Below are 72,089 nucleotides of genomic sequence, written 5' to 3' on the forward strand. Positions count from 1 at the left end.
GGGGGTAAATCTGCATCCATCTAAACCTGGATTTGGATAAAACAGTTTAAAATAAAGGCCCTGGGCTTAGAGCCCAGCCCCATGGAGCTGGTCAGATTTCACAGGCCCAGAGTGAAGGCTGCCTACAGGAGGGTGAGTGTCAACCCTTCCTGCCCCTGGAGAGTTTGTTGGCAATGAGTATGAGAAGTGGGGGGTGGAAGGGAGTAACCTTGGCCTCCTGGCCTGAGTTAGCATCAGGGCATGCTTGCTAGATCCCTTCCACTAGCCACAGGGGCAAGGTAATGGACAGCTCCCTTGGTGGCTGCTCCCCTTCTTGGACCACAAGTTCCAGAAATCCAGAATGGAGTCCTGTGAAGGGGGGCAGGCAAGGCAGGCACGCTTAGGGTCCAGGAATAACTCCAGGAGGGGGTGCAGTTCAGCTTTGACAAACCCCATTTCTAAAACAGCACCTCGAGCCATTTACAAACACATTCACGCACACTTGCCTTGTGCACATTCCAGGAAAAGGCTCTCATCTTCTGTATTAATTTCCCTCCCTTCTCACAAACCATTGTAAAATCCTAAAACCTACCCAGGCTTGTAAATAGATCACCCTTAAGTGGTGCAGGGTCTGTGCAGTCCCAGTGAGTCATGCAGCTAAAATGTCCCCTGGGAAGCCTTTCTCTGCAGAACACATTTTTGTTTTTTTCTAAAAAGTACTGGGTTCAGAGTTCCCTATGGCACCCAGTGCTGGGAAGAATCCATCTGTACACTTCAGGGATGACGAGATGGGAGATTTTGTAGAGTCGAGTACATCCTGGAAATACTTGTTCAATCACGCCAATTAAGAAATAGGAAAACAACCAGACATTGTAAAATGAATCCTAAAAACCTGGGTTCTAGACTGATTGAGTCACAGCTGTAGAACCTGAAGGAACTTCACAGATCAACTCCTTCATTTTACAAATAAACAAACTGAGGCTTAGGGAAATTAAGGTCACAAAGATAGAATGCATCAGAGGCAGAATTTGAACCCAAGACTTCTGATTCTGGTCAGGGAACTTTCCCCTCAACCATGAGGCCCAGGCTGTAGACCTTGTCTAACTGCTTTGGGTTCAGTTTGCTGGGTAACACAGAGAGTTCCTGGTCCAGACATGTTAACATAAAATAAGGGGATCCATCTGAGGTCACCTTCCAAGAGAAAGTTGCAGACTTCATCCAAGATGGGAAAGGGACATTTGAGATCCTGGGTTGAGAGAATTTCAGCAAGGACTGTCAATGCCAGAGAAATAAAGAAGCTCCCTGGGGAGCCTATCACTTCCTTTCTTCCTCTTCTATTACCCTTATTTGAAAAAGAATTAAAGCCTCTCAAAATTCAGAAATATGGACTCAGAAGGAAAGAAGAAGTACTGGTTCAACTAAGTGGCACAGTGGATTGAGCACTAGTCCTGAAGTCAGGAGGACTGGAGTTCAAATCTGGTCTCAGACACTTAACACTTTCTAGCTGTGTGACCCTGGGCAAGTCACTTAACCCCAACTGCCTCAGCAAAATAAATGAATGAATGAATAAATAAATAGGCTGAGCCAGGTTTGGATCTGGTCAGATTTGGATTGAGATTGTTCCCTCTGATTCATTTAGATCAAGTGGGAAGATTCCCATGTCAAGAAAGATAATCCTGGGAGCAAATGAGTCCAATGCTCCTTTCAACCATTCCCAGGGAAGATGGTTCCTGGAAGACCTCTGGCTCTAGAGGTCCACTTTGATTCCTGTCTCATTCAGCATCTGTCCACTGCAAATAATAGGGCCCAAATGCAATTGATCTTAGCATTTCAGTGGACACTATCATGCATCAATTGACTTTTCTATAGCTTTAGGTTAGCAAGCAACTGAAGGCCAGGGAAACTGCTCTGTGAATAAATCTGGGATTAGGAGTGTTGAGGTTGGGAAAGGGGGATACCCCAAAAGTTTCTCAGACCAATGTCGGGAGCTGTCACAAAAGAATTTGCAGGCTTTAATCCATCTTCTTATTGAAAGTAATGGTAATGCCATTACAAAGCCAACTGAGAAGAGCAGAGAAACAGAAGCAAGGAGATACATTTATCCAGCTTTCAATCATAAATATGCTAATTCTATGGCTCATAGGTTAGGAAGGAGTGGTTTTTGGTTGACCAGATTATTATTGACAAGATTACCAGTCAGCAATGAATCGAAGAGTGGTCTCCAGAATCAGCTAGATTGGATGTAGGAGTTTCCTGAGGCCAGAAGCTATCTGATTTAGGAATGGTCAGAATCAGACAGATTGGGAATGGAAGTTTCCAAGGCCAGAAGATTTAGGATGACTGATTTATTGTTAGAACAGAAGCCCCCTAAGGTCAGGGGACCCCAAAACCACAGCTGTATTTCCCTAGAAGCTATACCATATCAGGAGGAAGAGGGGGTGAGAAATGCAAGTTTCTGTCTTTCTGTCTGTCTCTTTCTTCCCTCCTCTCCTCTTTCTCTCTCTTTTTCCATTTCTCCCTCCACTCTCTTCCTCCCTCCCTCCTTTTTCCCATCTCTTGTTCTCTCCTCTCTTTAATTCAGTGGTTCTTAAACTTTTGTTTTCAGTATCTTTATCCTATTAAAAATTATTGAGGATCTCTCCAAAGCGTTTTTGTTTATTTGGATTATATTTATAGACATTTACCATATTGGAAATAAAAACTATTTTTGAATTTGTAGACCTCTAAAAGGGTTTCAGAGATCCCTAGGATTCTCTAGACCATACTTTGAGAACCACTGCCAATTCTTTGTTTTTAAATGTCTCTTCTTGCTTCTTACTCTGTCTTTCCATTTCTTTGTTTCTTTAACTGTCTCTTTTTCTCTTTCTCTTCCTACCCAGCCCCCCACTCTCTTCCACCTGTTTTCTATCATCAGCTTGCTCATTCAGGCATCTGTGGGATCAGCTCCCATTGCTCTCTACAAAGTTCCTATTTAGAGCTTGAAGGAACAGATGCACTTTGCTGTCTCTGGTTATACCAGGTTCAATCTGGTACCATGCTAAATTCCTCTCAGGAGTCAGCCTCACCTTTCATGCCTTTCAGATGGCTGCCCAAGCTAGGAGATAGTCCCAGAAAGCTGCCTCTCCCCAAGGGCTTCTGCAGTAGCCTACTTTTCAGACTCTTAGTTTCCTTGTCCTTTCCTTGCTCTATTCATAACCATCCTTCAGGGATCCCTTGAGTGTCATAGACTAGATTGATGGGCTCTCCTTTTATCTTTCCAAACCAGCTGTGTAGCAATTGCTTATGCATTTTATAACTGCCTCCCTCTAGTTTTAATTTCATTATTTCTCTAGCTGTGAATTTGGATTTTTTAAAAAAGATACATTTCCATGAGATTCTTACTAGTAACCAGCTGGACTGCTTGCTTTTTAATGTCATGATACCTAGAAATCCTCTGGAAGGTGATATTTCTTCATAAGTCTGCTAAGAGTGGGAAGGACCCTAGTGAAGTCAGAAAGACATGACATTTCTCTAGGACTTCCAGTAGGTAGAATTCATGAATGGCTATAAAACTGTTACTGTGATTTAAGACCAAAACTCTCAGCTTTTAACTCCTTACTGAAAAGGATGGGAGAGATTGTAATAAGGGGGAAAGAACATTGCTACATGGAGTTAGAGGATCTCGATTCAAATCTTACCATTGATTTTACCATCTGCATGACCTTCAACAAGCCACTTAACTTTCCTGGACCTGACTTCTGTTGTCTATAAAATAAAAATATTGAACTATATGGCTTTTGAGAGTCCTTCCTGCCCCAGGTCTCTGATTTGGTCTCTGGTTTTGCTTGCTGTGTTGTCATCCCTATTAGGATCTAAAACTCCTTGAAGACAGGACTTGTTTAACTTATATTTGTATCCTGTAGCACAATTCTTGACATACAGTAACAACTTAATAAATATTCTAGCTATATAAATAGGAGACAAGGTGGATTCCATTCTTAATGTGGCAGATAATTCCTAGAGATCTACAGAGACTAGACCCTATCTGTTCACTGATTTTTGGATATCAACATATCTTCCCTAACTCCCAATCAACCTGGAACTTAATTGTCAAAATAATCTTAGTAAATTATTCCTTTCATTATCAATCCATTATCAATAAGATTTTGATACCTGTTTATTATTTCATCATAGTTATCCCAAGTATCCTTCTCCTCTTCCCTCAGAGTCATTCCATTTGACAAATAGTAATTTTTAGAAAGAAAAAAGCCTAGTACATTAATACATTGAAAAAGTCGAAAAATATATATCGTGTAACACTTGTGGATCTCCCACTTCCATGGATTGGGGGGTATCTTCTCACATCTACTCCTTTGAAGTCTGTTTGATTTTTGTTTTAAAATTTTTTGGTGTGAGTTTTTTTTTTTTCATTTCCATTGTTACAATTACACTGTACCATTTTGATGTCACTGATCTAGATCCTATCCCCTAAAAATGATGTTTGTATTCCTACCCTTTTGGCTTCCCACTGTTTTCTCTGCCTAGAATTACTTTCTTCTTTACTCAGCCAATTGTGATTTATCTTTTAAGCTCAAGATTAAGTGTCATCTGCTCCAAGATCCCTTTGTGGTACAGTGAGTAGAATATTGGGTCTGGAGTCTGAAAGAGCAGAGTTCAAAACTAACCACCCACATTTACTAGCCTTGAGAACTTGAGCAAGCCACAACTGTTAAATGGGGATAAAATTATGATTTGTCTCACAGGATTGTTTTAAGACAATATTTATAAAACACAGCATGTATGTGATTCATAATAGGTAATCAATAGGTTTATTCCCCCTTCTTTCCCTTAGTTGAAAAAAACTTTAAATTTCAAAGATCGGACTTACATTTGATGCTGGAGATACTATGGAGCCACTGGAATTTACTGAGTTAAGATAAGTGACACAATCAGATAGTCATTCAATAAAAATTATTTTGAAGCCAGGTGGAGGGAAGATTGGAGTAGAGAATCTTCATCCAGGGATACCAATTAGGAAGTTATGGCAATAGTCCAGTCAAGAGAGGATATTGATCTGAGCTAAAATAAGCACCTTTACCACTGGAGAGACAGGGGCATATGTGAGATATGTGGAGAAAGAAATAATGAGATTTGGCAAGTGACTGTACATGTAGGATAAAGGACTCTGAGGCATCTTAGAAATCTAATCTCTACCTCAGATCACAACTTCTCACATATTGAAGATAGTGACTATGCCCTGGGCAAACCAAAGCAAATTCTTTTTCAAAGGATGATACAGAAACCTTGTAGGTTATATCATAACTCTTATGGAAATATCAGGATCTCTTCAGTTCACCAGGTAACCAGCTACCCAACCATACAGTTTCTAAGAACACATTGTGTGAGAACTACAGGGATACTTAAGGAGTTTACAAATTGATGGAACATGTCCATGGTATTCAACATAAAGTAATTATAATAGCAGCAACAATATTTAAAATTTACATAATACTCTAAAATTAGCTATGTTCATAGTGATACAATTTCTCAGTTGATCCTCAAAAAAATTCAGTGAAGTAGATATGGATATTGTTGCTATTCAGTTGTTTAAGCTATATTTGAATCTTCATGACCACATATGGGCTTTTCCTGGCAAAGATACTGCAGTGACTTGTCACATGCAGGATTAAGTGACTTGCCCAGAGTCACACACAGTTAGTAAGTTTCTGAGGCCAGATCTGAAGTCAAGATGATGATTCCTCTTGACTCTAGGTCTGGCACACTATCCATTGTGCCACCTAACTGTCTAAAGTATGGATATTAACTCCATTTTAAAAATGAAGAAACTACATCTCAATGAGTTTAAGTGATGTTCCCCAGTTATATGGCTAGTAAATGTCAGAGATAGTATTTGAACCCACATCTGCTTGACTTTAAGATCAACCTTACATTTACAGAGGAAGAAATGGAATCTCAGAGAAGGTATGTGACTATTCCATAAAGACACAGCTGTCAGAAATAGGAATATCCTTGTACCTGAGACATATTCCTCTTGATTCCTATTCAGGGAGTTACTCAATCATTAAACATTGATTAAGCACCTATGATGTGCCAAGTACTGTGCTAAGCACTGGAAATACAAAAAACAGGCAAAAAAAGCCCCTTCCCTCACAAATTTAGAGCTTGAAGGGAGCTTAGTGAATACATATTTCAGGCTCCTCATTTTGTAGATGAGGAAACTGAGGCCCAAAAAGGTAAAGGAGTTTATCCAAAATCATAGTCAGTAGCAAAATCAAAACTAATTCCTGGTTCATTGTCCTTCTCACTGCCAGGTATGACTCTATCAGTCTACTGAATACCATATTAGAAAATGGAAAAGATACATAGGGTTACTCAAAATTTACTAAAACTTTACAAAACAAAATCCTGTTGCTAAAATGGTTATTGCTGCCTGAATCTCTCATATATAATCTTACCCATTCATGGAGAGATGGAATCTTTCTGGACTTCTTGAGTATAGGAGCTCAGTTCTGTTAACTTTATATCAGTTGTTTTGCTCTTTGACCCCTCATCCTTTTGGGAGAATTGCTGATTAGAAGATAGCCTGAAGGAAATGATACATTTCTTGGCTAGCCAGAAGGAGAGGCAAGGAAGTTTAAGTGCATTGTGGGAATAGACAAGGCAAGACAGTGACCAAAAAGGGAAAATCTTCAACTGGCAAACCTTTTCTTATACACTGCTGCTCCACTAGCAATGAACTAGCCAGGAAAAACAACTGGAGTCGAGTTAGCCAATGAACATCAAGGTAGAAAGTAGAAAGGTATAATATTGGAGTTCCCAGACAGTGACAGCACTGAAAGTTGACTCTGCCTCCCAGATTTCCTTATTCTTCTGATCTAGACATTAACTTTGTTCCCCACTACCACCACCACCACCACCACCACAGGAATTAAACAATATTTTAGTCATTTAGTTAGTATGCATGCATTAAATGTCTATTATGTACCAAGAATTGTTCTAAGTACTATTCAGGTAAGATTGGACTAGATAATAATGCACATTTATACAGTGCTTTATTGTATAAAACTTCCTCACAACCATCCTATAGATTAGAAAATAGAATTATTTGACAGATGAAAAATGTCCTCTGAGACATTAAGTAATCAGAAAGCTAGAAGCATGTCAGAAGTCTAAAAGAGAGCAACCTGGTGAGAAATGAAGAAAATATTTGGGAACTTAGTTGTATTTCTCACATTCTTTTTGCCTTCGCACAGGAAAGCAGCCATAGTATGGCTAAGATAACTGAATTCCATCTTTCTTAAGATTTCTTGATTTATACCAATAAGCTGGTTGAGACAGAAAGTGGATGGACACATTACCATTCAAAAGACATTCTTTTGTGTTTATTATTTTCATCAATTCTTTGAAAAAAAAAACAAGCAATATACAAACATCCTTCTAATTAGGGGATGCTTTCATTATGCCAAAGTCACATGGCAAAGAGTGAAATACAAAAATTCAAGGAAGAGTTGAGGTTTTTCAATAGATGGAAACTCAGAGCTATTCTGATTTGGCAAATTCATACAAATCACACCCTTGAGATTGAATTGAGCATGGAATCTCAAATAGGGGAAGAGCCAGAAGATAGAAGGCAGCCCATTCTCTAGATTTTGCATTTCCTCAGAATGCCCCTCAAGAGGATAAATTACTTAACTGCCAGGGTAATTATGAGACTTCCCAGGTTATGATGCTTTTTTAGTCAGTAGGATCAGGTTAGTGGCTGGTGATACCACCTGTTGGTAATGTTGTATATCCCTTTGGTGATGGAAATGATCTTGGTTCCCACTATCTCAGCAAGACAATCTCATATATCTTTTTTTCTGAGAGAAGATGGAAGCTGCTTCTTTCTTACCACAATCTGTCAGTGACAATAGGAACCATTCTGGTTAATAGGAACCACATTGATGATGGTAGCTGATTTACTCGAAAGGCCAGTTACAGGAGGCAGACGAGCTGTGTGCTGGGGGATTATGGTCACTTAAAATTTTCTTGCTAATTGACATTTCCGTAGGAAAAGAAAACATCTATATATATTTCCATGTTGGTTTTATTTCAAAAGCAGCATAACTGCATGATCACTTCCCTGGCTGCCTTTGACTTGGGGCCCCACATCTGTGTTATGTCATTGACAGCTATGCCTGGGCCACAATATACTCAAGAGAGGTCAAGATTACCAAGAACAGAAAAAGCAGAAGGGAAGGTGCTTTTTTCTCCTTCTTGTTTAACTTGGAAGCTTCCTATTCAGCTCTGCTTCCCTGAGCCTGAAATTACAATTTGTTAGGTTCTAAAAGGAAGAGAGTAATCAATCTGAGGTACTTAGGGAGAAATATGAATATGTCCACAATCTACCATACTTGGCAGGCCAGGGATCCAGCTGCCTGGCTTATATCACTCCCTACAGCCACTTACTGTTAACGAGATTTCTCTGAATACTACTGATTCTAAATGGGCAGGCCATTTCCAATAACCAGGACTGACTATTCCATATACCTGAGAGACCTGGGCTCCCGGCTTCCCTGATCTCTTTGAAGGAAGTGGGGAAAATTAGGAAACAGTGTAGATAACTTTGAGAAAACATTGTCAGTTCTAGGGGAACAAGATCCCTCCCTCCCACCATGATATTTCTCAAGCTGCTTCGGAAACGATCTTTGTCTGAAGTGTGAAAGACATTGCTATGACAGGATACCAGGATACCCAAGGAGATGAAATGATAAAATTTAGGCTTATTTGGATTTGGATGAAGACATAGATGACATAGTTAAATTTCTGATGATATAATATTAAAATTGAGATTACATATTGGAAAATTGAATCAAAATCCTAAAAGATCTCAACACATTAAAAAAAAAGTGGGCCAATCTAATAAAATGAGATTTAATGGAATAAATCTTACTCTAGGGTTCAAAAAATAACTGTACAAATATAAGATGAGGAAGGCGTGACTAGACACTTTGCTGAATACATTAACAGTGTGACATGGCAGAAAACTTACCCTCAAGGATATAATATTTTTCTTTTAGAGGTAGGAAGCAGCTGATGGTTCAGCAGATAAGAGTACCAGATTTAAGTTCAAATCCAGCCTCGAACATTGACTAGCTGTGTGTACTTGGGCAAGTCACTTAAACTTATTTGCCTAACTTTTCTCATTTGTAAAGTGAACTGAAGAAGGAAATGGCAAATCACTACAGTGTCTTTGCTAAAGAAAACTTAAATAGGGTCATGAAGATGGATATGACAGAAATGATTGAATAAGAAGGCTGGTGAAAGATACACAAAGATAATCCATATATTGAGAGCAAAGAAGAGTTAGAGAAATTATCTATTTGATGAGGGAGAAAACACATACAGACCAGATCTGGAGTTGTGTTTAGGTATCACATTTTAAGAAGGAGACCGACAGACTAGAGCATGCTTAGAAAAGAGTGCTCAGAATGATGACGAAATTGGTTGTTGTTGAATCTTTTCACTCATGACTCTTCATGACCCCATTTTGAGGTTTTCTTGGCAAAGATACAAGAATGGATTGCCATTTTCTTCTCCAATTCATTTTATAGATGAGAAATTGAAGTAAGTTAAGTGATTTGCCTAAGATCACAAAACTTGTAAGTGGATTTGAACTCATGAGGAGTTTTCATGATTCAAAACTCAGTGCTCTATCCATTGTTCCACCAAGATTATGTCATATAAAGACAGATTGAAGGATCTAGAATAGCTTTATAGGACATCATGGCTTTTGGGGTATATTTAAAGGGTTGCCTTGTATGAGAAGATTTTGTTTCACTCCAAAGAGCAATAGGCAATGCGAAAGGCAGATTTAGATTTGATATAAGGAAAAACTTTCAACTAATTAGAGCTTTCCAAGAGAATGGACTACCTTAATACTTAAATCAATTTCCTTTCATTGGAAGTCTTCCAGTGAATGCTGGGGATATTATGGAGGAAATGACCATTCAGGTAAGGACTGGAATAGACAATGAGGCACATTTATATAGTACTTTATCTTACAAATTGCTTTCCTCACAATCATCTTGTGAATTAAGAAATATAGGTATTATTTGACATATAGGTATTATATGACAAAAGTACAAATCTGAGACATTAAGTAATCATATAGCTTAAAAGTATTTGAGGCAGGATTCAAACCTATGAGGGATTAAGACTCTATGTTCCTCGTCCTAATAGAACCCAGACTCATGATGGATTTCAGATAATGGCTGAGATCTTTTCCTATTCTCTAGTTCTATTATGCTGTGCATTTTCAGAAGTCCTGTCTCTGTCTTCCTGTGCCCCTTCTCCCACTTCAGTGTAAATGAGTTTATCAGTTGTCATAGTACACAGACCGCTGAACCTGGAGCTGGAGCTGGAGCTGGAGCTGGGAAGATTCTTCTTCCTGAGTTCAAATCTGATCTTAGAAATTTACTAGTGTGACTCTGAGCAAGTCACTTAATCCTGTTTGCCTCAGTTTCCTCATCTGTAATGTTATGCCATAATTCTCTTTTATTGTACTGACTCAGTTTCCCTAATTATCCCGACTCAGTCCTGCCTCGGTTTCCCTGCTTCTCAGTCCTGCAAAACCTCCCCTCCCTCTTTATCAGAATATTTGATAAGGATAAAAGATCTTATGTTTTATAATATCAGAATGCTTCTCTCCACCCCAAGCTATCGGAGTTTCAGATACTGTCTTGTCAAGATGCCTCTCCCCATGTCCAGGGTGCCTCCCCTTGATTATGTCATCTCATGTCCAGCGCCTCCCCCCATCCTGTCAGAGTCCAGTTCCCCCGCTCTCAGCTCTGTCCCTGCCTCAGTCTACCCTTGGGGTCGCAAAAAGTCAGACAAGATTGAAAAAAAGTTGAGCAACGGGAACCTCTGAAACCATCTAGTCCAATCTCCCCATTTTACAGATAAGGAACTGAGGGCAAAGGAATTTAAGTGAATACAAATAGATATGTAGTTAATAAATATCTGTGTCAGGATTTGAATATTAGTCTTCCTAATTCTAAATACAATATTTCTATTTGATTCTGTCTCTTATGATTTGAGCCTAAGAAATCTGAGTCCAGAGTTGCTGGACCAAGTCCTCTCCTGTAAGCAGGTTTTAATTGAAAGAAGGGGTGCAGATTATGGGGGGGTCTAAGAACTTCAGAGGGGAAAGGGCACAGAAATGAAAAGTTGTGGCCCTCAGAAACTAATTCATTATCCATCACAGTTTTGCCTTAGGCTTTCTCTTCTTTGAGTCTGTTATTAAATAGCAAGAAGAAGAAGCAAATTAGCATTAAAAAGAGCGTGAGAAGGGGCAAGGGTCCCTGTTTGGTTTTCACAGCCAGCCTTGGAAAAAACACCATCAGCTCTTTGGAAACTCAAATATCTAAGTAAACACTGACCTCTGCATACATGATGACTCTGGGGCAGCATTAGCTTCAGAATTCCTTGCAGCTCTGCAGAGTTTAAAACCCTTTCAAAATTCTCCTGTCTCCATAGAAAGAACCCCAGCATGTAGGCCATGGTCTTTTAAAGTAATACTGGATCTGTCAAGTTGAACCCCTAAAGTCATGTGCCCTGATGTGGTAGGCCTTCCAGTCAGAATTAGATCACTTTGTCCTTGAAAAACAACAACCTTGTGAGGCAGATGGTATAAGTATTATCCCCACTTTTTAGATAAAGGGAAAGGGTTCTTCACAGGAGGCATGCTTTGTCCAAGGGCAAAAATCTAATAGGTTTTGGAGCAAGATTTGAGATTCAGGTCATCTCACTTTAAAACTATAACTCACTGTGCCTGGGGCAAATTCAGTTGATGAGGGATGTAAACTGGATTATAGACGAGAACGCCATAGTGATAAGATTCTGGAAGGCTGAGAGATAGAGGAAAGCATGAGGCAATTGTAAGTCCTTAGAAACCAGTAGTTAAGATGTGATGACAGGCTGCTTACCCAGAGACAATATTGGCTTTTTGGGGCAAAGCTCATTAACCTTGTGCTAGCTCTGCCTGGTTACAAGTACAATTTCTTTTTCAACTATAAGTTGACCCATCAGTCTTGGCTCTGAATTTTCCTTCTAGTGTAGTATCTGGACCATTTTCATATTTCAGATTTCCCCCTTCCCCCAAAAAAATTGCTTCAAGTTCAAGATACTCTTTGAGTCAATATCTCCTTAAGATACATAGTTCAGGAAACCCAAATCTGATTATTATCAGTGTACTAGAATAAGTAAGAAAAGTAAACCTCACAGACTTTCTCCCTCACAAATACACATACCTTAAATGGGAATAGAAATACCCGTGACCAGGAGCATACAAATAGCAAACAAATGTGGGCAGGGCAAATATATAGAAAGATGTCCACATAAAGAACATGTTTGTGGAACCAAGATGGTAGAATAGAACCTTTCTTTCTTCCTACCAACCTTTCTTTAACAACTCCTCTACAAAGAACTAGAAAATATATTAAACCATGTACTAATCAACAAACTAAGAAAAACTTCACTGTAAATTGTTTTTCCAGTCCAGGTTCCCATAACAGGACAAAGACTATGAACACGTATGGTATCTTAGCCAGGAGCACACAATGCTGAACATTCATTGAAGGAACTAACATGCTACATCAGGGCAAGAACCAGAAAGGTCTAACGTTGTAAAGGTACTAATTTCTAGCTATGTTGCATACTACTGAAATCCAGGTTGCAGATCCAAGCAATCTGAAGAGGTAGAAGTCCATTGTGAAGAGTTGTTTTCATTCCAAGACTATATACTGAGAAAGGAGTAAGTTCAGAAACAAGCAACGGCTGTATGGCTCTGATTCCAGGAGTTGAGTAGGATCACAGTTCCAGCCTCCAGACGATTTGGAGCCTGAGAGGAATGATGAGGGCAGGAATCCCAGATGAAAAGAGAATCTGCAGTTTTGTTACTCTGACCTGCAGAGCTTTCTAACTGGTTGATGTGGCTGAGTTCAGAAGTACTCAACTATAACTCCAACTAGAGGCAAGCCCAGAAATGTGCTATGCTCAAATCCAAATCCAGGACAGGTATTGCATAGTTCAGACAAGATGCACAGAATTCAGTCCTTAACTTATATTACATCACTTTGGGAATCCCAAAAGCTTGCAAGTCTTCAGCATGAGCTATCCCTGAATAACACAACCCTCAGTTTTCTAAGAAAACAGCAACAAAATGCAAGAGGTTATGAGCTCAGCTAAACAGTTTTGCTAAAAGTGCATAGAGTCAAGAAGTAGGCTGGAAGAATGGGCAAACTAAAACAGAACATATGTGACCATCTCTTTTTTTAGCTTGGAGTGTAGAAGATTCATACTGGAGGCATCAGACTAGTATTGGAGTAGGGAGAAACTATCAGCTATTTTTTCTTCATTAAAAAAAAATCTATTTTGAGAGTCACCTCTGAATGGATTTTCTCTACATAAGAAAAGTGTTCATCTCTGGGATCCAAACTATAGTCCACAGACACTTATTTTGTCTTTTTTTGTTGTTGTTGCTATTGTTTGAGGCTGAACTCTAGTTCTATCTCTCACAACTTTCTGACTTTGGGTTATAATTCCTTGTAATGGGGGCAGCTAGTTGGTATAGTGGATAGAGCACCAGCCCTCAAGTTAGGAAGACCTGAATTCAAATCTGGCCTCAGACACTTAACACTTCCTGGCTGTGTGACTAGGCAAGCCATTTAACTCCACTTGCCTCAGCAAAATAAATAAATAAAAAATTTCTTGAAAGTAATGCTTAATCAAAAAGATTCTGTACTCTAAAATATGTGGGGAGGGAGCAGTGTTAGAATACAGAAATCTCACAGAAACTGTTTTTTAATGTTTAAAGGCACAGGTTTTATTTTTTTTAATGTCTTAAGAAATATACTTCCCTAAAAAAAATTCCAGATGGATATGATGTATGAGATGGCCTTTAACATTAATCCTTCATTCCCACTTCCTACCTATCTTATATATCTGTGATCAGCAATGTCTCCTAAAATTTGAGCCATTCTCTACTAAAATTTAAATTGCCTTTCAAAAGATATTATGGAAGTGACAAACTCCATAACTGAGGTGTGGTTAAATCAGAATAAAATATAATTAGGAAATATTTAACAAATTTTTAAAAAATGCAATGCCACATAATGTTAATTTGAAGGGATTTCTTTCTATTTGTTTTGTTCCTTCCTCCTTCTTTCTTTCTCCCTCTCTCTATCCTTTTCTTTCTTATTGGACTAGCCAACAAGGAGGATATTTAGCAGATTCTGCTGCAAGCTCTTGAGTCAATTTCAAAAGAGGATTTCTAATAATGTTTTGAGCAATGACATTCTCATTGAAATATGTACATAGCTTTGATAAAGTCCATTTGGCTAATTTCTATTCTGTTTGTCAAAATATCAGTTATATTACTTTACAGATACACCACATACATGTATATTTATCCATACTTATATCCATGCAAGCTTGACGGGAATACAATACTGTATTATCACTACATAATAATATTACAGAAACTCAAAATTGTCAGAGATTTCAGAGATCTAAGTTCAAATCACACCTGAGCAATAATTCCCTCTAAAATATCTTCAACAAGTGACCATCAAATCCTTGGTTTACAATCATTAGGGAAGAGAACCGATCACCTCCTGAGATAGCACTTTGAGTTACCCCTCATTGTTTCTTTTTCTTTATATAAACATATATATATATATATGTTATCTCTACTCATTGCACATACCTCTGACATAATCCCCTGTCATATTTTATCTTTTACAATAAAGACAAGTAAGTATATCTTCCCTAACTTTTTTCCACTCAAAATGTTTCCCAAGTCTTAAATCAACCTTTGCTTTTCTTACCACCCTTGTTATCCTCCTCTGGACATGTTTGAGTTTGTCACTGTACTTTTTAAAATGTGGTACCCAAAATTGAACGCAGTAACTTGGATTCAATCTGAACTGGGCAAAGTCCATAGGACATAGGATCGCCTCCCTCCCTCTGGACATTATATTACTCAATGCAGTCTAAGATATCATGAACTTTTTTAGCTACCATGTCATCATGTTGAGTCACATTAAACTTGCATCCAATAAAACTTATCACCTCTCCAGTTCTTTGTCACATAAATTATTTTTTTTAGCAATTTTTTTGCATCTTATACTTGAGTAATTGATTCTTTGAACTTAAATGTGGGAATTAAAATTTATCCCTATTAAATTTTTTTTAATACATTTGTCCCATTATTAGAGCTTCTCAAGGTCTCCTGTATTCTGAAACTTTCATCCACTGTGTTAGCTATTCCTCTCATCTTTATTTCATCTGAAAATTTAATAAATATTCCACCTGCACCTTCATCCATATCTTTGATTACATATGATGAACATACAGCTAAAGACAGATGCTTGGGGCTCTCCTCCAGGGTGACATCAAGTAATAAATTACTAACCTTTGGACCTTGTCATTTGGATCAGATCTGAGTCTCCTTAATTGTAAAATCATTTGGCCACAACCAGACTTCCCTTTGTCAAAGAATAAAAAAGAAAGAAAGAAAACTAGTTTAATAAGATTAACCAACACATCAACTGAATCTGATAGTATATATAGTATTCCAAATCCCTATTCCCCCATCTCTGAAAAGAAAAAAAATAGAGGCTCATCTTTTTGTCTCTTCTCCATGGCCAATCTTGGGAATAATCTGTTTTTTTAAATAACTTTTTATTGATAGAACCCATGCCAAGGTAATTTTTTACAGCATTATCCCTTGCATTCACTTCTGTTCCGATTTTTCCCCTTCCTCCCTCCACCCCCTCCCCCAGATGGCAAGCAGTCCTTTACATGTTGAATAGGTTACAGTATATCCTAGATACAATATATGTGTGCAGAACCGAACAGTTTTCTTATTGCACAGGGAGAATTGGATTCAGAAGGTATAAATAACCCAGGAAGAAAAACAAAAATGCAAGTAGGTTATATTCATTTCCCAGTGTTCTTTCTTTGGGTGTAGCTGCTTCTGTCCATCCTTGATCAACTGAAATTGAATTAGCTCTCTTTATCGAAGAGATCCACTTCCATCAGAATACATCCTCAAACAGTATCGTTGAGGTATATAATGATCTCCTGGTTCTGCTCATTTCACTTAGCATCAGTTCATGTAAGTCTCACCAGTCCTCTCTGTATTCATCCTGCTGGACATTCCTTACAGAACAATAATATTCCATAACATTCATATACCACAATTTACCCAGCCATTCTCCAATTGATGGGCATCCATTCATTTTCCAGCTTCTAGCCACTACAAACAGGGCTGCCACAAACATTTTGGCACATACAGGTCCCTTTCCCTTCTTTAGTATCTCTTTGGGGCATAAGCCCAGTAGAAACACTACTGGATCAAAGGGTATGCACAGCTTGATAACTTTTTGAGCATAGTTCCAAATTGCTCTCCAGAATGGCTGGATGTGTTCATAATTCTACCAACAATGTATCAGTGTCCCTGTTTTCCCACATCCCCTCCAACATTCTGCAGAATAATCTGTTTTTAATAAAACCATGGCTTTTACTAGTCACCAAGGCCCATAAATAAATCATTCTTTAATATGTGGGGTTTTTTTCAAGAATCAACAAGTTCATTGATAGATGTAGCTCATCTGAGTCCTATGACTTAATCTCATTAAGGGCAACTAGAAACTTTCTTATCACTTCCTCATTTATTTTGGATTTCAGTTTTCTGTTTTTTATTGGATCTATCCTTTTTTAGCCCCCAAATCATTCTTTTTAGCAGGATCCAAATAAAAATTCTTCTCTCCATTCTCCATTGTTATTTTCTCATCCACTTAGCACTCTTCTCCCTTATCTGTTCACCTCTTCCCCATATATATTTTAAAACTCTTTTTAATGTCCTTAGCATCCATTGTAAGCTTCAGTCCATTAAGAGCTTTAGGGATCTTAACAGTGTTCTTAGAATACTATCCCACTCTTTGGTTTAATTGTCCCTCTTCTATCTTTTATGTGTTTGAAATCTAGGTTGGCCATTGAATTCCCTATGCATCTATCATGGTCTCTATAGAAAATCCTCCCCCCTTTTTTCCAGATATAAAAGTGTGTGTGTGTGTGTGTGTGACTCCCTATTATCATCTTTCTGAAAATATCTCCTGACTCAATTCTCAGTTCAATTCAGTTCAACAAGTAGTTGTTCAACACCTTTATATGAAAAGCATTGTGCTAAATACTTGGAATATAAAATAAAAACAAAGCATAACAATCCTTCCTCTCAAGGAAATAGCTGAAATTCTGGGCTCTTTCCTAAATGGGGCCTCACCCTTAGCATGAAGAAAAGGTCTGAGATGATCTGCTATGGGAGTTCTTTTGTTTTGTTTTGTTTTTAATTTATCCTTTTTTATTGAAGCTTTTTATTTTCAAAATATATGCGTGGATAATTTTTCAACATTGATTCTTACAAAACCTTGTGTTACAAATTTTTCTCTCCTTCTCTCCACTCCCTCCCCTAGATGGCAAGTAATTCAATACATATTATACATGTTAAAATATGTTAAATTCAATATATAAAAACATATTTATACAATTATCTAGTTGCACAAAAAAAATCAAGTCAGAAAGGAAAAAAATGAGTAAGAAAACAAAATGGAAGCAAACAACAACAAAAAGAGAAAAAATGCTATGTTGTGAACCACCCTCAATTCCCACAGTCTTCTCCCTGGGTGTAGATGGCTCTTTTCATCACAAGATCATTGGAACTGGTCTCAATCATCTCATTGTTGGAAAGAGTCACGTCCATCAGAATTGAGCATTATAATCTTTTTATTGTATATCTCCTGGTTCTGCTCATTTCATTTAGCATCAGTTCATATAAGTCTCTCCAGGCCTCTCTAAAATCATCCTGCTGATCATTTCTTATAGAACAATAATATTCCATAACATTCACATACCATAACTTATCCAGCTATTCTCCAACTCAATTTCAAGTTCTTTGCCACTACAAAAAGGGCTCCCACAAACACTTTTGCCCTTGGGGTCCCTTGCTATGGGAATTTTTGATTGATAGGAGCTACTGTTCTTCCTGTAATTTTTTTAACTGAGGCACTAGAACTCTTGGTAGAGAAAAAGGGAAGTTGTAGATCACTAGGCAAGGGTCAAAACCAGTAATACTAAAAATCAGAGGGTGAGATAAATTCAGTCTTAATGTCTAAAGCTGAGCCAGAAGCTGGATTACACAGAAATAGGATTTAGAAAATACAGAAAATCAAAGGTAAGGTAGGATCAGAGATGTCAGAAAAATAGTTTATGCGAGAAAGAAGGCTGAGGCTGTTAGAGAGAGCACTTAGCATGTGACATCTTTTTAACAACTTGCCAGTAGATGCAAACCACTCTCTCTTCTGAACTTCATAGAAGCAGATGCGTCAGAGCTAGAATCCAGAAAGAAAAAAACCATATATATATATAAAAGGCAGCTATCCTAGATCTGCTTCACTATGAAAGAGTACTGATTATTGTTGTCATAGTCTGGAGCCAGGGGACTGATCCCTGTGGTACAACAGGATATAATTTAGCAGGGCATCTGACCATGGAATTCTAGGAATTGTCAGATACAGGGTCAGCCTTTACTCTCTTGCTCAGGTTCCATTTCCTTTTACATTGGGTTATTAGGTAGTTTTCAAATGAATTTTAGGGATGGTCTTTCCACAAGGAATGCAAAATGTACCAAGGTGATAGTGCAATGGCCATGTGATCCTGGGGTCTAGCTTAGTAAGAAGGTGATTCCCGCAAGCATGGTGGTAGGAGGGCATCAGTGAACATGGCAGATCTGAGAGGACCCACCACATTATATCCAGTCTTTCAACTCATCCCAACCAAAACACTTACCAGATGTTCCCAGGGCTTGGAATGACTTCAGTCAGCAGATTCAGTGACTTTGCCTCCCTCCCCACCTGCAAGAGAGCATAACCACAACCTTGACCTCCCCCTCCTCAATCCTTTGATCTCCTCCTGAGAACACAGCAGCTGCATTTTTAGGAGGCCACCAGAGTTTTTGAGACAACCAATTCCTCTTATTTTGCAACTTCTAGCCATTGGATGACCAATCAAATTCAATAGGCCCTAAGATTAAGCACCTAAGGTAAGAAAGGTGCCACCAAATGATGAAAAGGAAACAATTCATGCCCTTGAGAAGCTTACTTTATATTGAGAAATAAACAACATGTGCACAATTAATAGAAAATATATTCAAAATAAATATAAAGTCGTTTTCAGGTGCAGAAGAACATTAACATCTGGAGGAAAGAAGAAACATCTCTGAATCCAGTCTTGAAGGGAATTAGGGTTTCTAAGAGATATGGGCAAGTATAAAAACAATGGAAGATAGAATGTATTGTAGTTATGTAGCCTATCCTTGGCTCTACTCAGAGGAGAAATTACTCAAGAGATTGGGGACCATGGTATGTGATCTGAAGGCCAGTGTGGGCTCCTACCCAAGATTCTTCAAGTCTCTGGCATGCTGCCTCTGACCTTGGGCATGAAAGGAGCTTGTGGGAAGCAAAAGCAGGAAGCAATTACAAGCAAACAGATGTGAAAGAGGAGCTGTAGAGACGGGATGGCAGAGGTAAAGAGGATTATGTATTTTGGAGAACATAAAGGCAAATAAAAGTTTCTTGAATAAGGAATGACCATGATCAGACATTTGCTTCAGGAAGTCTAAGTGTGATGATGTATACATGACAGATTGAAAAGGGGAAAGGCTAAAAAGCAGAGAGATCAATTAAGAGACAATGCAAATAGTCCCAAGGAGAGAAAGATAATGAGGCTTGAATCAGAGAAGCAGCCATGTGAGTGGATAGGGGAAGACTGGAGAAATGTTATGGGTGTAGAAAACTGGCAAGACTTGGAAAATGACTGGATCTGGGAAGTAAGGGAGTCATCTTCACAGAGAGGATACTTGAACCAATAGGAGTAGATGAAAGAAGGATTCATACATACATATATATGTATTATGTATAAGTGTGTGTAATTTGTAATATCTATCTATCTATATCTATATCTATATACACACACACATGGTACATGGTGAGAGAAAGAGAGAGAGAGAGAGAGAGAGAGAGAGAGAGAGAGAGAGAAAGACAAAAGGAAAAAAGACAGAGGTAGAAATAGAAACATATTAAAAGAGAAAAAGGCTCAGTGTAAAGCTCCAGGGTATATCCATACAAGAGGGGATGAGAGGAAGATCCTACAAAAACAGAGAAGGAAAAACCAAATAAATAAGAAGAGAAACACAGAACAGTCACAAGGGAGGAAAGAATAAGAGGAGAATATGGTCAACTGTATCAGAAATTGCAAAGAAATCAAGAAAGATGAATCAAGAAAAATGAAAAGGGACCTTTGGATTTAGCAATAAAGATATCATTGACAACCTTGGACAGATATGTTTCAGTCACGTTATGAGGTTGGAATTCAAATCCACAGAATACATAGGATTTGAGAATTGACTTGGAAGTGAGAAAGTGGAGGTGATAACTGAAAACAGCATTTTCCCCTAGGAGTTTGGCTCTGAAAGAGAGGAGAAAGATCAGGCAATAGTTTGAGGAGATGATAGGTCAATGAAGTATTTTAAAAAATAGAGTAGGGCTAAGCATGCTGTCATTAGGGGTAAAGAGAGATTGAAATTTAGAGAGAGGATATGATTGAAGAAGAAATCTCCTAAAAGGAGAAATCAAGGATACAAGTAGTGGAGGTTGATCTTGACCAGAAGAAGGATCACATCTTCCTCGGAGATTGGGACAAAGGAAGAAAAAATGCAGGAAACTATTGAATAGATATGAAGAGTAAAATTTTTTGGGAAGAAAAGGGAGCTTATGATGGATGGTCTCAATTTTGCCAGTAAAGTACAAGGCAAAATCTTCTGCTATGATATCTTATGCCTAAGAGATTATGTAGACGGCTTGTGGGAATTTGGCATGGGAGAGAAGAGAAGATTTGGGATAAATGTGGATAATCAGTAGAATGTCAATCTGGGAAAAGTAAAAGCATATTAGCATTGTATAAAAAATGTAAATCCCTTCACTTGGACTTTAAAAATCAGCAACAGAAGTATAGGTTGGAAAAAAGGAAGTTTAGTTAGATAATACTTCATATTAAAAAAAAAATCTAGGAATTTTGTTGAACTACACAGTCATAGATATGTTATTTACTATCTGACATCACAGTAAAACAAACAAACTAAAGACCCCAATATAATCTTAGGGTATATTACTAAAGATTATATTGAGTAGATCCAACTGGATGGTGAAAGGTTCTAAGATGATGTCATTTGAAGTTGAAAGAATGGGGCATGTTTCGCTTGAGGAAAAGAAGATTTAACAGCAATATGGCAACTCTCTTTAATATTTCAATGACTAATATAAGGGATCTAGACTAGACTTATAGTCTGCTTGGCTCTGGTTAATGTTTTAGGGAGTATCATCTCTTTGTATAAAAAAACTTTCTAACAATTAAAGTTGTCTAAATGGGAAACAGATTACCTTGGGAAGTGAATTCCCCTTCCCTAGATGTTCTCAAAACTGAGTAAAATACTTGGCTCTGTTTTAGAGAGGACTTACAAATAGGTATGGGGTGAAGTAGATGGCCTCCTGGCTTCTGAAGTGAGTTCCCTATTACTAGTGGTCTTTAGGTAGAGACTGGATGACCACAGATCAAGTGCTCTTGTGTTAAATGAATCTATGTTCAAAGAGTCATTGAACAAGGTGAACTCATAAGTTCCCTTCCAACTGTGAGAATTTGTAGTTTAAGGTAGTTTACTTTCCCTGGATAGGCAAGAGAGAGAGGAATTTGGACTGCACTCCTGTTAAAGTTCAAGCCTTGCCTTAGAAACTGCCCCTACCCTGAGAGGACCACTGCTACATCCCTGGTGAGCCCTAGCTAATTGGCTCCTGAGTGATACATGTCACTGAGACCAGAAGAGGTCGTGGAATTCTGTTGGCATCTTGGTCTACCCACAGAGGCACATGGCATGCTGAGGTCACAGAACTCACCCATCCTGAGTCCTGTCAAATTGATGTCATTGCTGTTTCTCACCTCCTCCAGCCCCATCAGCTTTATATAAGCATCTCCCATTCTTGGAACACACTTCTTCCTCTCTTGGAGTACATGCCCTACCTTTTAGAATCCCTGGTTTTCTTTAAGGCTCACCTTAAAATACCATTTCCCAGGTCAAAATCTTTCCTGATCGTCTCTTCTTCACCCCAGTTACTAGTGCCTCCCATATCAAAATTGCTCTGCCTTTATCTAGCACATGTTTTCTATAAATGTATACATGTTTCACCCATAGAATGTAAGCTCTTGGAGGATGGGGACTATATTATTTTTATTTTTGTAACTCAACTACTTCACAAATAGGAATCATGTAATAAATATTTTGTTAATCAACTGTAGTTTCAGGTAGGCCATGGATCTTAGGGGTTAATGACTAAAGGGGCCTCCTACCCTTGTGGGGAAGGTTTGGGCTGTCAGCTTCAGAAACTCCTAAAAGGAAAAATAAACTCAGGAAAATATGCTAAACTCAAAAGTCAACTTGGCATCCCATGAACAAAGAAGTGATCTGTTTTCATAGCTTCCTTAAACACCACCAGTAGATACGTAAGTACTGTTTGACCTCCAGGGAGTAATTAGCTTAAAACAATTACTAGCAGATTTCTTTTCAGGCTCAGTAGCCCTCGATAATGTAATCATGTTCACCCCAACCTTCTCTTTCTATTATTATTCTTATTCTAAAGCAGCCAAATGCTGCAAAAACACACACCAGGCCCTTGAAATGCTTTGAATACCTCTGTGGCCTTCTCTGTTTGAGTAGAATGACCTATAGGGCAGCTTCTCAAACACCGTAAACATTATAAGGTCTTGTTTAAAGTGCCTGGTGACACATGGGAATGCTCTTACTGTAAAGCCTTCTTTCTCCTACTTATACCAGGTTCTCAGGCCACTCTTGATAGAACAGTGCCCACAAATCCATGAGTCCTGACAGGTTTCAGTAACCCTCAGTGCCAGCCTCTAATCAAGATAACTCCTCAGTTCTCAGAATGAACATTGTGCCTCCTACTAATTTAGGAAAGAAACATGTCTCTCTTAAGCACCTACTATGTGCCAGGAACTGTGCTTTAAAATTATTATTTCATTTGATACTCAAAACAATCCGGGGAGGTAGCTGCTTTTATTATCCCTATTTTACAGCTGAGGAAACTAAGGCAAAGAGATGTGGATTATTATGGTACCATAAGAAATGATGAATAGGAAGAAATCAGAGAAACATAGGAAGGCTTGTATGTATTGATGCAAAGTGAAGCAAGTATAACCAGGCAAATACATGTAATAATTACATAAAATAAATGAAAAAAACCAACAAAATTGAGTCCTGTGGGATTCTAATGACTAAGCTTAGTTCTGCAACCAAGATGAGAACATACACTTTCCTTCCCTTCTTTGCAGAAGTGGGGGTGGAAGCACTGTGAATATGGAACTCTGAATCTACTGTCAAGCTTAGTTTAAGGGTTGGATTGTTTTGCTGAACTGATTTCTTTTCTTCTTTCTTCATTGTTGCAATGAATAGGGATAGGAAAAAGAGGAGTCAGGCAGTCAAAAAATATTTTCCAGGAATTAAGTAAAAGATAGTTTCTACTCTCAAGGAGCTCCCAGTCTAATGAGGAAGGCATCATGAAAGCTATGTACAAGGATACTGGAGAAAATCATCAGCAAGAAGATTCTAGCAGTAAGGGCTTTGGGAAAGGCTTCTTGTAGAAGGCAGGGTTTTAACTGGGACTTTAAGGAAGGCAGGTAAACCAGGATGTAGAGATGACCTGGGAAAGTTCCAAGCATTTCAAGCATGAAGCAGACAGCTAGTGAAAACAGATGGAGCCACAAGTTGGAAAATCCTTTTTAAGGAATCACAAGGAGGGCAATGCTATTGGATCACAGAGTAAATAGGGGTGGAGAGAAAGGGAGAATGTAAAGCAAAGGAAGACTGGACAAGTAGATATAGGCTATAAAGGGCTTTAAAAGTCAAACAGGATTTTCTATTTGATTTTGGAAGTGATAGGAAGCCACTGGAATTTACTGAATAGGAAGCAGAGAGGGTTGATATGGTTTGACTTGTAGTTTAGGATAATTAATTTGACAGTTGAGTAGAAGTTGAACTGGAATAGAAAGAGGCTTGTGAAAGGGAATATTTGTAAATAAAGGTGATATAAAAATAAAAGAAGTCAAGAAATGATTTTTAAAAGAAAAAATGACATTTGAGGTTCAGATTTATTTCAATACTTCAAAGACCCATAATTTCACATATGTGGGTGGACCCTCCATTGATATATTTTTTGCACTTTATGACCACCTGGTGTCTTTCCTGCTAGTGAAGGATGTAGCGAGGCTAGTCTTTAGGTTACAAACAAACAGTCCATCAATAGCCTTCTAGAGCTTGGGATCACCCCTTTGCCAAAAGGGAGCAGTGGAGAAGGGCTTGTACTCCAAATAGATGGGACAGCTAGATTGCTTGCTGAAGTCAGGAAGATCTGCATTCAAATCTGGCCTCAGATGCTTATTAGCTATGTTGTCCTGAGCAGATAATTTAAACTCAGGTTGTTTTAATCCAACAGAGAAGGAAAATAGCAAACCATTCAAGTGATTGTGCCAAGAAAACCCCACAGACAACATGGTTCATGAGGTCAGGAGGAGTTAGATATGATTTTGGACAACAATCCCAAGTAGAACCTCCAAAGGAGCAAAGTTTCAGATCTCTTGGTAACTTATTTAATGATGGAAATTGCTGATTGTTGTCCTCTTAAAAAGTCCACAAATATAGCCTGTGATCCAAAATTTCAAACTCATACATGAAGTTCAATCTTGGAGCTTTCTCAAAAATTTCTCTCTTTGACTCATGCTTCCACTAAGGATATCCCTTGGGAACCTCAGAATTTGGCTTATTTGAGAATGTCAGAATATAATTCATGTCTAGGTCCCAACAGATGTAAGTAAAAAGGGCCCTAGCTCCCATGCAAGCACATAATGACAATTTGTACCAGATACATGACAGCTTTTATTTCACTCCAGAAAGAATTAAATAAACACATACAGACACACACAGACACATGCATGACTCACAAAAACCTTATAAACATGCAAAGATGTTCCTCCTTCCCTCTGGTGACTGTGCCTTCCTGCAAAAGGAACCATGTGATTGAGACTCACCCACTCTGCCTACCTATTCCCCAGAATAGAAACACAATCAAGTAACTCATAGTAGTAATAGGTCAAGCTCCTAGTTTGCTCCTTCACACCATAGCTCTCTCTTTTGCTATTTCTCCACTTGTGCAGGAGTTAATGTCTAGGAAATACTCCTTTTCTCCAAAAGGGGCTACAAGGGAATTCCTCCTACTCTTCTTAGAAGGCTGAGTCCAGAAAATCTTGACATCTTCCTTTAATGTTTCTTGGGCCATATGGCTCCTTCTTTTTCTAGCATGTGATTCTCTCCTGGGAACTCCTGGGAGTTTCTGTCACTGCCTCTTTGAAATTGCCATTTCTGGGGCTCAGGGTGGAGAAAATGTTTAGAGAAGACTCCATGCGATGAGTAGACTCTCATGGCTAAGCATAGTGGATAGAGCGCTGGACTTACAAGTCAAAAAGATCTATCCACTATGTTCATCCACTGTGCCAGGCTGCCTCTCACATAGCAGTTATTCAGTAAATGTTTGTTGAACATCCAATTCTTCTTGCCTCTCTAGGGATGGGTCACAGTGAAAAGAAGTAAATATTGACTATTGTCTTGGAATTAGGAGATCTGTTCTAATATTTCAGTTTCTACCAATGACCCCTGTTATTGGATAATTTGTTTAGTATCTCTGCAGCAGCTTTATCCTAGAAACATGGGGTTTTGAAGAAACTTCAGAATTTAACAAGCCTAGTCACTATCTGAATAGTAATGCCTTCTACATCATCCAGTCAAGTGGTCATTAAGCCTCCCTCCATAGATTTTCAGAGACAATGACCTCATTTCATTGCCAATTCCATTTTTGGACTCTTCTAATTATTAGGACAATTATTCCTTATACTGAGCCAATTCTGTCTTTCTTTGGCTTCCACCTACTAATTCTACTTCTAGAAGTCCTTTGGGGCCAAATAGAATAAGTCTAATTTCTCCTCCATTTTTTCTCTTTCCTATTGCCAAAAAGATGAGGTCAGGATAACTACTGCAGTAATAACAATAACAACATTTACATATAACTAACACTTATATAATGCTTTAATATTTGTAAAACTCTTTATGTAATCATCTCACTTTTTCCTTAAAGCAACAGTATGTGGTAATTATTATCCCCATTTTATAGATGAGGAAACCAAGGCAAGTAGAGGAAAGTGACTTGTTCAAGATCATACAACTAGTAAGTGTCTGAGGTCAAATTTGAATTCAGGTTTTCTTGATTCCAAATCCAGTGTTCTATCCATTATGACACCTAATTACCTGCAAATAATAGTAAAATTTTTGGAGCTAATTGAAATATGAGTATCATGTCTTACAATACTTTTATGTATGACGATTGGTGTCATTTATTATTAATAATATATAATTTTCTTCTCTTTTTAAAATAACTATTTCTTTTCTGGTCCCTAGTTCATGCCTCCAAGCATGTAATAATAAAAAAAAAAGTAGCAGTTTCCCATATCTCAGGCGCCCATTCTACCTCATAATCTGTAGCCTCAAATTCCAAAATAAAGCTTTCCTATACTAGTGAATTTTACATTCCGCATAGTGGAGAAGGTGTAACAGTAGGGATGCACTGTTAGGAATGGTTGGAGCTTCTCTCTAGAGCAACCCTCGGAGGAAGATAGTCCTCTGTAACCACTTCTCAGACTCTATTTTTCCCTGAGCATCAAGCATCCAGTAATATCTCCCAACTCACATTTTAGTACTGTTCTCTTCTTAGGAGCTTGAAAGGCAATTTGATGGTTAATCCCATTTCTGTTTGTCTTCTGCCTACTATCACATGATTGGTCTGGTGGGGGTGGGGTGGGAAGAGATGCCATAAAATCTGACATACTGAAGCTATTCCTAAATGATGTGGGTGAATTTCTAGGACAGTAATCTAATTTGCAAAGAGATATTCTAAGATTTAGGAACACAGTCTCTTCTTGAAATGTGGGTTTCAAGATGCAAATGTAGTATGACATTGCTACAACAATTAAAAGGAAAGATTCCAGCTTTAGGGACAGAGGTCATTGCAGAAACAGATGACTTGGTATCAAAGGAATTCTTTAAGAATACTCTGAAATACATCTTCAAGTAATGCAGCATAGTTTTGGCAACACAGGAACAACATAGCAAGACAGATAGACAAAGTAATGGTCAGACATACCTGGTAAAGATATAATCTAAAAAAAAATAATAAGTTTAAACGCTGGCAAGATAGCAGACTGAAAGGTTATCTAGAACACAGTTCTTACCTCATAACTTAAATATTTCAGAAAAATGCTTCCCATTGGAAGAGAAATAATGTTAAGAAGAGGAAAATTTAAAGAATCCACTATGAGTTGATTCTTTTTTTAATTGAAGCTTTTTATTTTCAACATTGGATATTTCCAACATTTGGATAATTTTTCAATATTAACCCTTGCAAAACCTTGCATTCCAATTTTCTTCCCCCTTTCCCCATCTCCTCCTCTAGGTGGTAAGTGATCCAATATATTTTAAACATGGTAAAAATATATGTAAATTCAATATAGGCATACATATTTATACAATTATCTGGCTGCACAAGAAAAATCAGATAAAAAAATAAGAAAAAATAAAATTCAAGCAAACAAATGCTACACTGTGATCCATACTCAGTTCCCACAGTCTTCTCTCTGGGTGTAGATAGCTCCCTTCATCTCAAGATCATTGGAACTGGCCTGAATTATCTCATTGTGGAGAAGAGTCACATCCATCAGAATTGATCATCATATAACCTTGCTGATCTCCTGGTTCCACTCATTTAACTTAGCATCAGTTCATGTACGTTTCTCCAGGCCTTTCTGAGATCATCCTGAGATCATTTCTTATAGAACAATAATATTCCATAACATTCATATACCATAACTTGTTTAGCCATTCTCTGGCTGATGGACATTCACTCAATTTCCAGTTTCTTGCTACTACAAAGAGGGCTGCCACAAACATTTTTGCACATGTAGGTCTCTTTCCCTCCTTTAAGATCTCTTTGAGATATAAGCCCAGTAGAAACACTGCTGGGTCAAAAGATATGCACAGCTTGATAACTCTTTGAGCATAGTTCCAAATTGCTCTCTAGAGTGGTTCAATCCATTCACAACTCCACCAACAATGTATTAAATGTCCCAGGTTTCCCGCATCCCCTCCAACATTCATCATTATTTTTTCCTGTCATCTTAGACAATCTGAGAGGTAACCATGAGGTGATTCTTAGAGAAAAGAATAATTGAAGGCCAGCCCCCAGCTTATGGTTTCCACTTCTACCTTCCCCAACTGCCATGCTGGAAGAATAGATGGCTTATGCTGAAATTCTTATACTTAACTCCTTTACAGTGTCCTGAAGAAATTTTTCTCCCAGGATGGGTTGAGGTCTGTAAATCAGATTAACAATGAGACTAAAGAGGAAGGAAATGAGGTAGTTTAGAGTCAGGGAGAGAAGATTATTAAGAAGGAGTAGTCCAAAAGTATGGCTATTGCATGCTGTACAGGAGGCAAGGAGCAACCAGTAAAAAGATATCATGAAAACTATAAGTGGTTAGGGAAAAATCATAAAAAAAATACTGGCAAACTATGTTTTCAGAAATATAAGATTTCTCAGAAATACTGAACATGATTTAAAAAAGGTAAAAATCAAGAATCCATAGACCAAATTCTAAGTTTATTTTGGCATGAAGCATATTCCCACTTCACATCTCAACATTAAGTAATAAACTTTATTATGTCACAAGGGAGAAAATATCTTTCAAACTACAAAGAATCAATCAAGAGTAGCTTAGAATCAGTCATTCTTTATAAGAATTAAAAAAAATAAAATGTGAAAGTTAAAAAAGCAAAATAAAGATTATCATCAAAAATAATAGCATGCAAAACTGAACTAAGTATCAAAAAATTAATTGAACTTATGGCAGAATTCAAGCCATTCTTTCAAAACTTCCCAGAGATAAGTAAAGTGTTGAATATATAAAATGACCAAATAAAGAGAAGAGAGATAAACATGCAATTAAAAGCTAAGAAAATATCTTCATGTAGTTATAGATATATAAGTCTGGGAATGGGGTGGAGAAACTTTTGGTTTTTTAAAATTTTTCTCAAAACAACAACAAAAATTTCACAATTTTCTGAGAGACATTGAAAAAACAAAAAGAGCATCCATGGGCAAAATAATCTGAAAAGCAAATGACATGGGAAAAATTAGGAGAATATGAGGAAGAAGAAAATAAATATTATTGGGGAAAACTCTTTTTGCCTTACTTTAGGTGATAGGATAATAATTAATTAATCAATTATTTGACAAGTATCTACTATGTGTCAGGCTGAGTGCTTGGGGTTATAAAGACAAAAATAAAAGTCTCTGACCTCAAAAATTTATAGTCTATAAGGAAGAAAACTTACATAAATAAGTATATACAAATTAGGTATGCTGTGATTTTTGGGGGAATGCATTAGCCTATGGGGGGATCAGGAAAAGTTTCATGTAGAAAGGTGGTATTTGAGTTAAGTTTTGAAGGAAACTAGAAATTCTAAAAGTCAGAGAAAAGGAGAAAGTACATTCCAGTCACGGGGCATAAAATGATTGTGAAGATATAGAATAAAGATCAAGAGAGCAAGTTTGATTGAACCAAAGAATGTATCAAGGAGAGCATTGTATAAGTTTAGAAAGGTTGGAGCTATATTGTGAAGGATTCCTATCTTGGGAGCAATGAAAATTTGAAGGTCCTTATTATGTTCCTGAGATCCTGTAATAACACAATACTCAATATGCCAAGAAATCAGCAGCAAGACCAACTCAGACCTTCCTTACAGAAGTGCTGCAGAGTCCAGATGTAACATCAAATTTGAAATCAAGAAACAGGATAGAAGAATGGGGGTAAAAAGATCCCACCAACTTGAGCTAATAATATAGTGTCAGAGATGCTTAAGACAGAAATGCAGGAAAAAAAAAACAATTCCAAAACATTTGTAAGCATTGCCTCAGAGAAAATACCACTTGGGCACAAACTCAATTAGAATTTCTAGAAGAAATTTTAAAAAATGTTTCATAAATGGAATGAGAGTACTTGAGGGAAATATTGGGAACGAAATAAAAGTTTTTGAAGAAAGAATTGGAAAGAGAATTAAAAGCTTAGACAAAACCTTGTCCAAGAAACAAACTCTTTAAAATTAGAACGAACCAAACAGAAGCTAATGACTCAATGAAACAACAGTATATATTAAAAACAAAGTCAAAAGACTGAAAAAATAGAAGAAAAAAATAAGTTGTCAAAAAAACTGATCTAAAAAACTGATTAAGAAAAAAAATGAAGAATCATTTAACAGTGTGACCAAAACAAGAGCCATGACATTATATTTTTATCTTAAAAGAAAACTGCCCAGATCTCTTAGTTCCAGAAGGCAAAGTAGAAATAGAAAGAATCACCTTCTGGAAGATATTCCCAAGTGAAAATTCTCAGGAACTTCATAGCCAAATCAAGCGCATTTAGGTTAAAGTGAATATATAGCAAGCAGCCAGAAAGAATTAAAATACTAAGGAGCTACAGTCAGGATCACACTATTTAACAATTACTACTATAAAAGCAGCTGATATAACAAAGGAAAAATGAAAATTTGATCACCATTTCCTTCAATCTAGCCTTTCCTGTATCACTGCCCCTCCCTTTAATTTTCTCTTTCTTCTCAACTTCCCTATAGGATAAGATAAATTTCTATACCCAACTGTGTATGTGATTTCTTTTTTGAGCAAAATCCAATTAGATTAAGGTTCAAACAATGCTTATCTCTTTCCCTTCTTTTCCTCTAGTGTAGTAGATTTTTTTGTGCCTCTTCATGTGATGTAATTTACCTCATTTTACCTCCCCCTTTCTCTTTTCTCAGTACAATTCTTTTTCCATCCCTTAATTTCTTTTTTAAAATCTCATTACATCAAAGTCAATTTATAATCACACCCTATAGCTATGTATACCTCTTCTAACTTCCCTAATAAAGATTATAAGGATCATGGAATGATGTAGGAATGTAAATATGTTTGAATAACATGGTTTTTTCTTTCCTGTTTATTTTTTTATGTTTTGCTTGTATTTGAAAATCAAATTTTCTCTTTAGTTCTGGTCTTTTCATCAGAAATGATTGAAAGTCACTATTTCTTTGAGTATACATATCTTTTCATCTGAAAGATTGTGCTCAATTTGTAGTCCAAGTTCCTTTTCCTTCTAGAATATCATATTCTATCCCCTCAGATCTTTCATGTAGAAGTTGCCAAGTCCTATATAATCCTAATTGTGGCTCCTTGATATCTGAATTGTTTCTTTCTTCCTGCTTACAGTATTCTCCTTGACCTGATAATTTTAGAATTTGGGTAAAATATTTCTTGTAGTTTTCATTTTAGGATCACTTTCATAAGGTGATCAGTGGATTCTTTCAACGACAATTTTACCCTTTGATTATAGGATACCAGAGCAGTTTCCCTTGATAATTTCTTGAAAAATGGTATCCAAGCTCTTTTTTTTAATTATTATGGTCTTCAGGTAATGCAATACTTCTTAAATTATCCCTCCTGAATTTGTTTTGCAGGTCAGTTGTTTTTCCAATAAGGTGTTTTCCATTTTCTTCCATTTTTTCATTATTTTGATTTTAAGTGATTCTTGATGCCTCAAAGAGTCATTAGCTTCCTATGCCCAATTCTAAGTTTTAAGAAATTGTTTTCTTCAGTCAATTTTTGTACTTCCTTTTCTAAGTTGTTAACTCTCTCTTGCATACCTCTCATTTTTCTCAATTTTTCTCCTACTTTTCTTATTTGACTTCTAAAATCCTATTTAAGCTCTTCCAAGAAAACTTTGTAAGCTTACGATCTATTCATATTCCCCTGTGAGATTTTGCATATAGATATTTTGTCCTCTTCTGAATTGGTATTTTTTTCTTCCCTGTCATCATAATAGCTTTCTATGGTCAAGGGCATTTTTCTGTTTCTTTTTCATTTTTTCTATTTCATGGCTTTTGAAGTTGAGCTTTGCCCCTCAGACACAAGGGGAGCTGTCCTGGGGCCCTAGCAAGGACACTAGTTTTGAGAGCTGCTTCTTACTGTGCTAGGGTAACCTGGCCTAGTCATACCTGTTGTTGTTTCCAGGGCTGGGAATTTGCCTTCTGAGTTGGGATTGGAAGGCATATCACTGGTCTGCTGTGTCATTGGCATGTTGAGCCAATACCAATGGGTTTAGGTTGCTGATCTGTGCTGTGACTGAGACTCTCCTGCTGGCTTGCCCAGATATCTGTGCTGTGCTCCCCTTTCACCCAAGTCAGACTGAACTTTCCTGAAATCCTTCTAAGCTATCTTACACTGGAAAGTTTTTCATTCCATCACTTTGTAGGTTCTGTGGCTCCAGAATATGTTCAGAGACTTAATTTAACATTGTTTCTGAGGGAAAATCGGGAGAGTTCATGACTTTTCTTTATCATATTGTCCCCACTTATCTCTCACAGATGAAAATCAATCCTGATTTGTGGACATTTAATAAAGAGATGGACTAAAAGTCTTCAGATCCTCCTGCTGAGAACATGACTTGTTCCAGCAATATGGACAGAGAAATCCATCTCTATCTAGACCAGTTTGGTTAGCTCTCTCCCTCGTACACTGGCCATGTACTCTAATCTCCAACGAATAGGGTGCTAAGACATTGGCTCATTGGTTTGGGAAAGAAATTCACCTAGATTAGATTCTGTTTATACTTTAAAAAGAAGTAAGATCTAATTGGGTAGAGTCCTGCCTAAGATCAAGGATTTTGTTCTCTGAGGGAACAAGGGCAATCTCATCTATCAGTCACGTCCTTCTGAGATTGATTGGCTGACCTATAACGACTGGTCCCTGAATGAAGAAATAAAAGAAAAAGTCTTAACTTTAATTTAATAATTGGTTATTAGTATAATAGAAAAACAATTTCCCTTACAGACAACTTGAAACATGATATTCTAGACAGCAGGGATATGGACTTACAGACAAAAACAACTTACCAGCAAAATTGAATATAATGCTACAGAGGATGAGAGGAAATGAACTTTTAATGAAATGGATGATTTTCAATATTTCTGATATTGAAGACTAAAGCTACAGAGAAACTTTGAAGTACAAAAATTGGAGTGAAGAGAAACATAAAAAGGTAAATAGGAATAAATAATGATAAAGGTCTAAATAAAGACAAACTGTTTATATTCAAATTTAGGGAGATGATATGTGTCCCTGTGGATCTCTATTATCATCAGGGGTTGTAAAAGGAGTCCAATTAGACAAGGACTGAGAGTTTTTCTATTATATCTTGATGATCTTAAGAAAAAAAATGAAAAGAGAGGGGAAGAGAGAGGACTGAGAGGGAAGGGAAAGGAAGGTTAGAGAAATTATTTCACATAATCAGGATACATCAATAGATATATAGATATATATATATATATATGAATAAAAAAGAGGGGCTGATAGAAGCAACTGATATTTGAACATCACTCTCATTTGAATTGATCAAAGGAAGAAAAGACACAGAGTTGTATACAGAAATACACCTCATTCAACAATGTAATAGGAATGAAAGAAGGGACATGGGGAAAGGGATATTAGAAGGAGATAGCGAAAGGGAGGGATTAGTTCTAAACAAAACAAATTCTAAAAATGCACAAAATATTTCTACTCTTTTTGAAGAGGCAAAGAATGAGAATCTGAAAGGGTACCCATGTACTGGGAAATAGATGTATAAATTATGGGAGACAAAATGATGATTGTGCTGAATTTTTAAGATATTAGGGTGTTTGAGGTTCCCTATAAGGACAAAAGATAGAATAGAAGGGAGAGTGGGCCAGGTTTCCCAGAAAAAGAATGATCAGGTTTCTAGAGGAAGGGTAGATAATACACTATCGGTTTATCCTCTTATCTTTGAAACAGAGGTAAGAGTAAAAATAGAACATTGTAGGGGTTAGAGGCAAATCAGGGAGAAAATAGGTGTTGGGTCTATCAATGAGTGAAAGTCAGGAAATGAATTTTTTTATTACAGCTTTTTATTGACAGAACATCTGCATGGGTAATTTTTCAACATTTCAACTCACTTCTGTTCCAACTTTTCCCTTCCCTCCCTCCACTCCCTCCCCTAGATGGCAGGCAGTCTCATACATGTTAAACATGTTAAAGTATATCTTAGATACAATATATGTGTGCAGATCCATATAGTTCTCTTGTTGCACAAAAAAAAATAGGATTCAGAAGGTAAAAAATAATGAAGAAAAACAAAAATGCAAGTAGTCCACATTCATTTCCCAGTGTTCTTTCTCTGGGTGTAGCTGGTTCTGTTCATCACTAATCAATTGGTACTGAATTAGATCTTCTCTTTGTTGAAGAAATCCACGTCCATCAGAATTGATCCTCATATAGTGTTGTTGTTGAAGTTTATAATGATCTCCTCATTCTGCTCATTTCACTCAGTATCAGTTCATGTAAGTCTCTTCAGTCCTTTCTGAAATCTTCCTGCTAGTCATTTTTTACAGAACAATAATATACCAAACTTATTCAGCCATTCTCCAATTGATGGGCATCCATTCAATTTCCAGTTTCTAGCCACTACAAAAAGGGCTGCCACAAACATTTTTGCACATGTGGGTCCCTTTCCCTTCTTTAGTATCTCTTTGGGGTATAAGCTCAGTAGTAACACAGCTGGATAAAAGGTTATGCACAGTTTGACAACTTTTGGGGCATAATTCCAAATTGCTCTCCAGAATAGCTGGATGTATTCACAATTCCACCAACAATTTATCAGTGTCCCAGTTTTCCAGCATCCCCTCCAACATTTGTCATTATCTTTTCCTGTAATCTTAGCCAATCTGACAGGTGTGTAGTGGTATCTCAGAGTTGTCTTAATTTGCCTTTCTCTGATCAATAGTGATTTGGAACATCCTTTCATAGGAGTAGAAATAGTTTTAATTTCATCATCTGAAAATTGTGTGTTCACATCCTTTGACCATTTATCCATTGGAGAATGGCTTGAATTCTTATAAATTAGGAGTCAATTCTCTACATATTTTGGAAATGAGGCCTTTCAGAACTTTAACTGAAAAATGTTTTCCCAGTTAAAGTTATGCACTTTTAAGTGAATTCATAAAGACCTTAAGCTGTGAGACAAATTATTCTTGCAATGAATTATGTGTGCAGGATGTATATTTCAAGAGACCAACTTTTCCAACTTGAGGTTATACATTTTGATATTGTAGAAGAAAATGTGTGTGTATGTGTGTGTTCTGCTATTTAGGTTCAAATCTGCCAGAAAATTTTATAATTTAATTTAATGTCATTTCTAACTTGGATAGATAGGGGTGTCCAAATGTTCTTCTCTATGACTCTACCCTAAGATGATATAATATGACATTTGTAGCTTCAGTTCTCAAACATTTTAGTCTGAGGATCCCTTTACAGTCCTAAAAATAAAATAATCAGTATTTCTATATATTATCAACAAAATACAAGAATAAAAAATAATAAAACTCCATTACAAATATTACAAAGTGTCAAATATTTAAGAATTAATCTAATAAATCACATGAAATATTAACAAAATACTTTTGAGAGAAACCAAAAGAAAAACCAGTTAAATGATTAGAATGAAATTCACTGTTCATTGTTGGCCTATGCTAATGTAGCAAAAATTATATTACTTTAAATTAATTTACAAGCTTTGTGTTATTCTAATCAAATTGCTAAGGGAATGCTTTATAAAATTAAACAAAATAATAACAAAATCTATATGGGTCAGGGAGGTCTAGAATATAAAGGAAAAGAGTGAAGAAAATGTAAGACGGGATGGGATATTATTAGACCTCAATTTAGATTATAAAGTAATAGTTTTTAAAGCTATTTGGTCCTGGTTTAAAAAACCCCAGAAAAGTAGAATAGTGGAATAGACTCAATAAGCAAGAAATAGGAGCCCAATATTGAATAAACTTAAAAATATAATTTGCTAGAGAAAGAACTCTCTTTTGGACAAAAATTCCTGGGGAAATTAGAAAGTAGTTTAGACCAACATTTTATCCTTATATGTCACCATAAGCCCCAAAATGATACTTGATCTAGTAAAAGAATAAAAATCACACAAAAATTAGAATAGAAAGAGGGGACATTTCTTTTTCATAACTAGGATGAGGGGGAGAATTCCTAATCAAAAACTAGAGAGAAGATACTAGAAGACAAAATAAATAATTTCAGTTATGTAAAATTAAAAAGCTTTTGCACAAATAAATTATAATAGATGACAGAAACAAATTTAGGGTAATATTTCCATCAAATATTACTGATAAAAGTCTGACATCCAAGATATTTAGGGAATATATATATATATATTTTATATATATAATTGAGAACTACTCCCTAATACATTAGTGGTTCAAGGGTATGCATTTTTCATACAAAGAATTACAAACTATCATATGAAATCATGCTCCAAATCATTAATGGTGGAGATAGCTAGATGGCTCAGTAAAAAGAGCACTGGCTCTGGAATTGGGATGAGCTGGGTTCAAATCTGGTCCCAGACACCTAGCTGTGTGACCCCAACTGTGAAAGAAAGAAAAAAATGAACAAATCATTACTAGCATGAAAAATGCAAATTTTACTTCACATACTCCAAATTAGTAAAGATCAGAAAAATTATAAGTCAATATTGGAAATATTGTGTAAAGAATAACAATACACTATTGATGGAACTATAAACTGATTCAACTTTTTTAGATATCAGTTTCAAAATGTCTAAGAAAAGTGGTTAAATTGTCCATATCCTTGGACTCAATAAAGTCACTACTAGGCATACACCTCTAAGGAAGTCTAACAGAAACAAAAGTCCAAAATATTCTAAAATATTTATAAAGGTATTCTTTGTGGCAGTAAAGAATTAGAAACAAAATGAATATCCACTGTTTGGGGAATAGCTGGAAAAACTATAACATATATAATGGAATATTTTTCTTCTATTAAAAATGATAAATTCAGGTTATTTGCATGATCTGTTGTGGAACCGAAAGAAAAATATATTGAACAATTATAATAGTGTAAATGAAAAAGTCTTTAAAAAGAATACCATACTCTGGCAGAAATTAGGAAGAATGTTATACTCTGGCAGAAAGTAGGCATTGATTGACCAGCATTTAATACTCTAAATCCAAGATAAAGTCAAAATGGGTTCATAATTTAGGCATAGAAGATGATTCTATAAGCAAATTAGGAATGCAAGGGATGGCTTGCCTGTCAAATCTGTGGAAGAGGGGGTGATTTATAGCCAAAGAAGAACTAGAGAATATTATGAAATATAAACTGGATAATTTTGATTACATTAAATTAAAAAGGTTTTGCACATGCAAAAATACCATATTTTGAGTAATTAAAAAAACAGTGATGGGTCCAAAGAAGAAGTAATGAAATGTATACTTTTTCTTTGCAAAGAAACCAGAGGGCTACTTGGGAAGACTGGTGTAAACACTGTCATTTGTATTATTGTATCAGATGTTTTTGTTTAATTGATTTATTTATTTTAAAGGAGACTTCAATCTGGAGAGGGGGGGACAAAGAGATTTTATGCCCAGAAATTGCAATAATTTAAGGCAATAGGCATTAATACTGCATGTTTTTAAGCCATCTTTCTAGAATTGTACTTAGAATGAGATAGCCACTAATTCATATTGCTAAACCATTGGAACATTGCATCATCCTATTTTTCCTGCCTCTCATGTAATTGCTTGGATTTCCTTACACTGGTTCTATTGTTTCTTCCCATCTTTTAAGTGTGGATATGTCCATAAGATTTAATACTTCACTCTCTGCTTTGTATATTTCTAAATTTTCTACAGTCTCCTGCTCATTTACTCCCATTGTTTCAGCTATCACCTCTCAAATCTATATACCCAGCCCTGACTTCTCTCTTGAGCTCCATATTTTAATTGGTTATTGGACATAAATACCTCATTGTCACCTGAAAAACTTGTAACTGATTCCTCTAAATCAGCACCTCATTTAGGGTACCTTCTTTTTAGCAATAGTCCTGTCATTTCCCCAGACATTCAGTCTTAAAACTTTGCACATAGGCTTGCCTTATCCTCTCTTTCTACAACTAGTTACCAAATCTATTATACTTCTCGTATCAGTCTTCTCTGTCACCAGTTCAGGTTCTCCTTGTCCCAAGCCAGGATTATTACATTTATCTCCACATTTATTTCCCTGCTACCATCAGTCTCTTCCCCTTTCCAATCATATTTTCAATCATATACTTACTCTGTATCTCCTCACCAGTCACAATTATAACTAGATGAGAAACCATGCTTTTGGAGGGTTTAATGTTTTTAGTTATCTAGGTAGGGATATAGGTAGAAATCCATTTATCTAGATAGATAGATAGATAGATAGGCAGGCATCTATCTATGTATCTATTGAATATCCCAGTTCTGATGAGAATAAAGTTCCATTATTACCAGCCATTTACCCCAACAGAGATTGGTGAGGTAAAGTGACTTGCCCAGGGTCACACAGCTAATAAGTACTAAGTATCTGAGGTCAGATTTGAACTAGATTCTCCTGACTTAAGGACTGGGTATTATATCCACTGCACCATCTAGCTGTCCCCTTTTGGAAGCTTTTTATTTTCTAAATATATCCATAGATAGTTTTTAACATTCACCCTTGCGAAATCTTCTATTCCAAATTTTTTTCTCCCTCCTTTTCCCCATCCCATCCCTCAGATGGCAAGTAATATATATTAATATATGTTAAACATGTGCAATTATTCTATATATTTTTTCACCCTTATTATACTGCACAAGAAAAATCAGATTCAAGGAAAAAAGAGGGAAAAAACAAAAAGCAAACAAACAATAACAAAAAAAGTGAAAACACTATGTTGTGATCCACACTCAGTACCCATAGTCTTCTCTCTGGTGCAGATGACTCTCTCCATTGCAAGTCCATTGGAATTGGCCTGAATCACTTCGTTGTTGAAAAGAGCCAAGTCCATCATAGCTGATCATTACACAATCTTGTTGTTGATGTGTACAATGTTCTCTTGGTTCTATTCAGTTCATGTAAGTCTCTCCAGGCCTTTCTGAAATCATCCTGCTAATCGTTTCTTATGGAACAATAATATTCCAATACTTTCATATACTAAAACTTATTCAGCCATTCTCCAGCTCATGGGCATCCACTTTCCAGTTCCTTGTCACTACAAGTAAAGCTGCTACAAACATTTTTGCATATGTGGGTCATTTTTCCCTTTTTTAATATCTCTTTGGGATACAGGCTCAGTGGAGATACTGTTGGATCAAAGAGTATGCACAGTTTGATAGCCCTTTGGGCATAGTCAAATATTACTCTCCAGAATGGTTGGATCAGTTCACAACCCCACCAACAATATATCAGTGTCCCAGTTTTCCCGCATCCCCTCCAACATTCATCATTATCTTTTCCTGTCATCTTAGTCAATCTGAGAGGTGTGTAGTGGTACCTCAGAGTTGTCTTAAGTTGCATTTCTTTAATCAATAGTGACTTAGAATATTATTTAATATGACTAGAAGTGGTTTTAATTTCTTCATCTGAAAGCTATCTGTTCATATCCTTTGACCATTTACATGATAACATTCTTAAGAATACAGATAACATTTTCCCATTTAAGAAATAAATAATTTGACCTTATTGAGTCCCTTATGATTGGTCTTTAATGTTTACCTTATGTTTCTTCTGGATCTTATGTGTCAAATTTTCCATTTAGTCCTAGTATTTTTTGTCACAAATACTTGAAAGTCTTTCAATTCATAAAATAACCACTTTAAAAACTCAGGATTAAACTAATTTTTGCTGGTATTTTTCTTGGCTGCATATTCAACTCCTTTGTTCTTTGAAATATAACATTCCAAGTCCTCTGATTCTTTATTGTAGAAACTACTAGATGGTGTGTTATCTTGACTGTAGATCCACATATTTAATTTTTCCCCTTTGTTACTTGTAATATTTTATCTTTGACCTGGGAGCTTTGAAAATTTCTCTGATATTCCTATGAATTTTTACCTTGGGATTTCTTTCATGTCATGATTGGTAGATTTTTTTTTATTTCTATTTTACTCTCTCGATCTTGTAATCTTGTAATACAGTATCTATAATCTCCTTTGGTTACAACTTTCAGATAGTACAGTAATTCTTATATTGTTTCTTGATCTATTCTCTAGATTAATTGTTTTTCTAAAAAGATGTTTCACATTCTCATTTTTTTTCATTCTTTTGATTTTGATGTCTTACAATGTCATTAGTTCCTCCTTTGCCCAACTCTAGTTTTTAACACATTACTTTCTTCCTTAAATTGTGGAATCTTTTTTTTTTCACTTGATTGACATTGCTTTATTTTCTTGATTTTCTTGAATTGCCCTTATTTTTCCCCCTATTTTATCCCCCAGTCCCTCTTATTTGATTTTTAAAATCCTTTTTAAGCTCTTCTAAGAACTCCTTTTGGACTTGTGACCATTTGACATTTGTCTTTGAAGTTGGAGTAGTTTTTTACTCAGTCTTATCCCAAAGGTATAACAAAAAAGGGGAAAGGATCCATATATGCAAAAATGTTTGTAGCAGCTCTTTTTGTAGTGGCAGGAATTGGAAAGTGGATGCCCACAAGATAGAGATTGGCTGAATAAGTTATAGTATATGAAAGTATTGGAATATTATTGTTCTATAAGAAATTATGAGAGCTGATTTCAGAAAAGCCTGGAAAGACATGAATTGGAGCTAAATAAAGTGAGCACTTTACGTATATATATATACGTAAGTGAGCATACGTATACATATATACGTATATGTGTATATATACATATATACATACACACACACACACAATGTCACTGAAAATTCACATTCTCTGCTGGATTCTTTGGATATTAACTCTGGGGGCATCATGTCCCCAGCACAATCTCTCCCTCTCTGAAATCCAAATAAAATATTAAAAACTCTCTAATCTCTATCTTGCCGCAGTTTCTTCGGCATTACAGCACAACTAGGAGAACATTTTACACAGTAAGAAGATTATTTGATGATCAACTGTGATGGACTTGACTATTCTCAACAATATAGTGATTCAGGATGATTCCATTAGATTTGTGATGGAAAATGCACATCACATCCTGTAATGGGCTGAGGCTTGAAATGATGGGCTGAGGCTCGAGTTGATGCACTGAGGTCCCAAGCACGTGAGGCTAAATAGTAAATTGGACCATACTCTATTAATATATAAGCTTGGAGAAAGAATGGCCCCTGCCCACTCTTTGTGCAAGTCCTGATGTGTTGTATAGGAAATGACGATTTTGGTGGGTGGAAGCAGGGGAGTGGAAAGGGAAGCGGAAGGAGAGACTGCTGGCTGGCATCTTGTCACAGCTGCTCGCATTGCTATCACTACCACCCTTCACCTCTGATCCCCTTTTCACCTGCAATCCTTCTTCACCTCTACTGAGAATAAAGATTGAAGATTTTTCCCTTAACCTGTATTCCTGACTCCAGCTGATTTTAAATACGCGGTCATCACAACATCCAGAAAGAGAACTATGGTAATTGAATGTGGATTGAAGCATAGTATTTTTATCTTTTTGTTTGTTTGTATATTTCTTTCTCATGGTTTTTTTCTCCCCTTTGGTCTGATTTTTCTTGCACAACATGATAAATATGGAATTGTGTTTTAAAAATTTACACACATTAAACTATATCAGATTGCTTTCTGTCTTGGGGAAAAGGGAGGTAAGAAAGGGAGGGAGAAAATTTAGAACACAAAGTCTTACAAAAATGAATGTTGCAAACTATCTTTACATGTATTTGGAAAAATAAAATACTATTGGAAAAAATAAAAATAAATAAAAAGCATTGCGAAGCTTAAAAAAAAAAGTCAGAGCGGCTATTTAGAATTCATTATCTTCTTCTGAAGATGAATTGAGATTTTCTCTGGCCCCAAAGTAGCTATCTATGGTTGGATTCTTTCTTCTTTACTTACTCATTATTATTATTTTAAAAGCATTTTATTACAATCAAGGTCTAGTCTTGAGGTAGGAGGAATGATGCTTTAGGCTTTGGATTTGTCTGTTGTTTTCCGAGTTCTGTCTGGGGAGCTAATCTTGTGTACTCTTCTTCATCCCAGAGCCATGAGAAGGACCCTTAGGCCCTGCAAATGCTCTTGCTCCCTGAAATACTGCCTATGGTTGTAAACTTCAGCTCAGCCTTCTGCCCTAGAAACAAAATCAGGGATTCTGCTCTCTGGCAAGTGCCCTTAGTTCATCTGCTACCGTATCTACCAGGTATGTGCTCAATATTTCTTACCCACAGCCACAGCCCAGGTCTGTTCAGTCAGCATGACTGGGTTTGGCATTCTGTGACCACAGGGGCCCTTCAGTCTTCCCTTCCTCACCTGTCTCACCCCAACACTGTCCTGAGATCAGGAGGCTACTATCTGACCCAGCTCTCCCTCCAGAGCCTGCTATTTGTTGATTCAGCAGAATCTGCCTGGAGGTGTTTGCACTTTACTTGGCTCAAACCTCACCCAGAGAGGTCAGATCTTTCCTAGGGTCCTCTCAAGTTGTTTTAAAAGAACAATTGCCTTTACCCTGACTTGTAATTATTCTACCTAAAGTTTCCTTTGAGGTTAAGTTTTACCTTGTTTGTGGGAGAATTTTAGAGATTCTGGTATTTCCTCTTATTTTACCATCTTCCTGAATCACCAATTATGCTTTACTCTTCTCTCACTGTCTTTCCACTGGCCATCTTCCAACTGTGCTCATACTCTTCCTTTTCAACTTCCTATTCCTACCTTCTCTTCCCCTCTTCCCCAAATTTCTAGAACCTCAATTAAATCATTACCACTATTTCTATAGGATAGGAAAAGGTCTGTCAATCTGCTCCTCAAATGACTTCACTAATCATTCCAGGAACTTTCCAAACCAAATTATTCCTCCCTAACTACCACTTCCTATGTGTTGATCCCTCCTATTAGAATTAAAGTTCTTAAAGTTCAAGCACTGTGTTTGCTTTTGTAATAATATCCCAATGCTTAGAAAAGTGTTTAGTACATAGTGAAAAATGTTTTTTTTAAAATTCATTCATTTATTTTTCAACCATTCAATTCTCTATATGGTTGTGAGAATAATCTTCCAGAACTTCCACTTTACTCATCAACAATCCTACTTAAAAACCTTCATTGCCATAGATAAAAATAATCAAACTATTTCTAGATCCTCAACAGTATGATTCTTTACCAACTCCTTCTTAAATAGCTGTTACCATACAAGTGCAAGGATTATATACAGGTAGAGATCTTCTGGTCCAAATCTGCCACTTACTTTTTTGATTAGAGAACAATGTAGTTGTGCTTACTGTCTGATTTTGGGGAATCAATCAGCAAATACTTGTTAAAGAATTACTATGTTTCACAGACAATACTAGAATCTCTACTAAAAATACCAAGACAAACATAAAAGTTTCTTGAGGAACTACCCCCCCCCCAAAGTCACTACTCTAGTTCCTTAATGTCCTATGCTTCAGTTTCTATATCAATAAAATGAATGGGCTGGGACTAAATGAACTCCAAAATGCCATTTGGCTCCTGAGTCTATGATCCTGTAGGATACTCTGAAGGGAACTTAAGTGCCCCAAGTGGATAGAGCTTTGGCCTTAATATCAGGAACACCTGAGTTCAAATCAGTCCTCAAAAATTTACAAGCTGTATAACTGAACAAAACTCTTCATTTGTCTCTTTCAGTTTCCTCATCTATGAAATGGAACTAATAAGGACCTACCTTCCAGGGATTTTGTGAAAACCCAATGAGAGAATATTGGTGATGTATTTTGAAAATCTTTACTACTCAAATGTCAACTATCCTCATTATGTTTTTATTTTTATGAGTTTGAAATATGGTGCCTCCATGATTGTCTTCCATGGGAATTTGCTTGACTCTCCTAAAAACATACATCTGTCAAAGCTGGCTCCATTTGCATCCTCAGGCTTTTGCTGAGTTCTGTTCAGCACAATTCTAGCTCCTGGAAAGGAAACAGTATATTATTCCAGATATTGCTCAAGTTTTTCCCTTTAGCAGAAAATTTTGTTGTTGTTCAGTAGGGTCAATCTTGTCTGACTCTTCATGATCTTATAGACCATACTGTCCAAAGGAAAATAAACTTCATTTCCCATAAAAATTTCAGATACAAAGTCCTTGCCCTCAAGAAACCTATATACAGATGCCTCTTGTTCATAAGATTTACAATTGGAAGTGTTGTGCCACAGTTCTCTTTTATTGTCCTGACTCAGTTTCCTTAATTGCCCTGCCTCAGTTTCCCTAAATTGTTCTTCCTCAGTTTCCTTAAATTGTTCTGCCTCAGTTTCCCTGGTTGCAACCCCCCTTTTCTGCCCATTAGAACTGAGATAATTAGGATTGTGGAGCTATGACATTCCAGAAGATAAGACTCCAGATGTCCTATTTCAGATACCTAATTGGCATTGTTTATAACTCTAAGTTTCAGACTTCTTGGCTCTAAACTGGACACCCCCTTAACTCCCAGTTTGTAAGAATTTATGGCCATACCCCCCCACACTCCCACCCCAACCTGTCAGAATGGGATTGATGGTCCCTGCCTGGAGATTCCTGCTCACTAGAGTTTGGACTCCACCCCCTGCCTTTGTTTAGCTACCTGAGCTAAGAGCTATAAATATGTCATTGAGAATTCACATCACTGCTGGATGCTTTGGACATCAGCAGAATGCTCCCAGCACAATTTCTCCTTCTCAGAAATCTAAAAATATTAAAAACTCTCTAATCTCTATCTTGCCTCAGTTTCTCCAGCATTACAGAAGTAACCTTAGTTATCATTGAGTCCAACACTCTGATTTTAGAGAAAACTTGAGATGGCAATAGATAATATTATTTGTCTAATATCACACAGCTAGCGAATGCCAGAGACAGGATTTGAATTTAGACCTCTGATGGCAGATCAAATGTTCTTTCTTATAGACAATGGTGTCATGCTTTATAGAGTAGATTTCAGGGCTTCTGAAAAGCTATATGCAGATGTAGTCTTTATGAACTGAATCATATTTTAAATGGTAATGGTGATAATTTACATGTGTGTGTGAGTTCACATTCTTATAGCAACTAAGAAGTGTACCTTTTTCTCATCTGTCTCTTAGAATCTTTAGCTTCTTTCAAAATTCTTCTCAAGTGCCTTTTCCTATTCAAGATCCTTTCCTGATCCTCCCACTTGTTAGTGCAACTCCCTGTGCTTAATTTGTATTTATTTTGTATATAGTGCATGTTTACTTATATGGCTTTGTGTTGTTAACCTCAAATACAATGAAAAATTCTGTGAAGAAAGAGATTTTTGGTTTTTTTACCTTTTACACCTAACACAGTACTTGGAACAAAGTGTTGACATTTAACAAACTTTTGTTGAACTAATGTAAATTCTATGGGGCATTTTTTCCGACTCACATTTGAACTTGTGGATTGGGTACCCAGAGAGTGGTTATTACTCTTTCAGGTTTTAGGGATAATTCAGTGGATCTGTCCTTCTAACTTTAACTAACACTATATGCTTTTTATTAACAATCAGCCAATAGACTCAATTAGTTCTTGTTGTTGTTCAGTCATGTCTGCCTCTTTGTGATCCCATTTAGGGTTTTTCTTGGCAAAGATACTGCAGTGGTTTATCATTCCCTTTTCTAGCTCAGTTTACATATAAGGAAACCGAGGCAAATAGGGTTAAATGACTTGCCCAGGGTAATACAGCCAGTATCTAAAGATATATTTGAAATCAGGTTTTCTTGACTTCGGGTCTGGCACTCTTCACTGTGCTATAAAGCTGTTCTTATCAATTAGTTCTTATCAAAGACACTGACTAAAATGACAAAGTAAAAATGATGGCTAAAAAGATACCACCCATGGAGCATGTTCTCCCAAAAATACATACAGTGGCCACAGAAAGTAGGATTCAAACTTAGAGTAATAGTGATTGTAAGTACACATGTGATCGAAGCAACCTAAAATTCCTGGTACTTCAAGACCTGAAAACACATTTTTTCTTTGTAGAGTCTTCATGTAGCTTCCTTTCGCTAAAATGTCTCTCTGGAATGGATTTCTGCTGTCAGGGGTCCCATTTCTCAAAGTTGCTTCCTCTCTCTAATGAGTGCCTTCCTGTGTTATCTATTTCTGTGTCCTGATGGATTTAGTGAGTAGCTCTACTTCAAAGCAATATAGCTCATGGCGGTGGGAAAAAAGAGAGAAACTCCTCCTGACAAAGAAGGATTGCCATTCAGAGGTCTGATTTTCCCTCCACTGGCTCCAGACTTAGAACTTATTTCAACCAACAATCTCTCAAAACTTTGGGTTTCAGCCAAGGTTTAACTATTTAAAGCCCTCAGGGGCATAGCTAGCTTGATTGCTCTTCCAATGGTTTTTCCTTTCTTGACTCAATCCAAGAGTTATTCACACATCCCAAAGGGAGGAGGGTGTAGCAGAATCTTTACAGTTAGTTTAACACCTCATTAACACCTTGTGATTACTTTGGGGGTGGGGTCTTGGTCAAAGATCAACTTTCCTACAAATGAAGAAATCCAAATATACACAGGAAATCAAACCGATAGAAATGCACAGAGTGAGTAGTCCTCAAAGGGATTTCCATCCCAAATGCTGTGCTTGATCACAGGTTCGCTTTTCTAACTGTTAACACTAAATGATAGTTTGAAAAAAGCCTCCTGAGCAGTCATAATGAAATGATGTAAGTCTAGCACTGGGAAGATGGGGAAACGTAAGGGGGAAAAATCTCTACATGTATGATGTATTTGCCAGTAAAAGTATATTTTTAAATGGAATAAATTAACTGATTAAAATTAAAGAAATGGGCTCAATACTTCTGCTCCCTCTACCCCGGTTATCTCTGAGCTCTAGGTAGCTTCAGTGCCTTCCCTTTTCCTAAAATGTTTCATATGTGATTTAGGCACCCTCCTGGTACTAGCTAGGGAGCCTGGGGACAGATGAAAAACCTTTAAGACTACCTTTCCAATACAAATTCCTTCTTTCCTTCATCCCTGAGGAACCAGTCTTATCAACAAGGCCAGCTCCAGGCTGTTGGCAACAAATCAGGGACGAACAGTTCCCCTAGGCTGCTGCCACTGCTCTTGATTCATTTAGGGCGCCAGTTTTCTCTGTAAGAAGGCACAAAACACCTACCAATTGTCCTGGAGCCTGAAAAAATAGCCTTCTTTACCCTTTCTCCAACCTGGGGAGGGTCTTCACAAATGAAAAAGCATCAAAGATACAGGCATTTGGCGGTGTCTCCACCTGAGGAAAAGCTTTAGGGAGAGCAAGTAGTTGCCAGAGAGGTCATTTTCAGGACAGGTCCCAGGGGTGGCCTGGAAAGTAGTCATGGCACTAAGAATAGAGATGTGTAGGCAGAATCATACTGGGAGATGCCTTGCAGGCCTCTCATTGGTTAGCATTAAGATATAGGGCAGGGAAATGCACTCCCCAGCTGGCACATTTAAAAGATGATCTGGCCCTTTTCATTATTTAAATCCTGAATCAGAGAGAGTGGTAGAGGAACTACAAAGAAATAGCAGAAAGAGAGAGAGGAGGGGAGAAAGAAATGAGAGTGAGGGAATAGAAAAAGATAGAAAGGGGAGAGGGGAGAGAAAGGAAAAGAAAGAAAATACAAAGAGAGAGGGGAGGGAAAAGAGAAAGAGAAGAAAAGGAAGAGAATACAGGGAGATGGGGAAGGAGAAGAGGGGAGAGAAAGAAAGAGATAGGAAGAAAGAAAGATACTTTGAAACACAATTGGGAGAGGTCAGAGATGCCTTCATTTTTTCCCCCAGAACTTGAAAACAATCAAAGGGTAGCTCTCTGTCTCTCTGTCTCTGTCTCTGTCTGTCTCTTTCTCTCTGTGTGTGGGTCTCTCTGTCTCTCTGTCTTCTCTGCACTTTCTCTCTCTCTTCAAAAAGTAATTTACTCCAGCACTTTTACTTTTCCCCCTCTGAGGAAGGAATTGGGTTCAAATCCTACTTCATATTCTCTACCTATGTGATCTTGGACAATTTACTTAAGAATTTACTTTCCTCATATGTATGTAAGGATAGGGCTCACCCCACTACAATCAACGAATAGATGTGATAAAATTTTAAATGTTATTTCTTTATGGGGTATAAAGCTCTTTGATCCCATTAAAAAAGAAGAGGATTGTTTTTTTAAAAAGAAAAGGATATGATTGTGATGTGATTGTCTGAAAGGATCAATCATATTTGTTGAGCCTAGGTATGAAGTCATCCAAAGGGGTCCAGACCAGCAGTAGAAGATTTCAGTTCTGGAACTAAATTTTAATCTGAGTCAAATCCTTGAGAAGAGAGTTTCTCCCACTCTTTCTTATCCCCTCTTCCATTAATTGTGTCATTAGAGAGAAGAGATAAATAGATGACAAAATCCAGTCTGAACAGAGACATTCATGCAAAGGATGTATGTTAGAATCATTACAAAGTGTCAAGTCACTTATCTAATTTAGCATGGTATTTAGCAAGTTCTCTAGCTCACTAATGTATTTAAGTACTCATTGGAGTTCACACTTTGGGGAGGTTCACAAGTCAGGATTCAGTATGAGATTCACAAGTTCAGTGGAGGAGATTCACAAGTCAGGAACCCACAATCCCACTCTCTCAGAGAAGGAGTCAACCTTTGAGTTCACACCTCTAAAAGAGCAAATAAAAGGATGAGCCTCAGTCGGGAGTCAGTAGATTCAGAGAGAACTGGAGGCTGAAGCTGGCTGAGGCAAAGGGCAAGCAACAAGAGCTCAGAACCAAGGAAAGCTTATCGGGATATTTTGGAAGAGACAATAAAGGATGTAAACTTTTAACAGCTGGATGCATTTGAGGTCATTATTACACTGAACTGAAACTAAGACTGCCTCCAGAAGCTCCCCAAGAAACCTGTTCCAAGAATTATATTTTAGAGAAAAAGAAGAACACTACAGATGTAAATACTGATAAACACAGTAAGATCTTTAAGTCATGGGATACTTTAAATCTGAAAGGAATGCCAGCTGTAGAATCAAGAAAGATCTTTCATTAATCAGTCTACATGTTGACCATACATTTTTTTCTATACAGGTACATCATGACCATTATATTTCAGCTTATGTCACTCTTCCCCTGGGCTCTGTATATAATGTTCCCCACACTTTTGGGTAGGGGATATTCTTTCTTCCAATTGTTCTTGCTTAAATCCAACTCATTTGCATGCCATAGCATCACCTTTCTGATGTTATGTTCCTCTTCAAGAACAAAGGACAAACACCAATAACTATCAGTATACCACTTTTATCAATTCTATACTAATTGGAAGAAACATCTTATTTATGTGCATGAGATCATTGTTCCATCTGAGTGTTTGAGTGCTAAGTGAAAGTCTTTTTAAGGAGAGCTAAACTTAAATAAAACAAAATCCCAGTCCTCATGGTATTTATATCATAGTGAGCAGATATGTATCTCACATGCACATGTAACTGTGGTATATATTAGAAAGCTAGGGACTAGAATTTCTTTATTATATATATTCTTCCTAGTTTAGGAAACTACCTCTACTCTGGAAGTTGGCATCTTCTCTGCAATATATAGTCTTAGCAAAATATCTAGAGCAGCATTTCTCAGAGTAGTCTGGTCCCCTGGGGTCCCTGAGATACATTTAGAGGGTCCATAACATCAAAACCATTTTTGTAATTATACTAAGATGTTTTAATTTTTAATACAGTAAATGTCAATAGATATAACCCACATAAACAAAAGCTGTTTGAGGAGGCAGTCCTAAATAATAGTAATAATGGAAACAGATTCTGGGGCCAAAAGGTTTAAGGACTACTGGCTAGAACATTGAGAGCTTAAGTATACCAAGGGTCACATAATCTAGTTCAAGTCAGAGACGGAGTAGGGGGGAGCAGTTAGGGGTGATTTGAATTTAGGTCTCTCTAGTTTCAAGGCTATTTATGCTCTACAAACAGCTTATCATAATTTGTGGTGGTTTTGTTTAGTCCTTTTAGTCATGTTTGATTCTTTGTGACTCTATTTGAGTTTTCTTCACAAAGATAACTAGAATGGTATGCCATTTCCTTCTTCAGCTCATTTTATATATGAGGAAACTGAGACAAGCAGGGTTAAATGACTTCTCCAAGGTCACACAGCTATTAATAATCTGAGCCCAGATTTGAATTAGATAGATACCTTAAATGTAATGTAGCTTTCTGCATGGAATTTACTATTAAACAGAGCTCTTGCTGAGGGCAATGTGTTAAATGTGTTGTACTTGTTCAGTTTCTCCCTTGGGGTTTATATTCTAGTTATGCCACTGGAAGGAAGGTTTCTGGGGATATTTTTCATTTCCTTCTTCATCTGTCTAGTTGATGTAGGCTTTATGGAACTAGGAACTTCATTAGAAGCTGCTTTCAAAGTCAGACAGTGTTATTGCCTCCATAAAGCCTTCTGTCTTTGCCCATCAGTAATGTTCTCCCTCCCCCAACCCAAGATGGTCCTTGGTCTCCAGAATCCTTGTTATATAATAATGACATTATCATTATAATTATTATAAGAAACAGGCAGCTAGGTGGCAAGTGGATAGAGTGTTGGATCCATAATCAGGAAGAGTCATCTTTCTGAATTCCAACTTGGTCTCAGATTTCCTGGCTATATGACCCTGTCAGACATGACTGAAAAATGACTAAGCAACAATAACATTACATTTGTAGAGCATCTTTAGAGTCTGCGAAGCATGTTCTTGTTAAAAGGAGAATCAAGGAAAATCCCCTATACTGTGGGACCTTAGACCACTTCCTTAAAGACATATTTTTCATACCTTTACTAGGTGTATAATTCTGGACAAGTTATTTAAGTTCTCTGTAATGTTCTCTTCTCTAAATATAATAAATAAATAATTGTCTCCACACCAACATTGGACTCTCAGATGAACTATTTTTTCACATTGTAAACATCAACAAGTTTCTCTAGAAGTCCCTTGCCAAGAGAGACCCTGTCTTTCCATGTTCATCATAATCTGGGTATAGTAAGCATTTGTGCTCACTGTGGCACAGCATCTTATGATCTCCTCTAAAGGAGTATCTTTGTCTAGTCCCCATATAATTCTTTTGCAAACCTCATTGGCATTTTCCTTAACCAGATGAATGGTCATTATCTCTGCAGTTGCATTTTCTCCAACGGTTCTTTTTACAGCTGTTTGCAAACATCCCACAAAATCAGCAACAGGTTCATTGGGAGCTTGCTCTATTTTTGTGAAGGCTTTACCTTCATCTGTCTGTCTGGGGAGGGAACACCAAGCTTTTATTGCAGCCTTAGAAATTTGCACATATACTCTTATGGGATAATTAAGCTGTTCAAGAAACAAATAGAACTGGAAACGTTCACAGAACACAAACTGGTTTATTAAATGATAAATCAACAATGTAAGAAGAGAGGTTAAACCAATTCCTAGATCTAGGATGCCATTATCAAATAAAATATTACTGACCAAACAAAAAAGGCATTTTAGAATTTTAAATGCAGGAAATCTATAAGCCATTAAGAGCATGAAAAGTAAATCCTGACCAAATTAAAGCCAGAATGACCCTTAAAGTTTGAATGAGCCCTCTTTGTAATATTTACCTGTACTATTTGATATATTTCTCCATGAACTTTTTGTGAAATTCTGATCGAAGGGTATCATTTACAAATCTTCTGTCTCTTTTCAGCTCAACTACTCCTTTGGCACAGTTCTTAAAGACAACATCATCATCCCACCTTCTCTTTACTTTGAAGTTGGCCTGAGGCTGAGAGGGACCAGTGAGATTTAGGAGAGGGTTTCCACTAAGGATATTTTCCATCCGAATTCTCTCTTCTTCAGCCTTTTCTTCTTGTTCCTTCCGAGCTTGTTCTTCAGCTCTTTCTTTTTTTATTTTTTCTAGTTCTGCCAGTAGAGCTGCAGTGTCATCATCATCACTTTCTTCCTCAAAATCCTCATTTTTGTCATCTTCATCTGTTAGGGGATCATCTGCATCAAGGTAGGCTGCAGGAATATGATCTAACCGAGGTTTCTTAGACACAGAAGATGAAGTTGTGTGCTCTCTAATTGGACGATCTCTGTTTTTTTCTCTTGCAGCAGCTCTCTCTCTCTCTTCTAGTTCTCGCCTGAAATCACGGTTGCAAACCTCTTCTGGAGCATCCTGAGTGGTTTGTCTGTATTTTATCTTTGTATGAGAAGGTAGATCTCTGCTTGAGTATTGTTTTGAAAGCTGACTTAAATCACCTTCCCCTTTCCCTCTTCCACCTCTTGCAGGTTCAAATGTAGGCCTTGCTGCTGTGGTCATCTTCAATATTCAGGCGAGTTGGAGTCCCACAGCCCTCTGATGTTACACCAGCACCATCAATCCACCCACATTGGGTGCCAAAATGTAATGTTCTCTTCTCTAAATATAATTGTTCTCTGGGAGCAGGTTTCTTGGGGAGCTTCTGGAGGCAGCCTTAGTTTCAGTTCAAATCAATAATCACCCCAAATGCAGCCAGGAGTTAAAGTCCAGTCCTTTATTGTCTCCTTCAAAATAGCCCAGTTAGTTTTCTTAGAGGCCTATCTTTCTCCTTGGTTCTGAGAGCTCTTTCACTAGTCCTTCTCTTCCAGCTTCAGCCTCTCTTCTTCTGAATCCTGGCTTCTCAATCTCTCCAACTGACTCACTGACTGAGACTCTTCCTTTTATATGTTCTTATAGAGGTGTGAACTCAAAGGTTGACACCTCTGTTTCTGACGTGTGAATCTCCTCAACTGACTTAACACCTTGTTTCAAGTTCTGGCCATAACAGTTCTCTCTATCCCACTTTCCCTCATTTATAAGGTGAGTAGCCACTTCTAGGAAAAATCATATCCCTGCCTCAAATATTTACTATGTGACTTGGAATAAGTCATTTAACTTTTCCGCCTCAGTTTCCTCATTTGCAAATAGAAGAGATTAAAATGGGTAGTTTTTAAACTTCCTTACAACTCTCAATGTATAATCCTAAAAATCCTTTATGTTCTGATTAAACAACGACTGACTCAAGCTTCTGTGTGATAAAACATCCACCCTCATTTGCCCTTTGGTCTCTGAAATGGAGCATGAAGGGGCCAAATGGGGATTTTGTTAGCATCCACAGCCCAAGTACACAGCGATCAATCAGAGGTTATTTGTAAGTCCATCAGCGGAAGCCAGAGAACACTTCTCCATGGAAGTGGCCCAGGGTCCAGCAGATTAGAGTATATGTATGTGGGGAGGAGCGATTCCCTAATTACTGCTTTTTTATTCATGATTGTTTAATCATAGAAATATTATCATTTCTATCTTACAAAAAAATAATTTGAACTCAGAAGGTTAATGATTTGTGAAGGATCACACAGTTAGAAAATAATTGTATCAGGTGCAATCCTACTTTATAGCTTGAGATGAGGCCTTGGGTCACTTTATACACAGTCTGGGCTTCCTAAAAGGCTCTCTAGGTATCTTCTCTCCCAATCCTCACCCTCCACTAGATCTCTTCCCCCCCAACTCTGCTATATTTTTTTATTGAAGCATAACTTGACATAATCTCCTGAAAGAGATGTGGAGCTAAAGATTTAGGGATAAGAAATTAAAACAGGCTCTCAGTTTAGTTCAAAGGCAAGGTCCTGGCTTAAGAGGAGCCAAAGACATAACTGGCTTTTGTCTTTGTCTCTGTTTCTCTTTGTCTCTGTCTCTCTGTCTCTGTTTCTGTCTTTGTCTTGGTCTCTGTGTCTCTCTCAGTGTCTTTATCTCCCTTCTTCTCCTTCTCTCTCCCTTCCTCCTTCTCTCTTCTCTCTCTCTCTCTCTCTCCTCTCTCCTCTCTCTCTCTCTCTCTCTCTCCTCTCTCCTCTCTCCTCTCTCTCTCTCTCTCTCTCTCTCTCTCTCTCTCTCTCTCTCTCTCTCTCTGTCTCATTCTCTCTCTCTTCTCTCTTCTCTCTCTCTCTCTCTCTCTCTCTCATTCTCTCTCTTCTCTTTCTCTCTCTCTCTCTCTCTCTCCCCACCCTCTCTTTCTTTTCCCCACCCCCCTCTCTTCCCCTCTCTTAGCTAAGAGGGTACATTCACTCATAGGTCCTGGAAATTGAAAGAGAAGACCCAGCATGCATATCAGCAGCTCCCAACTCCCTGATAGCCTGTGGAAAAATTGGATCCCCAGGGAAGGCAATGCTTGGTGGCCAGAGACATTTCCAGACTGAGGCAACCTTCCAATACTGTCACATGCCTTTCACATCCTTGGGCAAGTAAATGCTGTTTTGCCTTTCCCTTCAGATTTGCCTATCAGAAGTATAGGTGGTTAGGGCCAGAATGCCCTCTCCTGTGATTTGGGGATGAGTGAGCCTGTGCTATTGAATTCTATGAAATGACTTTAATCTGATTCATTGGTAATTTGACACTTAGCCCGGCTTGGCCCAGTGTAGTCCCAAAAGAGAACATGATTCCCTCTCCAAGGTGTTTACTGTCACTGATGGAATCACCAAGGAGGGCTTAATCCTTAGCAGAGCCAGGGGCTCTTGTTCTATATAATCCAGACTCCATCTGATGATATAAGTAAATAAACCCCAAGCACTCAGAGAAAACAAATCACCAGTCCATCAAAATACTTGGTAAATTAGTTCAGCAGACTGGACCAGAGACATGCTCGATGAATCACCAGCACCCAGAGTAAATAAATGAAGATTAAGCAAAACTTGATTGGATCATGCTGAAGCTTGGCAAGTCTCAACAAACAGATCAGCCTGAAATCTCACATTAGGAACACATAATCTCATAAAATTTATGACTGTTATTGCTCACCACATATGTTTCTGGGTTACTGTTCGCTGGGCTCAGAACAAGTCACATTGCTGGGATCTTCGGGGGCCTGCCCGCTTGTGCACGCTGTATTTCATGAGACATGTTAGTTTTTTTTTTTCCCTTGACACCCTTTGGCACTGTCCCTGGCCTGGCTCTGCCACCAAGCAGAAACAAGTCAAGGCCCTTGTTCTTCATTAGAAGGAAGAAGAGGGAAACTCCTGGCATTGGTCAGGGTCCTTCTCAGAGTTCTGACTTAAGCTTCATGTTGGTTGTTGGAAGATGTCCAGAGATCAGCCACCTAAAATGATTAAAGGAATAGGAAATAGGGCTCAAGAGGAAAAAGAAGATTGTGGGAAGAAGCTTAGGGTTATAGGAAGAGAAAGCTAGAAGGAGTCTTAGGACTCATGGAGGCAGTCTTTTCATTTAACAAAGGGGGCAACCAAGGCTCCAGGAGAAAAACTTGTTTAGTCTCATGCCTCATACATAGCAGGGATATATTTTAACATAGATCTTTGGTGGGGCAGCTAGGTGGCACAGAGCACCAGTCCTGGAGTCAGGAGGACCTGAGTTCAAATCTGGCCTCAGATACTTAACCCTTTCTAGCTGTATGACCCTGGGCAAGTCATTTAATTCCAATTGCCTTAGCAAAAAAAAAATAAAATAAAATAAAACAAAATATATATAAAATATAAAACGATATATATTTAATAATAAACATTAATTAAGCTGCTACTATGTGTCAGGGACTGTACTAAGTGCTTTACCAAGCCCCCTCCCTTTAAACATCAAGGATCAAGGATCTTTCCAATTTTCCATTAAAAAATATCAAAAGGCAAATAGAGCTAGTGTTAGATTGCTCAAAGGTAATCTCATCCCATGCTATCATTTTACAAGTAAAGGTGAGAAGCAGGTTCACTGGATAATCCTACATGGAAGAGGTCACGGACCTGCCCCCAAAAGTCTTGAAGATGGACAAAGAAAGGATGATGCTTCAGAATTGGTTCTCATCAGCATCAGCAAAAGTGAAATTCTTGTTTTTGGTTCTCTTTCTTGTTCTGCCTCTTTCCTCCATGGTTGCTCTTACAGAGAAACATAAGGGGAGACGACTTGGCCCTCCTACATCTTAGGCCAACATATGGCCCTTGAATATCTTTGCATTTGTCCTTTCCTGTTTGAGGTGAAGGGGTCAGCTGGCTCAGGTAGAGTGCTGGAACTGGAGTTCAGGAAGACCTGAGTTCAAACCTGGTCTCAGAAACTTACTAGCTGTGTGATCCTGGGCAAGCTATTTAACTGCTTTTTGCCTTAATCCACTAGAGAAGGAAATGCAAACTCCTTCAGCATCTTTTCCAAGAAAACCTCATTGATAGTATGGTCCACAGATCATGAAGAATTGGACATGACTGAACAACGACCTTGTGAACTTCAAAAAGGTTAGAATGTCAGAATGGCAAGCCAGAAACCAGAGTCCAGCTGGATTTTGTGGTTAGTCAATCCTGGTCTACCAGCATCAGAGCACTGAGGAATGAATGACCCAACTCAATCATCTCTAAAACTCATCCATTTTGAACTTAGCCTGTATTTGGAAATGTACTTGGTGAAGTAAATGAGATGTGCTTTGCTATGGTTATGGTATGTCAAGTCCTTCCATAACCCTAGGATTTCATTAATTCTAAGTGCTTCCTTTACTCTCCTTGTATAAGTACTTTACAAAGGATCTACAAAGTACCCCAGAGAATTAATAATAGGCAGCTAGGTAATAGATCATTAATAGGTGGATCACCTGACTTAAAGTCAAGAAATCTTGAGTTCAAATACTACCACAAACATTTAATAGCTGTGTGATCCTGGCAAATCACATATGGATGAAATGGAGATAACAGCACCTACCCCCAACAATTGTGGGGATCAAATGAAGAAATATATGTAATATATGTAAAGCACTTCACAAATCTTAAAATGCTATGTAAATGCTATTAATCATTAGTTATTTATAACCAATCAATTAGTGGATATATACAGCATGATTACTATCAATATTAAATAATTATTTAATGATTGGTTATATAATATTGTAACCAATAACAACTAACATTTAAATAAAGCTTTAAAGGTTGAAAACTGTTTTTAACATTTATAATCTTTTTCTGATGATCAACTATGATGGAGTTGGGTCTTTTAAACAATGAGGTGATTCAAACTAGTTCCAATAGACTTGCGAGGGAAAGTGCCATCTACATCCTGAGAGAGAACTGTGGAGGCTGATTGTGGATCCAAACACAGTATTTTCACCTTTGTTGTTGTTGTTGTTTGTTTGCTTGTATTTTTTTCTCATGGTTTTTTCCCCTTTCGGTTTAATTTTTCTTGGATAATATGACAAATATGGAAAAAGATTCATTTATAATCTTATCTGATCTTCACAAAAATCCTTGAAGGAAGGTGCTATTGTTATTGTTATTATTATTATTTACAGATGAGGAAATTGAGATTGATAGGGATTAAATGTTCAGGATCACACGATTAGTAGAATTTGAAAGTGAGTCTTCTTGTCTACAAATTCACTTCTTTGGATACTATTGCATCTGTCCATCTTTTATCATAATGAATCAATGCTGGAACCCAAGACAAAGAGTAAGAAAAAACATGGATTTATAGCTCACTTCTTGGTGGACAAATCACTTAACTTCTCAGACAATTATCTAACTTGAAGAGTATTTGTTGATGGGAACTAACCAAGAGTATTCTTCACTGAGTTCCTTACTAAAGAAATCACACTTCTAGGATCTCCTATATTCCTCTCAGTCCTGCCCTACCTCATAGTATTGCTGAAACTCAAATAAGAGAAGGTAGGAAAAAAAACACCTTTGCAAGCTCTATTAAATACTATATCAATTTGATTTGTCTTCGTTACTATCTGTGTGACTTTGGATAATCACTTAACTTCCTTGACTCAGTTTCCTTCTCTGTAAAATGAGAAAATTAAATCATAGAGACTCTGAGGTCTTTACTATCTGATAGAGATACTGTCTTTGCTCCATGACTAGCCACCTTCTTGTTGAAGCTTTTACATCACTTCTCATTCCCAAGTCATAGCTTCAGCTTACTCATCCCCAGTAGGCATTGTTACATTGTTCTTTGAGTCATCTGCAATTTTGATTCTTCTGAGATCGTGATGCTCTAAGACGCCAGAATGAGGGGAAAAAAAAACAACTTCAGAAGTGCTGCCAGAAATACTGACAACCAGAAATCTGTAGGAAATAGATTTCTAGGTCTTTGCTGATGGTACCTAGAGATGGATGTTCTTGTTCTTGTTCCATTGTTCATCTTGAGTTCCACGAGCTGGGAAAAGTAGACATATCAAAGCATAACAATTTATTGTGTAACTAAAAGGGGTAAGATTGTTAAACAGAAGGAAGGTGGAAATGTACTTCCCTTCTTTGTTTAGGAGGGAGAATCTGGAGGTGAAATCATGCATATTCTCTCAGATTTTTTTTTTTTATCACAGTATCAACACTTCAGAGAGAGTAGGGACTTTAGAGACTATTTGGTCCAACTTCCTCATTTTACAGACTTTCCACCAAACCACATTGCCTCTGTGTTAATGTTGCTAAACTGTTTTCTCCCTCCCTCTTTTAAAGTCTTCACTCCAGTTGGCACCTGTGGCTCTGCCTGCTTTCCATTCCATCAAACAAAATGCCCCTGCCGGGTTAAACTCATCATCTCTAATTTCACTACCAGGCTGCCATCTCAAGCCTTAACTGACACAGCCTCCCTCAGCCTTCTCTCTTCCCTGATTGGGAGGTTGGAGTATTAAATTCCTCTTAATAGACTCTTAGATTCTTAAACTCCTCTTAGAGGGTAAAACTTTACCTGCTAAGAACAGATTGAGAGGACTTTTGCTCCCTCCACACTGCTCTGCTTTCAACTCCACTGAACAAGATGTCCCCCATGCTGGGTATACCCTGATCACCTGATCTTTCCCCCACTTTTCTGCCTCTTTTTGCATATTGTCTTCCCTCCCCCTGCATTAGATTGTGAGCTCCTTGAGAGCAGGAACTATTTTTTTTTTTTTAATTGTGTTCTCAGTGCTTAGCACAGTGCCTGAAACCAAAGTAGATACTTAATTGTTTATTGGATTGGCCTGAAGTCTTTGAGTAAAAGCAGAGAAACAGGTGAATTTAGAAATGAAGTTGCCATTAAAATAAACAAAAAACCAATGAAAATTAAAAACATACCTTTCCCACTCCTTAAATGAAAGGAAGTTGTGGTATGTAGACAAATGGGAAGATGCAGCATGGATAATTGTTCATGTAATCCTTGGAGCTTTCTGAATACAATACTTTGCTATAATTTGTTTATTTTGCTTTTCTTACTTAGTTAACGTCTGCCAAGGTTTAGACTAGTATCATGCCCCTTTAATTCTATTGTGTCTTCAGGGGCATGATGAAGTTAGTTTAAATAAGCTAGCAAGAGCTGAATTGTTCAGTTCAGTTTTCAGTGTGAGCATTTACACCTTAGAAATTGGACAAATGCTATAGCATCAGAGCTTGATTTATTGTTTTGTTTGATTATTTAGAATTAAGAGAGTAATAGAGAAAATACTAATAAGACAGAGTAAACTTAAAAGTGTGTCACATGCACAATTTTTTTTCCCTGGAGAGCCAGTTGTAAATATTTTTCAGCACATCCTGCTTGTGACAGTAGGGCCCTAGCCATGTTCATTGGGTGTCTGTCCTCACTTCTTCTCAAGGACTTCTCCACCTGCTCAACAGAACTGTTCTGCTCCCCATGTTCTGCTGCCTTTGTGTGCTGTTATCTCTTATTGGAATAAATTCCTTGAGTGGAGAAACTCTCTTGCTTTCTTCTTACTTGCATCTGAAACATTTAATATAGTAAGCCCCTTAGTAATGCTCATTCACTCTATCATCTCTCTCTCTCTCTCTCTCTCTCTCTCTCTCTCACTCTCGCTCTCATTCTCTTGCTCTCTCTTCCTTCCTTCCTTCCTTCCTTCCTTCCTTCCTTCCTTCCTTCCTTCCTTCCTTCCTTCCTTCCTTCCTTCCTTCCTTCCTTCCTTCCTTTCTTCCGTCATTTCATGACCCCATTTGGAGTTTTCTTGGCAAAGATATTTGGGTGGTTTGCCATTTCTTTCTCCAGCTCATTTTGCAGATGAGGAGCTCTGGTAATAGGTTTACATGATATGTTCAACAACATTACTAAGTGTCTCAGGCTAGATTTGAGCTCATGAAGATGAGTCTTCTTGACTTCAAGTCTGGCATTTTATCCACTGTGACACCTGGCTACCCTTTTTCACATATAATATCTCATTTAATCCCACAACAATGCTGTCAATTAAATGTGGCAAAATTATTTTTGTTGTTTAGTCATTTTAATTGTTTCCAAGTCTTTGTGAAATCAATTGGGGTTTTCTTGGGAAATTGTGAGCTCCTTGAGAGCAGGAACTGTCTTTTTTATTATTATTATTATTATTGTGTTCTCGGTGCTTAGCACAGTGCCTAAAACCAAAGTAGATACTTAATTGTTTATTGGATTGGCTTGAAGTCTTTGAGTAAAAGCAGAGAAACAGGTGAATTTAGAAATTAAATTGCCATTAAAATAAGCAAAAAAACAATGAAAATTAAAATCATTTCCTTCTCCATTTTATTTTATAGATGAAAAACTAAGGCAAATTGAATGACTTTCCCAGAGTCACACAGCTAGCAAGTGTCTGAGAATGGATTTAAATTTAGTTCTTCCTGACTCCAGACCTAGTGTTCTATCTATCTAGCTGCTTCTAATACTATCACCCAATATATTGGTTATCCCTTTCAGCTTTGTGCCGTCTTTATATTTAATTAGCAAAGTATATATACTTTTACCCAAATCAGTATAAAACAAACAAACAAAAAAAACTAAATGAACAGGATGGAGAACAAAGACCTGGCACACTCCATCATTAATCTCCATCTAGATCCATCAATCCATTAAGCACTACTTTTGGGGTGCAGTCAATCTGCCAGTTTCAAACCATTATATAGTCCACATATACCAATCTTGTCCACAAGGATTATTGTTGTTGTTCAGTCATGAATGATTCTTTGTTACCCCATGGACCATAGCATGTCAATATTATCTATGGAGTTTTCTTGTAATGATAGTGAAATGGTCTGCCATTTCCTTCTTCAATGGTTTAAGGCCAACAAGGTTAAGTGATTTGCCTGGGGTAACACAGCTTAGTAAATGTCTGAGGCTAGCTTTGACCTCAGGTCTTCCTGACTCTTGGTATAGTGCTCTATCCACTGTACCACCTATTAAAATGAGAGATTTTAGACTTTGTCAAATGGGTTACTAAAACACAGATATTCTGTCTGTAGCATTTCTCTAGCTGATGTGTCAAAAAAAAAATTTTAATGAAAATAATTCAAAGTAAATGAAATTGTTTTGATGTATCTAAGCTGGTTCTTTGTGATCATTACTTCCCTTTTTAAGGTCTAAAAATTATGCTCATCATAACAATCCATTGCAATTATGATTAATGAATAAACTAAAAAGTAAATGACTCCTTGTTTATGAGAAATTGAAGAGAAAGTTTCCATATAATATTCTGAAAAACAAAAAAGATTGATTGCAAAAAATAATTACACCTCCTATCAATCTGAATTTAACTATCAAAGAAAATAATTGAACTTTCAACCAAAGGGAAGACTTAGAGTCATTTTTTCAAGAGAGGGTGAAGTCAGAGGAAGCATTTCTGTCTAGCGCACCCAGTACGCCTTCTCCACAAACTAGAAAACATGCCAGACCAAATTTTGATCTAGGAAACCAAGAAAAAATTACTGTGAGCTATTTTTCTAGCTCAGGGAAGATTAGGAAGACAGATAGAGAGGTTACTGGGAACAGGGCTGGCCAGGACCACACAGTAGTCACAGTGTCAAGAAGCATTCCAGAATCCATGGAGAAAAAGAATGTGGAATCTAAACATGAAAAAAAGAAAGAGAGAGAGACAGAGACAGATAGAGGAACAAAGAGACAGAGAGAAACAGAGAGACAGAGAGAGAGAGAGAAAGAGAGAGAGAGAGAGAGAGAGAGAGTTAAAGAGAGACAGAGAGAGTTAAAGAGAAAGAGACAGAGATAAATATCATCTAAGAGGAAGATCTCCAATATCTGTAATGTATGATAAAAATATCCATCTCTTCTCATGTCAGCTTCTTCCCATAGTCTTTTTCTTCAGCAATCAGTAGAGTTGGCATCTTTATTCTTCTCTCTCAAAGTTGAAAGCCAGAAGTGGCCAAAGTGATTGCAATACCTGAAGCAACTTGATGTCTAGAGTACTGAAGAATGCTCTGTCTTAGTCTCCCTCCCTCTCTCTCTCTCTCTCTCTCTCTCTCTCTCTCTCTCTCTCTCTCTCTCTCTCTCTCTCTCTCTCTCTCTCTCTCTCTCTCCTCTCTCCCAATCTTTCTGTATTTGTCTCTCTGCCTCTGTCTCTGTCCCTCTGTCTCTATTTCTGTTTCTTTGTCTTTGTCTCTAACTCTCTATAGCTCTCTGTCTGTCTCTGCCTCTGTCTCTGTGTTTGTTTCTGTCTCTCTCTGTTTCTCTGTCTCTGTCTCTCCATTTCTCAATTTCTCTCTCTCTCTGTCTCTCTGTTTCTCTGTATCTGTCTCTTTCTCTCTGTCTCTGTCTCTCTCTTTCTCAGTCTCTGTGTCTGTCGCTGCCTCTGTTTCTGTCTGTTATGTCTGTCTATCTGTATTAGTCTGTTTGTCTGTCTGTCTTTTAACCTGAGATATTTCATTCCTTATGGGGAACACCCTTCACTCTGAATTTTCTAATAATATCCTCCTATCTATAATTTCTCTGATTTCTATTCTTTTGCTACCAACTTTGAGAAAGGGGTTTCTTCATTAATTGTTATATGGTTTGTTCGTTTTAGAACTGGTGTTTGGTGAGAAGGGTGGCAAGTCTTAGATGTGAAGTTTAAGGTACCCCCTTCCCCAATAATGAAATAGCCACTAGAAAATCACATCCTCTAGAGAAACAACACTTAAGAGAGCACACAAATAAAATTCTAGTTCCTCTCTGCTGAGAGCAGAATGGTGACCTCTGATCCCAAATCCTGCTTCCTCTCCTGGCAGAAATCAATATCTTGCTTCAAGAAGGGTGATGGGGAGAAGAGGATAAAGATACCCATTCAGCCTCTCTTTGAACCATATGGTACTCATCCCACCCCCAGTGCTATATCTTGGGGACAGCCTTTGTAACAATTGGGGTATCACTAAAATAGAAGAAAAGAGATTGTGACAGAGCTTTTTTTTCTGTGATTCTTAAACTTTTTGGTCTCAGGACCCCTTTGTACACTCAAAAATTATTGAGGGCACTTCATAAACTTTTATTTATGTGGGTTAAATCTTTTTCATATTTATTGCAACAGAAATTAAAACATCTAAGTATTATTATAAAAATTGTTTTGAGGACTCTCTGAAAGAGGCTCCCAGGGGTACACAGGCCATACTTAGAGAACTGCTATTATATTGAATCCTAGAGGTAATAGGAATCACTGGAGTTTGCTGAGTACAAGTGTGACCTAGTCAGTTCTGTGCTTTAGGAAAACTGATTTGGCAAATGAATGGAGGACAGATTGGAGTGAGAAGAGACCTGAGACAGAAACCAAGAACATGCTACTGCAAGATCCAATCCTTTGGGGCCTCAGTTTCCTCATCTGTAAAATAGGTGGGTAGGTATAACAAGATGGATTCTTTTTTTTTCCAGCCTATGAACCCATTTTGGTATCTATAAAACATATTGATATCAAAAGGAGTCCTAACACTCAAAAACATTGGGGGCCACTGGCCTAGAAAAAGGGAACTGGCCTGTGGCTCTCTTAAATGAGATAATACTTATACAACACAATGCCTGGCAAATAGCATATATTTAATAAGTATTTGTCCTCCTCCCCCTCTTTTCTGTTTCACCAATAATTTGAATGAGAATGGAGACAAAATGTATGCTTAATAGGCAGATAACATGAAATTGTGTGGTCTAAGTAGAGTCTTTTCTAAGAGTCAGGATCCAAAATTACCTCAGGCCAAAATCTGTAAATTCTTACCCTTGAGTTCAGAAAAACTAACTGCATAACTACAGGATGAGGGAGGCAAAGCTGGACAACAGCTTGTGGGAAAAAAAAATCTGGGGAATTTAATGCCCTTGGAAAGCTAATGTGAGTCAATATTATGACATGGAAGCCAAAAGAAGTTAATATAATTTAGACTGCATTAAGAGAGACATAGTGTCCAGAATATAGAAGGTCTCCAATGTACTCTGCTCTGGTCAGACCACATCAGGAATATTGTGTTCAGTTCTGGTATCTTTTTTAAAAAAGACATTAACAAACTAGATTTTATCCAGAGGAGGGAGACCAAAATGTCAAGAGGTTTGGAAACCATGCCATTTGTGGAATGGTTAAGAGAATTATGAATGTTTACCTGGAAAAGACGTCAGGGGATACTTGGCAACAGTCTCTAAGAAGTATCTGAAGAGCGTTCTCATAGAAATGGGATCACACTTGCTCTGCCTGAGCCCAAGGGGCAGACCTTGAAGCAAAACAGCAGGGAGGAGGAGGGCAGCAAAGCTTGTAAAGGCAGATCTCAGTTCTATACAAGGAAAAACAATTAGAGTTGTCTAAAAGTGGAACATTTTGCCTCCAGTGTTAATAGGTTCTGTATCACTGGAAGTCTTCAGAAGGAAATTCAAATTCATCAGGGACTCGGTAGAAAATATACCTGGTTAATGGTTCACCCCTCTATGAATAACAAAGCTCCAGGACTCTACCAAGCCCTGCTTTGGCCAGACAAGATGGTAGACTTGACATTAGCCCTGCCATTGAATATATATTCACATCTCACTCTTCCACTTTCTTTTTAAAAAGTATTTACCTTTTTATTTTTTTACTAGTATTTTATTTTTTCCAATTACATGTAAATATGCTTTTCAACATTCATTTTTTGTAAGATTTTGAGTTCCATTCCCACCCCACCCCCCACCCCTGCCTTCCCTTCTCACCTCCCTCCCCAAAGCAATCTGTTATAGGTTATACATCTGATGTATCTGATATAGATTACATATGGACAATTATTTTAAACATATTTCCATATGAGTCATGTTGGGAAAGAAAAATCAGAACAAAAGGGGGAAATTATGAGAAAGAACAAAAATAAAAAACAAAACAAAAAAGGTGAAAATAGTATGCTTCGATCTGCAGTCACTCTCCATAGTTCTTTCTCTGGATGCTGATGATGTTTTCCATTCAAAGTCTATTACAATTGTTTGGATCTCTGTATTGCTGAGAAGAGTTAAATCTATGATTATACAATCTTGCTGTTACTATATATAATATTTTCCTGATTCTGCTTGTTTCACTCAGCATCAGTTCATGTAAGTCTTTCCAGGCTTTTCTGAAATCAGACTGCTCATCATTTCTTATAGAATAATATTCCATTACCTTCATGTACCATAATTTATTCAATCATTTCCTAATTGATGGGGATCCATCCATTCAATTTCCAGTTTCTTACTACCACAAAAAGAGCTGCTTCAAACATTTTTGCACATTTAGGTCATTTCCCCACTTTTACTGATTTCTTTGAGATTTAGACCCAATAGTGATGCTGCTGAATTCTTCTTCTACTTACAATCTTTTTCTCAGGGTTTGATAATCAAAGCAGTATTATGACAACCAGATTCCACAGTGAATAGAATGTTGCACATGAAGTTGGGAAGTCTTGAATTCAAATCCAGCTTTAGAGATTTACTAGTTTTGTGAACATAAGAAGTTATCTTCTCACTTAATCTCTCTTTACCTCCTTTTTCTCAAAAATGGAGAAAAATAAAAACACCTACTTCCAAGGATTTTTGTGAGGAAAAGGAAGGAAAGAAGGATACAAGTATTTGTTAAGTGCTTATTATATGGTAGACACTGTAATTACAACTTTTCATGACCTCATTTGGGGGTTTCTTGGCAAAGAGTGATCTGCCATTTCCTTCTCCAGCTACTTTTATAAATGAGGAAAGGAAGGCAAACAGGGTTAAGTGACTTGTCCAAGGTCACACAACTAGTAAGTATCCAAAACTGGATTTGAACTCAAATTTTCCTGACTCTAAGCCAAGTGTTCTATTCATTGTGCCAGATCCAAAGGGCTATATAAATACTAGCTATCATTGTCATCATCATCATCATCATCTTCCTCCTCCTCTTCATCATTATCATTCCTACTCTATTTCCAGGAGATTTCAGTCAGATTGAATGTATATAGCAATCATTTCTGCTTTGGCCAGAAACCCTGAGGGTCTTCCCCTTCGAGATTCATACATTCATTTATTTATTTATTTAGATTTTTTTTTTGGGGGGGGGGATTAGATGAAAGAGGCCATTCTTTGCCTCAGTTGTTATCTAGCCTCAATCACTGAATGGGTACAACCTCAGTCAAACCTGATGAAAACTTTAGCTTTAAAAAGCCAAGGCTCCCATTTCCTCCAGGGCCATCTCCAGTCATCTTAATCTATATCTGGTCATTGGACCCAGGAGGGAAAAATGAGACGACCTTGCACAGGTCTCCCTCACTTAAATCCAACTCACTTGCATGTGATGGTATCACCTCCCTGATGTTATGGTCCTCTTTGAGAACAAAGGACAAACAACAACAAATAGTTATTAAGCATCTACTCATGGGCCAAATATTATATTCTCTCATGTCTCTTAGTTGTCACTTTAATTGAAGTTCTCCTCATCTCTAAGCTGGACTATTATAATGGCCTCTTAACTGGTATCCCTGCCTCCAGCAAACTAAAGCGCCAAAATGATTTTCTTAAAGTGTAAATTAATGATTTCATTTGACTACTCAATAACACTCCAGTGACTTCTTAATGCTTCTAGGGATAGAAATAGGAGCTTGACCTATGATTTCATTGATCTAGACAACACTCAGCAAAGAAAACCCTGTCAATTGAGGTTAACATCTTATTTATAAGGATTGCGTAATGTACAAGGTTAAATGATTTGCTCTTAATCAGTCTGTTTCAAAGGCAGGACTTAGAACCCAGATTTTCCTGATATTGAGGCTGGTTCTGTAGCAATTATATATTATCTTTATGATACAATATATTTTATTTCTCCTCCAGTTGACTTTAAGAACCCTTCACAACCAGCCCCAACTTATCTTTCCAACCACATTATACATTACTCCTCTTCCTAAACTCTATTGGTTATAGCCAATTTGGCTTTCTCTTTTTACCTCATACGTAGCTGTCCATATTCCATGTGACTTTTTATTGCTTGTCTCCATACCTTGAGCATACTTCTTCCTTGTACTATCCCAAAGAATCTCTCCCTTTTTTTTCTTTCTCTCTGAATCAATTCAAATTCTACTTTCTCTCTGAACCAATTCAAATACTACTTTCTACTGGAAGCCTTTCCCATTCCTTCAACTGCTGGTATCCTCGTTACTTTGGATTTATTTTTGTTTATTCTAACTATATATACGTGTGTGTGTGTGTGTGTGTGTGTGTGTTATCTCGCCCAATAGACTGTAGTTTCTTGAAAATACAGGGTGTCTTTTTCCTGTACTTCTATGATCTAATATAATCCTTTCTACATAATAACTGTTTAATAAAGGTTTCTTGATTGGTTGATAAAAATCTACTACTCTATAGCCTCACTCAAAATCTCTATGAAACCAAAATGGAAATTTCCCTCTCTGGTCATCATTTACCCCTGCATCGCAATTCATGGTGGTCCCATCCCTCCGATGAACTGATCCCTCTCTGAGCTACCTACCCTTTATCATGTCCTCTAAACTACCACATCCCCATTTTCTTACTACCAAACTGTCCTTATTAATTAATCAATTTCAATTAAATTAATTAATTAAACCAATGCCTTCTCTCAGAAATTCTTTTGTCACCATTTTGGTTTTAGTTTTCTATGGAGGTGCTATTTGCCCAATATCACGTAAGCCCTTTGTGGACAGAAACTGGATTGCTTTTTCATTCTCATCTTTGTATGTCTAGCATCTTGCACAATTTTCAGCATATAAAAAGGATGTTTGATAATTGTTTATGGAATTGAATTGTACAAAATGTAGTTAGTGATTAAGGTAGATGAGTTATGGGATTCCTTGCAACTCTGAAGTTGATTTTGCTTTCATTCCATGAAAGATAAGGAAAATAATCATCATGTTCAGCCATTAACTTCTTTAAGCCACAGGTTTCTTACCTGTAAGATAAGGCGATTAGACTGAATGATCTCCAAGGGACTGTTGATCTCTATGTCATCAGCCCCTAGATGTAGTAGCAAATCATGAAAATCAAATAATGATAATCCCTATTCTTTGGGGTCTCTTTATGCTGAGCTCCATGTTTCTAATGGAGACTGAGTCGTGTACTGAAATTGATCATTGTCCTAGGCTCTGCACTTGAGGGAAAGTTCCTGCAATTATTCCATCGAACTGCCTCAAGCTTTAACAATGACTGCTTGAAAGATTATTTCCTGACAGCTAGTGAGGAGTGTTAGAGGGGAGGAGGTGAGATCACCCTCGCTCAGACTCAGCCATGTTGATGGTGCAGTGGCTGCTATTCATAAATCATCAGACCACTCCATGATCAGAAACAAAAAGCCACTGACTTTAAGGGGCTGTAAAGTCAAGAGCTAAGTTGCAGGTTACCATGGTTATGATGGTGTGTTTATGGAGTGAGTTTTAAAATCCAGAACAGCCACAAATAGGAAAAGCGGGGACCTCATCCTGAACCTGTGCCACCATGATTAATTTGGAAACAGCAGCTACTCCCAGATAAGGCATCCCCTGTAGGAACCAGCATAGCTGGCGAACATTGTTGTAGGGAGGATACTTTTTTGGCAGGATATATGAAAACTGATAAGCTTTTTGGGGGTCCTAATGGGGTTAATTTACCTCTCCAAGGATTCCTATAATAATACAATTTGGTCTACAGTCACAATCTCAAGAAGCTAAATTTTATTCCAGCATCAAATGCAAAGAGCTGAAATTAAATCATCCCCTAAAACAGTCTGACCTTTAGAATAAATTGCCCCTCTGGAGCACATTACAAACACACATTGGCTGCAAATTGGAGATGAGCTGAAACAAGAGCAAAGCTCATTAATCCTAGAAGTCTCATCCCTTCCCATCAAATCAGCCTCCTGATTTCTTCCTAAATTAACGCTGCTGGACCAAGGGAAAGAATCAATGATCAAAGGATAGTTACAAAAGACTGTAGCCTTCCCAAGACCTTTAAATGATCATTTTTGTTCTAAGAAGATCTCACTAACAAAATGAGAAATCAGAAAAAAAATCCCAGTCTACTTGCTGGCAAGGTTTCCTCTAATTATGTTTTTTTTTTTCTTTTTAGATTTTGAGTGGACAGTCATTCTGCATGAGTGATAGATTACAAAGTGAAAGGGAATATGAACAGGGGTTTGTGTGAGAGTCAAGTGCAACATACAGCTGAGTTATTCTGACATATACTTAATGGTATGCATAATCATAATTGTTGGGATACAGTAATTAGGCCTATCCTAGTAAATGGTTTGTAAATGACTGAGATTGCTATTATGCTTGTCAAGGCAAAGGAAGCTTGGGGAGTGGGGAGCCTCTGCAGGGAACAGGAAAGAGAGCTGAACAGAGAATGAAGTTGAAAGAAGGATACAAGGGGAATGACAGAAAGTAGACCAAGAAAGAGGTCAAATCAAGCCCATCTGGCTCATTTATCTATACCATTTGTCCTATATTAGTAGAAAGAATGAATATTCCCAACAGAATCTATACCCTTGAGATTCTGAGCCCATCAAATCATTTTGGGGGCAGCTGAAGTCGTTGAAACTGGCCAGCAATTATCTTTCATCTTCTTAACAAGGTGCCAGTAGTACACACTATATACAGAGATTCCTTTTTAAAAAAGTTATTTATTTAAAACTAAATTCAAAATAAGAAAAAAACAAAATAGAAAAAGAAAGACAGAAAAAGGAAAAACAAACCGAAATATTGTCATATGCCCAGCGGAACATCAAGGAGAATTCAAAATATGTAACAATAAATTTCCATGTCAAGAAAGCATATATAATAATAGATGACATTTCATTCATGATTGTTCATCTTTTCTTTGCTTCCTTTTAGATTATTCTTTTGCTGTCTGTTGTGTACTTCTTACTTTATTCTTTTTTCCCCCTTTCATCCCCCCTCTTCCACATCTCCCAAGCACACTACAGTTAAGCATGGGCATATTCATACATACATACATACATGTATTCATACTCACACACGCACCCACACAGATACATATATCTATATACACACAGACTTACACCTGGATGCATACATATACACATGTATATCTAGATAGATATGGTTGACATATAATGTAGATTTCTCTCATTGAAAAATTGATTGAATTTTTTTTGAGGCAATTGAGTTTAAAGTAAATTGTGCAGGGTCTCCCAGCTAGGAAGTACTAAGTGTCTGGGGTCAGATTTGAACTCAGGTCCTCCTGACTTCAGGGCTGGTGCTCTATCCACTGTACCATCTAGCTGCCCCTCCCATTACTTCTTTATACATTTTTGAGGTTGCTATACTCTTCCTGGTATACATGTACATATGTATATATGTGTATATATGTGTGTTTGTATGTGTGTATATATGTGTATTCCTATTTAATGATGTAAGTAGGTTTTCAGAACAACCAGCTTTCCTCCCCCATCTAATGCCTGTTATTCTTCCTCTGCACCTCATTCAAATAGCATAATTAACTATTTTACCTTTTCCTAGAAATTTTGCTTTTTAAAATCATATCATATACAGCTCAGCCCCAGTCTTTCTTTTGAATTACCCAATTACTATTATCAATCTTAAACATACGTTTTACATTTCCATGTGTAAAACATAAATCGTTTATCCTTGTTGAGTCCCTTAAAATTAGTCCTTTATGTTGGCTCTTATGTTAAATTTTTTACCTAGTTTAAGTTTAGTTGAGACAAAATCCTGAAAGTCTACAAGTTAATTGAATATCCATTTTTTCCCTCACTCAATATTATTCTTATATATGCTAGATATATTTTTGGCCATAGGTCTGGTTCCTTTGATTGTCAATATATAATGTTTGAATTCCTGCAATCTTTTATTGTATCTGCAGATAAATCCTGTATAATTCTAATAGTACCTCTAGCATATTTGAATTATTTTCTTTTGTTTGTTTCTCATAAAATTTTCTGTTTGATCTGGGGGTTTTGAAATTTAGCAATAATATTCCTTTGTGTTTTTCTTGCAGGATCTCTTTGAGGTGGTAATGGGTAGATTTTTTTTTTCCTTTTTCTACTTTACCCTCATGTTCTATTACTTTAGGACAATTTTCTTTGGTTATTTCTTGTATTATTACATCAAAATTCTTTTTTTGGTCACAATTTTCAGGTAGTCCAATTAGTCTTACATTTTCCTTTTCTTGATTTTCTTCTATTTTTTCATTCTTTATATTTTGTTTTGTTATTGCTTGGTCTCTTAACGCTTCACTGGCTTCCCCTTGCCCAACTCTAATTTTCAGAGAATTATTTTCTTCTTTAAAGCTCTGTACCTCCTTTTTAGTTGGTTAACTTTATTTTCATAATCTTCTTTTCTTGGATGGTTCTTTTTTGTTTTTGTTTGTTTTTCTTCAGTCTTTCTTATTTGATTTTTAAAGTCTTTTGTTTTTTTTTTTTACTTTTGGGGAAGGTAGACATTTAATGTTTTTCTTTGGGGTAGAAAAGGCTTTATTTTTATTTCAGTGTCCTCTTCTGAAGATGAATCCAGATCTTCCCTAATCCCCTAATAAGTTTCTATGACTGAGTTCTTTCTTCTTTGCCTGCTCATTTTAATTTTTTTAAAATGAGAACCTCTTAATATAAGTACCTCAAATCATGGGGTGTGGGAGAATGGTGCC

At 37.2% G+C, this 72,089-nt stretch overlaps 1 protein-coding gene across 1 annotated transcript; it reads right to left on the reverse strand.

The window, feature by feature from the left end:
- Nucleotides 1-51,939: 51,939 nt before the first annotated feature.
- Nucleotides 51,940-52,712, reverse strand: LOC127538411 (spliceosome-associated protein CWC15 homolog). The gene has a single exon (XM_051962214.1). It carries the CDS (start codon nt 52,635-52,637, stop codon nt 51,942-51,944), a length of 696 nt encoding a protein of 231 aa, XP_051818174.1. The 5' UTR covers nt 52,638-52,712; the 3' UTR covers nt 51,940-51,941.
- Between the last annotated feature and the right edge of the window lie 19,377 nt (nt 52,713-72,089).

The sequence above is a fragment of the Antechinus flavipes genome, chromosome 1 (genome assembly GCF_016432865.1).
Source record: "Antechinus flavipes isolate AdamAnt ecotype Samford, QLD, Australia chromosome 1, AdamAnt_v2, whole genome shotgun sequence".
NCBI lineage: Eukaryota > Metazoa > Chordata > Mammalia > Dasyuromorphia > Dasyuridae > Antechinus > Antechinus flavipes.

Bases quoted from the DNA above. Each gene is read 5' to 3' on its own strand.
- LOC127538411 (XM_051962214.1), bottom strand. From the start codon at position 52,637: ATGACCACAGCAGCAAGGCCTACATTTGAACCTGCAAGAGGTGGAAGA.